Source organism: Mycena indigotica, assembly GCF_014461135.1.
Source record: "Mycena indigotica strain 171206Taipei chromosome Unknown Mind.scaff0014, whole genome shotgun sequence".
NCBI lineage: Eukaryota > Fungi > Basidiomycota > Agaricomycetes > Agaricales > Mycenaceae > Mycena > Mycena indigotica.
In genome coordinates, this window is record NW_023503013.1 from 1,072,774 (window position 1) to 1,143,336 (window position 70,563).

General features: G+C 50.8%; 9 protein-coding genes across 9 annotated transcripts; 5 read left to right on the forward strand and 4 right to left on the reverse strand.

Annotated features, from left to right (window-relative positions):
- Positions 1–329: 329 nt before the first annotated feature.
- On the reverse strand, positions 330–3,168 carry MIND_01313700 (DUF2235 domain-containing protein; the record flags this gene model as incomplete). Its single annotated transcript, XM_037369592.1, has 10 exons — positions 330–764; positions 812–909; positions 962–1,106; positions 1,156–1,314; positions 1,371–1,497; positions 1,551–1,611; positions 1,660–2,041; positions 2,091–2,203; positions 2,276–2,872; positions 2,946–3,168. The coding sequence occupies 10 exons, from the start codon at positions 3,166–3,168 to the stop codon at positions 330–332; spliced, it is 2,340 nt and encodes a 779-aa protein (XP_037214090.1).
- Positions 3,169–13,257: 10,089 nt separating this feature from the next.
- MIND_01313800 (uncharacterized protein) lies at positions 13,258–15,129 on the forward strand (the record flags this gene model as incomplete). Its single annotated transcript, XM_037369593.1, has 5 exons — positions 13,258–13,485; positions 13,552–13,608; positions 13,661–13,736; positions 13,781–14,168; positions 14,370–15,129. The coding sequence occupies 5 exons, from the start codon at positions 13,258–13,260 to the stop codon at positions 15,127–15,129; spliced, it is 1,509 nt and encodes a 502-aa protein (XP_037214091.1).
- Positions 15,130–18,775: 3,646 nt separating this feature from the next.
- On the forward strand, positions 18,776–19,725 carry MIND_01313900 (uncharacterized protein; the record flags this gene model as incomplete). The annotated part of the gene is made up of 3 exons (XM_037369594.1): positions 18,776–19,195; positions 19,250–19,643; positions 19,691–19,725. The coding sequence occupies 3 exons, from the start codon at positions 18,776–18,778 to the stop codon at positions 19,723–19,725; spliced, it is 849 nt and encodes a 282-aa protein (XP_037214092.1).
- A 444-nt stretch (positions 19,726–20,169) lies between these two features.
- MIND_01314000 (Hydrolase-4 domain-containing protein) lies at positions 20,170–20,840 on the reverse strand (the record flags this gene model as incomplete). Its single annotated transcript, XM_037369595.1, has 2 exons — positions 20,404–20,840; positions 20,170–20,356 (listed from the first exon to the last, which is right to left on the reverse strand). Exons 1-2 carry the CDS (start codon positions 20,817–20,819, stop codon positions 20,170–20,172), a joined length of 603 nt encoding a protein of 200 aa, XP_037214093.1. The 5' UTR covers positions 20,820–20,840.
- A 53-nt stretch (positions 20,841–20,893) lies between these two features.
- On the forward strand, positions 20,894–21,523 carry MIND_01314100 (uncharacterized protein; the record flags this gene model as incomplete). The annotated part of the gene is made up of 3 exons (XM_037369596.1): positions 20,894–20,984; positions 21,033–21,461; positions 21,510–21,523. 3 exons carry the CDS (start codon positions 20,894–20,896, stop codon positions 21,521–21,523), a joined length of 534 nt encoding a protein of 177 aa, XP_037214094.1.
- Positions 21,524–24,154: 2,631 nt separating this feature from the next.
- On the reverse strand, positions 24,155–25,900 carry MIND_01314200 (uncharacterized protein; the record flags this gene model as incomplete). The annotated part of the gene is made up of 8 exons (XM_037369597.1): positions 24,155–24,385; positions 24,430–24,758; positions 24,811–24,889; positions 24,940–24,976; positions 25,023–25,263; positions 25,314–25,432; positions 25,480–25,589; positions 25,631–25,900. The coding sequence occupies 8 exons, from the start codon at positions 25,898–25,900 to the stop codon at positions 24,155–24,157; spliced, it is 1,416 nt and encodes a 471-aa protein (XP_037214095.1).
- A 5,976-nt stretch (positions 25,901–31,876) lies between these two features.
- MIND_01314300 (uncharacterized protein) lies at positions 31,877–34,052 on the forward strand (the record flags this gene model as incomplete). Its single annotated transcript, XM_037369598.1, has 5 exons — positions 31,877–32,216; positions 32,275–32,862; positions 32,957–33,314; positions 33,403–33,544; positions 33,594–34,052. The coding sequence occupies 5 exons, from the start codon at positions 31,877–31,879 to the stop codon at positions 34,050–34,052; spliced, it is 1,887 nt and encodes a 628-aa protein (XP_037214096.1).
- Positions 34,053–34,122: 70 nt separating this feature from the next.
- On the reverse strand, positions 34,123–36,203 carry MIND_01314400 (uncharacterized protein; the record flags this gene model as incomplete). The annotated part of the gene is made up of 3 exons (XM_037369599.1): positions 34,123–35,019; positions 35,072–36,040; positions 36,090–36,203. 3 exons carry the CDS (start codon positions 36,201–36,203, stop codon positions 34,123–34,125), a joined length of 1,980 nt encoding a protein of 659 aa, XP_037214097.1.
- A 3,548-nt stretch (positions 36,204–39,751) lies between these two features.
- Positions 39,752–40,517, forward strand: MIND_01314500 (uncharacterized protein; the record flags this gene model as incomplete). The annotated part of the gene is made up of 5 exons (XM_037369600.1): positions 39,752–40,127; positions 40,178–40,183; positions 40,228–40,245; positions 40,296–40,356; positions 40,415–40,517. The coding sequence occupies 5 exons, from the start codon at positions 39,752–39,754 to the stop codon at positions 40,515–40,517; spliced, it is 564 nt and encodes a 187-aa protein (XP_037214098.1).
- Between the last annotated feature and the right edge of the window lie 30,046 nt (positions 40,518–70,563).

Sequence of the window (70,563 nt, forward strand, 5' to 3'; positions counted from 1 at the left end):
GCGGATAGTAGTCAGGCGACTGTGAACGTTGCAAGCATAGGCCCATCGACGCCTGTCTGCGTTGGCCATCCACACCGCCAACGGCGTCAGTTTTCAAGAGCTGAAGATGGGAGTCGTTACCAAGGGTTGTTTGACGTTTTTTTGATCGTGGCGCACGGCTATATTACCCGATGATTGATTAACTTCTCTGACTGTTTCGACATTCCCCCCTGGAGCAATATTGGAGAGCCACATCGTTCGAGCAAACATTTATCTGACGTTCCCTACGAGTTCGGCCACGTCTTCAGTTGCGTAAATTGCACCAACTTGCTGATCCAGATTATGTTTACTTAATCAACCCAAGTGGTGTGCTGCCAATGAACCACTGCGCGAGGGTGATACGGCTTGCCATTGATGCCTTCCGCCTCCATGCGCTTCTTGATGCTGCGGTGCACCTGGACCCCATCCTGCCCGGCATCCGGGATAACGCGGGCGCGGCCCCAGTTGGCCCTGAAGACCGTGACCCACGTGCCGCGGTTGCGCTGGTAGCGCTGGCGCCAAGGGATTATCTCCAAGATCCACCAAAACCAGTGCAGTGAAAGCTGGTCGTATACGGGCGCGAGGGCGTCGACGAGGTCGTGCTCTTCCTCTGGTTTGCCGAGTATGGGGTCCTCTAAGATGGCCTTGTGCATCGGCTGTGCGGCGGTGCGCGTGTCGAGCCACACGTGCATTCGGTGGCAGGCACAGCGCCCGGCGGGCGGGGCTTGACCATTGGGAAAAGCGAGCTGGGGTCGAGTCCAACAGAGCGGAGCCGGTCACGGTAAAACATTACCCCGCTGTCTGCCTCGAAGCACTCACGGATCATCCACCGCAAAGGAATGCGCGCAAGGTTGTGCACCGTTTCGTTGGCGACGGAGCCGCCGCCGACGTCTGTTTCCTTGGTCAATGGACAGTCAAGCAGATGCAGAAGAAAAAGACATACCGCAGTGACATCCGGCGAACCACACTCCCTTGACATCCATCTGATAGTGCTGGTGGCTGCCAGCAAGCGGTTCCGCACCCGAGTTCGGCACAAATTCACTGCCGATGCGCACTTCGTCGGTTGTGGGCCTGTTCCACATATTGACCTGTAGTACAGTATATTCAGAGGGCAATGACCGATTAGATCTCACGGACCTTGAACTTGACTCGCCGCTCGTCCAGTGCCATCGCATGGCGGAAGGTTTTCACAATGGTGTTAGATGTCGTGAACGGTAATGTGTGGGGAATCAGTCCGACAGAGGCCACTGTATCCCAGACTCCAAGGAACCTGATACTAACATCGCTTGAAAATGTCTTTGAACTTTGGATCAGCGATGCATTGCCTGGCGCTGTGACTTGCAAGAACTCACTCTCTTGAAGGTGTTGGACTGCTTCCACCCAAGCCGATCTCTGTGCTTGTACATTTTATAGGCGAATGGTACCTGCTCATAGTTCGACACCGGCAGAAGGCCGACCTTGTGGAGCATTCCCGCAAGACTGTTGAGTGCAATCAATGCGTGAGCATGCCTCATCTAACCGACAAAACTCACCTTCGTGCGATATAAGCCCCGCGGGAGAAGCCAAAGATGCAGATGCTGTCGCCCTCGATATCTGGAAAGAAATAAGTGCACCGCAGACCGGCAACTTGAGATAGCGCACAGTTCTGCATGAGAAACTCGTATCCGTCCTTGACATGCCGATCGAGATGTTCATCGGCCAGCTTGGAGAAGAGGTGCCGCACGGGGCTGGCGATCTCAGGCGTGAAGTAGGTGCTGATGCCCGCCTGGTAATACACAAGCTGCTTCGTGCGGTTCGCTTTGGGCAGGAGCGAGCAGAACTGCACGATGTTGGAGTTGTCCGCACCGAATTCGTCGCCGGTGCCGTCGAAACAGAGGACAAGTGTGCAGTGGGAGTGGGTGTTAGCGATTGGCAGCTTGGCGTGCGACGAGGCACGTGGCTGATGCTGATGTGACAGATCGGCGCCGGGATGCCCGACCGGTTGCCAGGAGTTCTGGTGCAGGTCTAGGCACTGGACATTCACCTGGCAGCGCTTTTGGCTGGGTTTACTGGGAGTACAAGCCTGGTAGCACGTGCTGGACAACAATAAGCATCAACTGGCTGGAAACTGGGTCAGAGCCGGTACGGATTGGTACACGGCAGGCGATAAGTCGCAGAAGGGTGGCGTCCCCTGCGCGGGCAACGACTGGGGGTCAGGACTGGGTGCTGGGCGAAGTTGTAGGGGCACGGGGCGTTATCCCGGAGCATGGGCTCTAACTGTCAGCGCGGATTGGTGCTGGGAAGAATGGGCTGGGCTTCAGGGGGTGCGTGGCAGGCTGGGGATTCACAGGGGCACTGGGAATGACGTTGGCCGGATTTGGGCTGGGGTCAATGTGTCGGAGTGTTGCTCGGCGGACAAGATACAGGTCGATCGGATATTGGCTTGGGACTTGATTACGCAGATGGTCAGCGCATCGACTTGCATGGGACTGGCTGTGGGCAGACCTTGGGCTGGGCGCGGGGCGGGGATAGGCTGTGCGTCGGACCAGGGGTGAACGACTTGGCTGGAGGGATTTCTGGCTGAGCGGACGGAACGCCGGAGGCTGGATTAGGTCTCGGGGCAGGGCATGCGGACTTACGTGTCGTCGGTCGGATCGGGCTGGCGGGACGGGTTGGATGGAAGGAGCTCGTTGGAGGGGACTGGTTCTGGGTGCCTCTCGCACGAGGGGGTGTGTTAGCGATTGGCGGCTTGGCGTGCGACGAGGCACGTGGCTGATGCTGATGCGACAGATCGGCGCCGGGATGCCCGACCGGTCGTCAGGATAGATGATGGGGGGTAACGGGTAACGACTCTTTACGGTTTGCCTCTGTACTACTAGGAGGTACAAACTACGACTATTACGGGTCAGCTCTCGCGTAAGCCAGCAAGGAAGCGGGGTATCTTTAACAGTGGGTTGGGGGAATAACGGCGTCAAGGTGTCCAGCGAAGAACAGTCCACTGGTAGGCTCGTCGGGTTTGTGTAGGTCACTGGTGTCCAGGAAGGGATTTTGCGTGGCGCTCTGGATGGGGAGCGTTGGATCGAGAGGCGACTGGGAGGAGATGGTTGATTCAGAAGGTGTGCTGGCTACCATTGTCGCGTCTGTCGCGGCGCGCTCGTGCCAGTGCGCCATGCGAAGCAAGGTAGCAGGGAAGGATTGGTTATCGTCCGGTAGCTCTCTCTATATATTGTAAGGGCAACCCCGGAGGCCTGAGATCAAGGTCCTAGCAGGGGAGGATCCAAAGCGTGAACATTGGTAAGCAAATACAAATGAAGCTGACCTAGCAGGGGAGGATCCAAAGAGAAGAAACTCTGAGGGTCCGCCTGCTAGGTAGCTGACTATATACTGCTTGTCCGTAGCTGCCGCTGTCGGGCACAGAAGGCTTGGGCGGCGTCGCAGGCAAGGTCCCAGGGCGACCGTCGGGAGGGCGTTGACGGATCGGTGATTGTGCGGGCGAGATAGAGGGCCGGACCGGAGTCGGAACCGGAATCGGACCGGAATCGGGCGCGTCTCCGGGCCGAAAGGGAGGTTCCCCTGACATCACCCCCCCCTTTGAATGCGGCGTCTCGACGCATAGACCGGAACGGAATCGAGTCGAAGGTCGCGGAGGCGATGTGTCGTGGCTTGCCAGGGTACTTACGATAGAACTCCGCAATTTTCTCCGGGGCGAAGACGCGGTCGAAGCGGACCCACTGGTCGTGCGATGCGTCGTAGCCTTTCCATCTGACGAAGTAGTTCAGCCGTTTATACCTCACCCTTGCGTCCAGGATTTCCTCTACTTCCCACTCCGGGACTCCGTCCTCGAGGTCCGGAGGGGGCTGGTCGTAGCCGGGGCGTCCGTTGAAGGGGTCGTCCTGGGCGAGCTCGAGCTTGACGACGGGGAAGACCGGGTGGAGCTTCGAGTAGCGCGGAGGGAGGTCGAGCTTGTAGGCACCTTTGCTGATCTCCGCGACTATCTTGAACGGTCCGAGGCGGCGATGGGAGAACTTTTCCGAGGGGCGAGTCGTCCTGATGTCAGAGGCATCCAGCCAAACATGGTCGCCAACCTTAAACTCCGGAGACGGAGTGCGTCTCCGGTCGTAGGAGTGAACGTGGTTGTTGTAGGCGAACTCCGCGGCCGGAATCAGCTCATCCCAGTCGTCCTGCTGGTAGTTGGTGAAGATCCGCAAGTACTGCTCCAGCTCCTGGTTGACGCGCTCTGTCTGACCGTCTGTCTGCGGGTGGTACGCGGTGGACGTGGCGGGCTTGATGCCGATTAGACGCCAAAGTTCTCGGGTGAAGTCCGCGATGAACTGCGAGCCGCGGTCGGAGACGTACTTCTCTGGAGTCCCATGGTGCCGCCAGACATTCCGGTAGTAGAGGCGGGCTGCCCCTACTGCATCGACCGTCGTATGACACTCCGAGAAGTGGGCGCGCTTTCCGAGGGTGTCAAGGGCATCACGGATGTCGCGGAGGAGTTCAGAGCCGGGACCGGAAACGGAAACGCCCTCGAGTGCGCGGACGTGGAAGAGTTCAGGCCGCAGAAGGACGACATCAGAGTTGTCGGAATCGACTCCGTGGTCGGGTCTCCGGGAGAGGGCGTCAGGCCGACCCATATCGCGGCCAGGCTTGTGGTGCAGCGTGAAGTCGAACCGGGAGAGGTACAGAGACCACCGGGCCTGTCTCCGGTTGAGGTGCTGCGTCTTCCTGAAGTACTCCAAATTCTTATGGTCAGTCCAAATCTCGACAGGGTGCGCGGCGCCCTCGAGGAAGTGTCTATACTCCTCGAGTGCGCGGATGATCGCGAGCATCTCCTTGTCGTGGATTTCGTAGTTGCGCTGGACATCATTTAAGCTTTTGGAATAGAATGCTACAGGGTGCCACTTCCCGTCCGGGGCGGATTGTGAAAGAACCGCCCCCGTCGCATAATCAGAGCTGTCCGCCTCGAGTCGGAAAGGCCGTGCGTCGTCCGGAATCGCCAGGACCGGTTCCGAGGTGACTGCGTCCTTGATCGCTTGGAACGCGGAGGCCTCCGCATCGCCCCAAGTCCATTGCTGGTCCTTCTTGGTGAGCACGAAAAGAGGGCGCGCAAGGGTCGAGAAGTCCCGAATGAACCTGCGGTAGAAATTAGCGAACCCAAGGAACTGCTGAATGTCCTTCTTGTTTTCCGGAGTCGGCCAAGCGGAGACGCCTGCGACTTTGACGGGGTCCATTTTGACGTGGTTGTGGGAGATGATGACTCCGAGGTACTCGATTGACAATTTTTCAAAGTCGCACTTCTCCGCTCGAAAGTACAACTTGTGCTCCCGGAGTCGCCGTAAGACCTCCTGGACAATCTGCCGGTGTTTCCGGAGGTCGGAATGGGCGATCAGGATGTCGTCAAGGTAGATCATAACGTCTCCGGAGAGGATGAGGTCCTGGAAAATGTCATTCATCATCGTTTGGAACGTCGCGGGAGAGTTTGTCAGGCCGAAATACATCACCAAGGGCTCGAACAGGCCTCGGTTAGTCCGGAAAGCCGCTTTCCACTCGTCACCTTCCTTGATCCGGACGTTGTTGAAGCCCCAACGGACGTCGAGTTTGGTGAAGTAACGAGCGCCTTTGAGCCGGTTGATGAGGTCGTTGATCAGCGGAAGGGGGTACCGGTTTTTGACAGTCATCGCGTTGAGAGCCCGGTAGTCCTGGACGAAGCGGAGTCCGCCATCCTTCTTCTTGACGAAGAAGACCGGAGACGCCATCGGAGACTTGGAGGGGCGAATCCGGCCCGTCGAAAGCCCTTCCTTGATGAATGCGTCGAGCTCGCGTTGCTCAAGGGGCGAGATGGGGTACACCTTGCAGTTGGTGGGCTTAGCGTCGGGGACAAGCTCAATGGCGTGGTCCCAGGCTCTCCGCTCCGGTAGCGTGTCGAAGGACTCCTTGTCGAAGACGTCCTGGAACTCCTTAGCCCAGTCCGGGATCTCGGAGGCCGGTGGGGCGGAGTTCTTGGTGAAGGCTTCGGCCAGACGCTGTGAGACGGTGCTACCTGCGCATATCTCCTCTGAGGGACGGAACGAGGTGTAGAAGATGTGGTCACCATCTTCGAGCTGGTCATCTTCGTCATCCGAGTCCGAGTCCGGCGTCAGATCAGGCAGGTCGGAATCGAGACCGGAATCGGAGTCGTCTCCGTCCTCAGGGCCAGAGAGGTCCATAGTGCAAACCGAGGGGAACGGGCCGGAGCGGTGACGCTTCTGAAGCGACCGGAGTCGCCGCAGCTCGGTCCGTTCGACGCGCTCTTCCTCACGGCAGGTCGAGCAATTGCGGGGGCACCGTGTCATCTTGACCTCCTTGGTTTCCCAATTGATCTCTGGGTTATGTTTCCGCAACCAGGAATACCCCAGGATGAGGTCTTGCTTGCCAAGATGGGTGACGGCCAGTTGAACTCGTTCGGCATGGCCCTTGTAGCGCAGGACCAAGTCCGCGATTTGTTTGATGGAGCCAGCGTCATTGGGGGTGCCATCGACATTGAAAACCGGAATCGGCTGATCGAGGGTGCGGACCGGAATGCCATTCCGAGCAACATAGTTCGTGTCAATGAAGTCGGAGGTGGCACCACAGTCGACAAGCCCAGAGAGTGAGAGCTTCAGCGCGCTAGTGGTGGACTCAAGCTCCAACGGGAGGTGGAGGGAGTTCGCCCCAGGGGCAGCGGCAACAGTGTACTGCTTGGGCAGTTTCTTTTCGCAGGCAGTGAGGCGGCGAAGGACGATGACCGGAGTCGCAGGCGGAGTCGGAGACAGAGTCGAGGCGGGGCAGGAGAGGGTGTATCTTTCGTTTCGGGCTCATTGTAGGGCAAGGAACTGCATTCATCATACAAAGAGGCAAAACAATTTATAGACGCGAACGAGGGCACACCAGTCACTCGTCGCGGGGGACAAAATCCTCTCCGGCCATCGACTCCGCTGCCGTCTCCGGCAGGGCAGCTGTGTCCGTGTAGCGGGCGATCAACTCCGCTAACATCTCGTCGCCGAGTTGTTGGATCACCTCGTCGAGGATGTCCATCGAGCGGACATCGGCGGGGAGGGGGCAATCCCGGGCGACATGGTTTGGGTCGCCGCACCTGAAGCAGGCGCGACGAGGGGCACCCCGAGCCCTGGTGTGGTCCAACTCCATAGGGACGGGAGCTGGAGGCGCCGGAGCGGGGGCGCGGGCCGCGGGTGGCACGACCGGAGCCACCGGGCGGAAGGGGGCCGGAGCCGGGATGCGGTTGACCGGAAACGGAGTCTGAATCAAACCGCCAGGCGTCTTGGGGGCGGCTGACTTGATCAGCTTGGCCCGGACCAGGGCCTCGTATTGACAGAAGGCCCGGGTGCGCCAGCTAAGGTAATCCCGGAGGTCCGGGGGGTCGTTCGAGGATGTGATTCCGTTGTTGATCAAGGGGTCAAGTCCGTGGCGGAACTTGGTCACCTTGACCAGCGCGTCTTCGAATCCGGCGAGGTCCATCAGGTCCTCGAAGTCGTCGGTGTACTGGTAGACATCCTTTGTGCCCATGTGATAGGCGGAAGTCTCCAGCTTGGAGAGAGCGTGATCTTGCTCGTTCTCCTCGATGAACCGGAGTCGAAACTCGGAAACGAACGAGCCCCAGGATGGAAACGGAAACGGGGCTTTGCTTCCGTGGCGCTCCGCCCATTGCTGAGCGGGTCCTTCTGCCATAAACGACATGGCATAGCGGACAGCCTTTTCCTCGCTCGCCTCTCCGTTGACCACGAAGGCCTCAGGGGCAAGGCGGGCGTAGGTGCGGACTGCGGAAAGGAACGCGCGGCCGCGTTTCCGGTCGCCGTTGAAGGTGAACGGGGGGTTTGGTCGCAAGACCAATTTTGAGGCGAGGTTGATGTTGCCGAAAAGGGCTTCGGAGTCGCCCTGGACCGGAGTCGGAGACGGAATCGACGTCTCCGGCAAAGGTGTTTGGGGTCCGCCAGCATTATTAGCGGCGGCAGCGGCAGCAGAAGCCTGGTTGGTGAGTAAAGCAAGGGCCTCAGTTAGGCTATCGATTTTCGCCTCGAGTGAGTCCAGCCGGGCGTCTGCGGTAGGAGTGACTCCGGACGGCATGACGGGTGCGGGGACCACAGGAGTAGAGGAGGAGGGGACAAGTGGCAGGGGCGGTGACAAGGGCGGAACGGACTCGTACTCTGAGCCTGAGTCAGCGCCGAACCTGGCAATCTTGTCCGGTTGATCCCGTAGAGAGTTTCTTCTGCTGTAAGGGCAACCCCGGAGGCCTGAGATCAAGGTCCTAGCAGGGGAGGATCCAAAGCGTGAACATTGGTAAGCGAATACAAATGAAGCTGACCTAGCAGGGGAGGATCCAAAGAGAAGAAACTCTAAGGGTCCGCCTGCTAGGTAGCTGACTATATACTGCTTGTCCGTAGCTGCCGCTGTCGGGCACAGAAGGCTTGGGCGGCGTCGCAGGCGAGATCCCAGGGCGACCGTCGGGAGGGCGTTGACGGATCGGTGATTGTGTGGGCGAGATGGAGGGCCGGACCGGAGTCGGAACCGGAGTCGGACCGGAATCGGGCGCGTCTCCGGGCCGAAAGGGAGGTTCCCCTGACGAGGTCCTCGAAGTCGTCGGTGTATCCGTAGACGTCCCGCGTTCCCATATGATAACCCGCGCTTTCCAACTTGGCGAGCGCGAGGTCTTGCTCGTTCTCCTCAACGAACCGAAGGCGAAACTCGGAGAGGAATAGGTTCCACCGAGGGAAGGGGAAAGGGGTTTTGCTTCCATGACGCTCTGCCCACTGCTGGGCAGGTCCCTCCGCCATATAGGACATGGCGTAGCGGACGGCCTTCTCTTCGCTCGGCTCTCCGTTGACCACGAAGGCCTCCGGGGCAAGCCGGGCGTAAGTTTTGACCGCGTATAGGAAGGCGCGGCCGTGTTTGCGATCTCCGTTAAACGCAAACCGGGGGGTTTGGCCGTAAGACCAGTTTTGAGGCAACAGTAATGTCACCAAATAACGCATCCACGTCGAGGGCATTCGGAGATGCCGAAGGCAGTTCGGGAGCTGCCGAAGGTGGTGCGGCAGCGGAAGCCTGGGAAGCAAGGTGGGTGAGGATATTGGCGAGGTTGTCTAGTTTCGCCTCAAGTGCGTCCATGCGCACGTCAGCGTCCCGGGGCAGCTCCGGTAGCATAGCGGGCGCAAAGACAACAAGAGCAGAGGAGGAGGGGTCAAGTGGCAGGGGCAGTGACGAGGGGGGTACGGACTCGTACTCCGAGCCTGAATCAGCGCCAAACCTGGCAATCTTGACCGGTTAATCCCATAGAGAGTTTCTTCTGCTGTAAGGGCAACCCTGGAGACTCCGACGAAAGCCTAGCAGGGGAGGATCCAAAGCGTGAATAAAAGCTACAGAAATACACGGAGGGACTGACCTAGCAGGGGAGGATCCAAAGAGAAGAACCTCTAAGGGTCCGCCTGCTAGGGCGCCAACTATATACTGGTCGTCCGTAACTGCCGACGTAGAGCGCAGAAGGCCTAAGCGGCATCGCAGGCTCTGTCCCAAGGTGATCGTTGGGAGGGTCTTGACGGATCGGTGATTGTGCGGGCGAAGGAGGCCGTGGACGATGGTCGGGGTGGGTCGGAGCGTCCGAGGGGGCGCCGGTCGGATGCGCCTCGGATGCGCTCGGAGGGTCCGAAGGAGGCCGAAGCGGGGGTTCCCCTGACACTTAGATTGTATCCTGTTCTTCCATTTGCACACAAGATTGCAAAGATAGATACAGTCATCCCTTGCACATCAGAACAAGATAATCTGGGTATTGGGAATAATGGACAGCTGCATGTTCATAAAGGCCAGCTTATCACCCTCTCAGTAATATCATATCACAGGTCAGAAATACTACAAAAAGTCATTATATTTCATATTATTCACATTTATCATCAGACACAAGAGTTTGTGGGGAGATGATGCAGAGCAGTTTAATCCTCAAAGATGGATTGGGGGACAGGTCCCCAAAACATCTGTTTCAGGACCATTTGGGCATCTGTCAGTGATTAAAAATAGTAAGAGATCATAAGCGACAGTTTACATCTCTCAGGCTTTCCTTCTCAACTGGTCCACATCATTGCTTAGGGTATAGTATTAGATCCTAGATATGGATTACTAACACTTATATGATTTTAGATGGCGATTTGCGTAAGTTAAACATCATTTTTTAATGTGAATAATGCCTAATCACTCTTATTTTATCAATAGCTTGCTTGAAATGCAGGTTATTCTATGTGAACTCATTATGAAGTTCCAGTTTTCAACTGCACAACACAATATTGTAACTCCAAAACTTGCAAATACCCTGATACCAACAGATGAGCAAGGAAATAAAGCAGTCATGCTGGCTGTAACCAAATTGATGTAGTTAATAAGTTATTATACCATTTTACTTTATTTATGTAGTACTCCTATTGAAATATACGATAGTGGCAATCCAATGTTTGAATAATTTATGATAGTTTTTAGTACTAGCTGTGCCTGACAGCTAATCGAGACTCCAAAAGCTTGATGAAAACAATCCGAGACTCATTCGAAACCGTGAGAAACCATTCATGATCAAAACTATTTGCGTTCAAGTTGTTCCGTATCAAAAACAAACAAAACCTCTCAACTCCGGGTCGAGGAACTCTGCTAAAGGTATCTACTCAAGGCCTTTTTATACTTACTGACGACTGCGGATCACGCTGAGTCACCCGTTCCTACCGCATCTCCCAGTTACCTAATTCAACCTCTGTGGTTGTCGACACGACCGTGTCGCTCTCCCGACGGTCGTGACTGCGCACATAGCCGTGTTACGATCAACCAGTCACGGATCGTCGCCTTAAGGACCGGGAGACCATTGAAATGGTCTCCGCACCTGTTTCTAGGGCCCCAGTACTACCCACTCTACTAGGTGCGCACTCTTCAACAGATCTATTATATAGTGATTCCAGAAAGCAATATATTACTATTACTATGGTAGAACTCAGTTTCAATAGTAATCACTTTGGAATCACTCTGCTGAACATAGTGTAGGACTGCTGATCAAGTTCATAGTAGGCACTAGCCTGCTTAATGCTTGGAGCAATGTCCCTGATTGTGTTTTGAGGGTCCCTCTAGGTCCACAGGGAATTAAAGAGGCTTGAAAGCAAGTTACCTCACAGTCTAGCAAATTTTCCAGTGGGAACTAAGTCAAATTTCTATGGAAATAAGCATACTAGATTATAGTTGAGTATATTCATAACATAATTATATTTTTCATCTGAACATGATTATACTATACTACAAATATATTATTATGTTGAGACTCTGAATAGGTTATGATCATAATATATTATCCCTCAAACATAATATAATTGTATTTGGCCAGCACTAGTTTGATTGAAATAAGTCAGGAACAAGGAAAAATAATAATTGTGTGTGATGCTTTACATTGGTACAAAAACATCTATTGTCTTGAAAATTACGTATACAGTGACTGTTGGTCAATGGTTCTAGCCGTTGCCTCAGCACACATGGTTTCCCTCACCGCAAAAAGTAGCTCACCAGTGATGGCACTGATTGACTGAGGGTGGGACAGGCGGTTGTCCGGGCGGCGGATCGAGCTCGATGGGCTCGCAGGGCACGGGAATGGCGACGACGGCCAGTGCAGCAGCAACGAGGAAGAGAAGTGTGGCTGGAAGTTTCATTGCTGACAGTGTTGTGACAATGGATGGGAGACAGTTTGTGTTGCGTCCTCGACTGCGTGCTCAGTTATATACCAAGACCAACTCGCCTGAATCAAACGGACGGTAACTTCCCATTGAACCTAGTCAATTCTAACACGGGAGTTACACTCTGCCGCAATATATCCAGGATATAAGTATCCCAACGCACACATGCATGCATCTATAATCCAAACACAGCAGACAGGTATCGACAATTGCAAATAAACAGGGCATAAGTGAGAGCCATCCGCTGGGCGACTGATATGATATCAGCCACGGGAGTTTCCCGATCGAAGGTAACGACGTACTCAAAAGACTGCGTTCATCTTGGGGTCCACATCCTCCGCTGCTGCGGGCACATCGAATTCACCGCGCCGCAGAGCTTCTACCGGACATGATCAGAAAGCATCGGAGGGAACGAGTGTCGTACTGTTTGGCGCTGCAAGCACACTGGCGACGATGGCCGTGAGGAGGACGACGGCGGGGAGGAAATTCATGGGCCTCGGGAATGGGAGTTGGTGAGAAAAGTGGATGGCGATGACGATATATATGAGGGGCGGAGAATTAGGTGCGTGCCTGTGCCTGCAGACATGCCGATAACGGCTATTTTCGTTGTGTGGGCGATAAGTAATCGGCGTAGAGTTAGACACTCAGCCAGCAGGTCGTGGTGGGAGTTCCTCTGTGAGAAGAAGGCTGATTCCGGGAAGAATCCGAAGCGCGACGAACAAGGGGTGCGGTGCGATGCGGAGATATGATGGCGAGCGTGGAGTCGTGATATTCAGGTGGGCGGGAGTAGTAGTAGCTATGAATATCTTTGTCGCAGCCTTAACACATGCCAGCCCAGACCCGGCGCACCAGCGAATCGAACTTCAGCGGTTGCTTAAGCAAGCAGAAACGCGAAGAATTAGCAGTGTACGCACTGGCCATACTGCGCGCGGCGCCACGTCATCGAACCGTCCCGTGAGCGCATCCTTTCTCCGTCACACGGACTGCATCCCGTGTGTGTTTGTGCCTTAGGGCCGCCGGTCCGGCGCGTCGGGCAAGTGACGACAAGCGGCGCTCTTCCCAGCGACACCACAAGACCCGGTTCGGGGGGGCTGTTTCGCCACAGTCAGCAACACAGAGGTAGCGCGTAGGTGCCAAGCCGGACGCCGAACAGCGTGAGGCTCGTCGTGAGCGCTATCGACACTATTGGCATTTGCGAAGAGATGAGCGTCAGAGGGTGAGATCAAGCTGTCACTTTTCTTTTTTGACAGCGTGTCACGCTGACAAATGCTCTTCCTCTCGGCGGTCATGATCACTCCGCCAACGCGGTCCTCCACCCTCGTCGCGCTCGGTTCAGGCTAGAAGCCTATAAGACGCAGTTTATTCCTGCTTTTTGTATGTCCCTCGTCATGAATCCCTGCTCCGAATTTTTGATACCATTCCAGTTTGGCCATGTGTGTGTTTTCGCCACTGTGGGTAAACTGTGGGGCTTCCCACGCGCCCGCGCGCGTACTGACGCACGTTTAGACCTACCGGCAACTCAGCGCTCACTCGCTTGATCATGCACCGGCGACTCAGAGCGCTCCGCGATCTTGCGATTGGGACCCTGAAATGGTGTCTCAGCTACGGTGACGTTGCGCGATGGAAACCATGGAAGGAGACCATGACGACGGCTGGCATTATCCTCCTCTGTCGCGGAGATAGAAGTGGAGAGCGCACTGGGGGACCTTTCTGCGACTATTTGGTGGATATAAGGGCGATAGCGGCTCGCAGAACCCAGAAATTTAAAGTGAGCATCGATTCGGTCCTTCTTCCAACCGATCATGAGAAAACTCACATTGCGGGGCCATGAAAGATCGGGAAGATATCATCGCGACGTTTCTCCGGGCCCACTGACGCCTTACTCGTTTCTGTGCGTCCTTTCCCATTGCTGAATGTAACGCACTGACCGCTCAGCCCAACAGGTCCAAGCGATCTTTCCCACCGAGACATCACATGCGGGCGTCCGTCTCTCTACTGACACTGGCCCCCGCCCCAGTGGTGCTTCCCTTGAGCATCGTGTATTTAAAGGCTCACCACTGTAGCGTCGGGCTTTCCTTCCTCCATGACGAGAGTCATCCCTCCCTCCGACTCGTCGAACCCGTTTGCCCCGCCGGGCCAGTCGGCCGCCGACCTCTGGCTCGAGCGCTCCAATCTTGACGGCTTCGTCCTCTCGGGCGTAGGCTACGGCATCCTCGCCACAATCGCCTTCAACACACTCGCATTGTTCGTCCGGCCTAAACCCGGCAGATCCCGCGAACGCGGCTTGATCATCTACGTCCTGCTGACCTTCGCGCTCGCAACGGTGGCGTTTGCAACCAACGCGAAATTCAATGAGATGCAATATGTTGACGATCGGGGGATCCCTGGTGGCCCGAACGCTTTCGGCGCGTTATATTATAACTCGTTTTATAATATGTTTGCGTTCATTGCGTGAGTTGGAGCATTCTTCCGACGACCGGACGAAACTTGATCGTGAAGCTGGATAGGTATATCTTGATGGGGTGGATGACCAATGGGCTGATGGTGTGTCTCCAAATATTCCACGAGATCGCTGACATTGAGTCCTCCGTGCTCAGCTCTGGCGGTTTTCCATCATCTGGGGGAACAGCCACTACCTCACGCTCCTGCCAGCACTGATGTTTCTCGGGCTCGTCACGTTCTCCGTGCTCCTCGTCGTCTCGCTCTTCCTCATTGCTTCGCCCTTCTGGGCCGACCTGAGCGAGCGATTCGGGATCTGCTATTGGTCGCTCTCGATCGCGCTCAACATGACCGTCACATGTGGCATTATCTGGCGGATCTGCGAGCGGGCCGGAGAATACAAGTGGCCATGGGCGAGGAGCATGCCTATGCGCGGCGCTACGTTGGCATCGCGGCGATGCTCATCGAGTCCGCCGCACTGTACGCCATCTGGAGCTTGATGTTCTTGATATGCTATGCCCGGAACACCCCGCTGCAGAACATACTGCTGTCTTCGCTGGGGCAGGTTCAGGCGCGTTTGCAAACCTTTATTCAACTGATTCTCTCTCATAACCCCGAACAGGGAATTGCGCCACTCCTCATCCTGTTCCGCGTCGCCCAGGGCAGCGCGTGGACACAGGACACAGGGAATGTCAACGCGAGCAGTGGCCCACTGACTTTCCATCAGTCGCCGAACATCAACGTCTCTGGCATCGGCACGCGCTCCGCCCGGTCGTTCCAGCTCGGCAATCTGTCGCATGCCGCGGCGGCATCGTCCGCTGAGCGGGGCGACTGCGAGTCGATGTACTGCGGGCGGCCGTCATTCACACTGGACGACAGCCATGAGCATCATGATGGGGACAAGATGGGCTCTGTGTATGGGCCGGCGACGATTGAACAAGCGGAATCGGAGAGGACTTGTTATAATAGATAGGCGTACTGTATACTAGCATAGCAAGATTTCGAACATGTAACCATACCCACAATGAAAGTTACCCTGTTGCTCTCAGGCATTCGAGTGGACTTGAAGCATGTGTCTCGGCCCGAGTCATGATTTTCGGCTCCGTTTGATGGGTTGCCCGTGTTGAACAGAGCTTAGCTTAGGCAGAGATGGTCGATCACGTCGGGACTCCTGGATCAAATGACGGTGGCGAATGACGGTGGCGGCCTCAGTTGCCTGATGGAAAATCTGATTGTGCTCGGGAGCGAGCTCATCGGAAAAGCCGTCGACGGGAGGCTGAAAGTTTGCAGTAGTTATGGGAATTGCCCACCGCATTTCGTCCGCGTTGGGCTGTGTTTGTTCGGCAAACGCGGAGCGCGAGAATGCGATCTGTCTCACTGCTGTGATGGAGAATCCTAAGAACTTCAACGGCGTTTGATGATCAGGTACTGTCGCCGCAGTAGGCCCGATGTGGCGGGCATCCATTTCAGTCTCTGCCTGAGTGTGGGTAGCGCTCGGGATGGTCGTTAAACCGGTCAGATTTGGATCCGGAGGCATAAATGGGATATATTTTGGCTTTTTTGCCTGTGTAGCATTCAATGGATTTTGCGACATGTTTCATTTTCGGTCTTGTCGCTCGGAAACAGCCTTAGTTGGTTGTTCTGAAACAGAGCCTACTAGTACCTTTGAGTCTCTGACTCAAGTCGTCGAAGTATTGTTCCCGGGCCATGAACAAGTCACTCATCGGATTGCTGTATCCATTGCCAGTGCAATGACTCTCATTGTATTATGACTGCGCCCTCGGAGTCACCTCGCCTGGGCTACAAAAAGGAACATATGTGTTGAGGTGGCAGGCACACCCTTCCCATTCCCCCATGAATTTTTTCACTATCATCATTGCTTCTTTCTCTGTATTGCTCCTGGCAGCAGCCCAACCATTGCCCGTGACTCCAGGTAAGAGGACAGACTTCCTCTTAATCTATAATGTGCTAATATTTGAACCAGAAGTAGAAGAACCGGCAACTCTCTCTGAGCCTCCTCTACCCATCTCTCCTCCTGGTATGTACCATATTTGTTTCCAGAGGAGAAGGTATTGATATCTTCAACAGACCTTGATCTACCCAAAGCTATGAAGACAGCAACAATAACACCCTTGCTATCCTTCAGAGAAATAACTGATACAGGGTCATGATTTGAAATATCTATTTCTCAAGTTATTGCTATCTACATTACATAACTTGCTGTACAAGTTATTTTCTTAATGTAAATTAAATTCATGATAATTTTATTTATATTCAAGTTTTGTCAGGTTAGCCCCAAACAATTAGAATCTATCATCCTTTGAGAAGTGTCAAACTTACATCCTTAATATAGATCAGGAAGCATATAAAATAATTCATTACATATTGAATAATATGAGATACACTATCTATAAAGTTCTCTATCAAAACTTGAGCCACTACTTGGTTTAACATCATGATGAACAAGTATTAACATCTGGAATGCTAACAAGCCCATGGACATAATCATGTAATTTTTCCCTCTTCTTTTCATGTCAGACACAGAAGACTCAAATTTAATGACCATTGGCAGGCTGGCAGCTCATTGTAACAAATATTCTCCCAGTCATACACCGGCTATACTGCTGGCCTGGTGGTTGGCAGTCAATGCCAGCTTTAACATCATAACATGCATGTCATTGCATGAGCAAAGTTAGATATAAAGTAGCTAGGTCACATCATTAATGATATCTGACTATAAGTTCTCTATGATTAGTTATACGAGCTGATACGATCCCGAGTGGGAATGATGGAATGTTCCATGCTTCTGCGCGGCGAAGGTCAAATACCGCGTCCGACGCGCATGGGGTTCCTGCTGCCTGCCAGTGTCCGTCCCCCTGCGTACATGTCCGCGAGCGCGAGCGTGAGCAGCAACGCGCCGCCGGGCGAGGGCCCCGGGGATCTGTGGCTCGAGAAGACCTATCTGGACGGGTTCGTCCTGGCGGCTGTCGGATACGGTTAGTCGTCCGCCAAACAACTAGAGTACCAAAGCTAACGTGCCTCAGGCGTCCTCTTCACCCTGACATGGCAGACGCTCGCCGCCTTCCTCCGCGGCCCGCGCACACGCATGCACCGTGTTTTCATGGCCTACGTCGCGGTCATGTTCGGACTGAACACGATTGGCTTTGGGGCCGCGGCTAAGATAAACGAGATGGCGTTCATTGAGGACCGCGGCATCCCGGGCGGGCCGAGCGCATTCGAGGGCGTGTCGTTTGCCTCGCCGACGAATATGACGAGCTTTATTGCGTGAGTGAAGCACATCGGGGAAGAGAATGCGGCACTCACGGCAATATGCAGACTTGTCGTGATGAGCTGGATGGCCGATGGGCTTGTGGTGCGTTGAAAGCAGAAGAAGTCGTTTGATACTGACTGCGCCTAGCTCTGGCGGTTCTGGATCTTCTGGGGGCGCAGCTACCGGCTAGCGGCGTTCCCCGCGCTGATGCTGGCCGGCTGCATTGGTGTGTCAAGTCGCACGAATTGCAATGGGACTGACCTACTGCTTAGCCTGCTCCCTCGCCCTTATCGTGACGAGCTTCAAGGCCGCCGACTCCTTCTGGGCATCCCGCTCCGTGCAGTTCGGCCTCGCCTACTGGTCGCTGTCCGTCGCGCTGAACGTCCTCCTCACGCTCTGCATTGCGCTCCGCATCCTACTTCTCCGCCGGCAGGTGAAAGATTCGCTCGGGAGCGAGCACACGCGGAAATATTTCTCCGTCGTGGCTGTGCTCGTCGAGTCCGCGGCGCTGTACTCGGGCTGCGGGCTGGCGTTCATCGTGTGCTACGCGCGGAATAGTCCCGTGCTGAACTTGTTGCTGCCGCTGCTGGGAGAAGTGCAGGTAAGTATGTGAAATGACGCATTATGGAGGCTCACTATAGGGGCAGGGTATCGCGCCGCTGTTGATCCTGGTGCGAGTAGCGCAAGGCTGCGCGTGGTCTCCGTCCACGGGGCACGCCACGCTGTCAATTGCAGGTCAAAGCATCCCGCTCAGCTTCGCGTCGGGGACAACGTCCACTGCGGCGCCAAGAGGAGTTAGGATTGACATCACACAGGAGCGGAATGCGTCCTGGGGGGAGATTGAGAGCCCCGCAAGCGCATCGTCGATGAAGAAAGAGGAGATGGTTTGAGGGCTTTAAAAACATCTTTAGGACATTAATAGTTGAACGAACTGTAAGATAAGTAAGGAGGTATACCACGCAGATAAGCCCATCGGCCCCGGCCCGGGATCCACCAGCCATCGGCAGTGGCTTCGTTCATCCTTCGGACATGAGTTCGGACATGGGCGTTGCGGAAGAGAATCGGTGATCTGTATCACGCAATGACGTGTCGCACGTGATTCTCCATCAACTTGTCAACAACGTCCTTCCGTACTCATGGCTAGCGCATAGGTGTGTGCTTCGCCTTTGCCCTCAGTCTAGTAACTTATAACACTCCGCCGGATTGACTGAGGCTCAAGCTCAGACTCGGAGCTTGGGTAAGCTTTGACGCTACAAGTACGTCCGTCGAGGCATCAGCAGTGCCCCAGGCTGTCAAGCGGCGCTTCTCTTCTATTCCCGCCACCCGTGTCTATCGCTCTCCTCTTTCCATGGCCACCCACTCCGCCTCGACGCCGCTGCTGACCAACTTCGAGCTCGACGATGCGGAGGACTACAACCACAGGCCGCCCCGGCCAACGCCGACCGACCGCCGCACCTTTCTCCTCCTCATATTCGCTTGTTTCGTCTCGGTCCTCTCTATTCTCCTCAACTTTCTCCATTTCTCTGCCGCCTCAGCGCCCCGCGGACAATCCCCGCTCAAACTCGTCTACCCCAATCCGTACATCGGCCTTGACAGCGCGGTCCTCCCTTCCGGCCTCCCGCCGGCAAAGCCGATCCTCAACTGGCCGCTGCTTATCGCGCAGGTCAATCGCTCCGATCCACACACGGTCTACCTGCAGAACCCAAAGTGGGACTCGAGCTTCGGGATGATATACGACGAGCAGCGTGAATTCGAGGTGTCTACAGACGTGCGTCAGCCTATTCCTTGCCTCTCCGTGGTATTTATCGAGACTTTTATGCAGGTATCGACCATCCTCCAATTCCGGACACTCGACTTTGGGATGACACGCTGCGTGCTGACACTGGAGATCCCCTCGGCAGCCAACGCAGACGCCAACGACTTGCCCCGCAAAAACGTCCTCATAGCGCCGCAGTCAGTCATGCTGACCGTCAATACCCTCGCGACAGACGCCTCGCTCCCGCCCGAAACGCTCTCCTGGGCCACAGCATCCCGGCTGCACCGCATTAAACGCCTTACTTCGTTCGGGATAGCCTCATTGGCGGCGCGGGAGGGCGTCGTCCTGCAGAGCGCGCCGTTCGTCTGTGCGGAGCGGTCGCTGCTCACGGTGGAGGTGACGTTGGATGGGAAAGATGGACAGGTGAAGTTTACGCAGGACCACAAGCTCCCGAGACTGGGTAGGCCGTTTTTGGTGTCCTGTTAACTAGACTGAGCACTCACACAGGGTTCTATCTCATGCAACATCCCGCGGAATCATGATTGCGATAATAGTGCATTCAGTCGTATAATTAAAGACGCGCATATCAGCACCTCGCTACTTGAAGAATGATATCAACGAGCGCGGGAGGCTTCCATCCCGTCCCCGATCGTGACCCAAGACCTGACAGCGTTCATTTTGGGATCCGCTACTGGCCGATTGATGTCAGCTGGGGTGTAGGCTTTATTGATGCATGTATAGCGCTCAGTGAATGGCAGATTCGGGCTTCTTAGCCATGAAACGTGGTACCAAAGAGTGGCAATGGTTATAGATATGGCGCTGTGATATCGGAGCCCGGCGTCTCTGTGCCTGGAAGAAGGCAACGGGCTATTCCCATCCATCGGCGATAACGAAGTGAGATTCCACGCCTGTGTGTAGCCTTGGAGCCGATCTATTGATTTCATTCTCAACCCGAGTTTGGGCGAGAAGCGGGGGAGCTAGCTGCATCATCGCGTGTGGGAGGAGTTGGTGTGGGGAGTCGTTGCCATGAATGCGGCAAAGTTGTCCGCCGCTGCGTCAAAGAAGGCGCTCCAGTCAGCGCAGACGTGTGTGGACCCGATGCGGTCTTGCTCGAAGTCACGAGTGAGCACGTCAGCCGGCTCGAGCGTCAGGTCTGGCGCGCAGAGAATCGATCTTTGATTATGTGAGCAAAAGTCAGAGAAAGGAAAAGGAGGGCGCACTGTCGGATGTAGTTCAGACAGTGGTGCATGTGCCCGCGGGACATGGCGTCGTAGCGCCCCTCCAGCGCGGCCCGCATTAGCCGGACACAGTGCATCTCGTGGAACATCGTCACCGCAAATGCGCGTTTCTCCTCTCCCAGTCTGACATAGCCGAAGCCGTCGCTGGTGGAGGTGGCCCAGCGCTCGAGCGCGTCGGGGCCATGGATCGGGTAGGCGCGGCTCTCTTGGACGAGCATCGCGACAGGCTCGCGGCTGGGTGTCTCCCACAGCTCGGGGAAGTCGGACCCGAGGTAGGTGTAGTCTCGGGGGCTTGGGATGCTGGAAGGAAAGAAGAAGCGCGAGAAGGATATGTAGACGCTCAGCAGCGCAAGGGCCATCGTCAGGAGCGTTAATGCCGACACCGATGGGCGGCCCATGATGGCGAGAATCAGGTTTTCTGACAGCGTCACGATCGGTGTCACGCGATTCCACTTTTGCTCCCGACCACCACATGCACCTCCGCGGCGCCAGCGCGGTCCTGTGTCTAGCGCTCTTCGGCAGCGCGTTGGCCAGAGACCCTCACTTAGTCTCAGTATCTACCCGTCAGTGGCCCGCCGCTGCTTTCTTTCGCTTCTGACCTGGACCGACAGCCGCGCCAGGCGTCTCGCCCGTCTGGGACCTCCCGCTCGGCCCGGTCCTCATGGACGTGCACAACACCGACAAGTACGCCCTCAACGGCTCTCTCGCCGACGCACAGTGGGCCGCGCTGACTGGCAGCCCCGACAACGACGTTATCCACCTCGGGGAGAAGGAATACATGCTCTCGATGACGCACCAGCTGCGCTGCCTCGACATCATCCGGCGGGACTACGTTGCTGGCTGGCAGGGCCGGCGGACGACACATGTGGCGGCGCAGACGCAGCACTGTCTGAACTATATCCGCCAGATGGTGCTGTGTCGCGGGGATAGAAGGTTGGAGGAGGTGGTGGACCCGTTTGGCGAGCATGCGGTGGAGGTGCGCGGGTCGAGGACGTGTAGAGATTGGACGGCGGTGTTTGAAAGTATCAAGACGGTCCAAGGTGCGTTGTTGCTGCAATCCAGATTGTCAATTTTCTCATTTTGACTAGAACATCGATCGTAGGCTACTTATTGGGGCAGTGCCAGAGATCGTTATTTCACGCATTTTTTATGTCTGCTGCTCGTCTATGAATGCATCGACTTCTTTGCGGCTTTGCCTGGCAATGCTTGCCACGGCCTCACCTCATCGCCACTTCGCTTCGATTATTTCCATCCGTCAATTCGTTATGGCCTGGCAGCGACTGGTGGTACAACGGATGTTTCTTCTCCCTTCCAACTATGTTGATCATCTCCTCGCATCTCCAGATCATACGGGTTGCTGACACAGGGATTGAATCCACTTGCTAGCAATCAACAGCTCCCGCGCCTCGCTTTCCGCCGCTTATCTTCCATATGAATTCAACTTCGATTGGATGTCGACCCACTGGCCGACGCCGGGATGGAAGGCCCAGTGATTGTGGGAAGGGGTATACTGTCAGAATAATGACTTTCCAGTGTGCTCATCTATGTAGATATTTATAGAGGCGAGGACTCAAGTCAAGCGTGTCTTAATGTCATGCTTCCATGTGCTATGGTGAGTCTTCCTGCTCACCGTGCTCGGTCTTCCTGGACTTCTGCGGATACAATCTCGCCCGGGAATGATACGACTACGTATAAGAGACGGCTCACGCGGGCTTGACATGGTTGCTTTTGCGCCAAGAACACACCGAACGATAGCTGCATCTCGACATGATAAAGCTCGTCGTCGTCGTCGTCTTCTTTGCAAGCATATTGACGGGGGCGTTGACTTTCCCCATTGCAAACAATCACCGTGACGGTAATGCTCTGCGCGCTAATGTCCAGCTTGAAGCTTACTATGTATAGTTTCAGGGGTCCGAGTAACCAAGTTCATGCATTCATGTAAGTGTAGGCTGCACTACCCATTCAGTGCTGAGGATGCCAGGTAATGCGATTGACGCACCGCATACCGCTACTGCCGGTGCGACGAGTAGTACTATATGCCAATGTTGTGCTCCCTTCTAGATATCTCACTTGCAGATAATGTGGAAAAGTTGAAATAGTAGTCTTGAGAACCTGTGAGGCTGTGATGACTTTCACAGTTTCAATGACCACAAGTATTACAGGCGGCGCAAAAAGCAAGCAAAATATTGGGATGCTAGTTGCGGAGGATCGCAATTCAATTGGAAAGAAATTATTTCTCCATCGATGCCCGTAGCACCAGCGGCCTTGAGCGTAAGATCAACGCCATTGCCAAGAATCAATCGGCAAATTTTTTGACACCGTGTCACGCCATCACGGCGGTCACGCATTCCCCGGAACTTTTCCCCGACACCCTCAATTGCCCTCGGCTCCTCTCCAGTTCCTGCGTAGACGGCCGTAGCGGAAGGTGCGGCGTACGGTCATATCCTAGCGACGGCTCAAACACCCCCCCTCCAGCCAGCGTGAAAGAGGAGATGACCAGCCTCAGTTACTTGTAGTCGCGCAGCAGCAATGCAGGCAAGTCAAAGATCACTTAAATCTTCTTTTAAGCTCTATTCAGTATCCAAACAGATACCTCCGCCCCTGTGAGGCCCGTCAATACATGGCCGCAGTCCTTCACCGACACCCGCACTACGCTGGCTTCTCCTTTCGCCTTTGGCACGAGCGCAAACCCGAGCCTCTCGTATATGGGTACCTAGTGCGTGTCAAATAGGTCATGCAAAGGATAATGAGTCTCACATTTCCCTCTACAGTTGTCTCCACGCAGATCAATGTTCCTTCAAGACGGGCCTTTTGGATGACGGGCTCGAGGAGCGCACGAGCGATTCCGCGACGGTGATATTTGGGGTCGACCGCCAGCGTTTGAAGGGTCCAGGAGGCATGGGATACACCAGGTCCCAGCGTAGTCTCGGAAAAGCTTTCCCATTGGGGTAGAAACTGGACGCAGGTGAGTGCTACCCCGCCGAACCGTCACCCTGCTCACTACGTCTGTCCACCAGGCTTGTAGCTCTGCGCTCATGCTCGCCATGAACGGCAGCAGTGCGTATTGCTGCTCTTGCTCGCTTCCGCTTGCGTCAGCCGCACGCACAACGGGGGCAAACCGGCGTTTCTACCTTTCAAACATGGAGACACCTGGCCCAAACCAACCTGCAATCCCGACAACCTTCGTTTTCCCCTCTTCAACTGCTTCCGCCACGTATATCTCACCAGCCAGGGCCTCCGCTACGACTGGTGCCATTAAAAATGGCTCGTAGTAGCTTCGGTCTGGGTCGTCGACATCCCGGCCATTAACCGCGGCAGTGAACAAATCTACTTGGTGAATGAATCGAGGAACGAAGCCAGTCTTTTAGGGACGCACCACCGTCGAATGCCCGACTTAGCACTGAGAGGATGTCGGAGTATGCAGGCAGCGTCGCCGCTGGGTTGGCCGCGTCAAAAATAGGCTCCAACTTCCGGATCGAGAACATGGATGAGGAATTGGGAGATGGGGGGCGCTCCAGATGGTCAGCTCTATATGTCCCACCGCAACGGAACGGCTGACAGATAGATTTACAGGGAATCAGGTATGCTTCTTCCGGCCAGTGTCTGTTGGTTGATATTCGCAAAATGTGTGGCGAAATTCTGATGTTGCCAGAACCCCGCTCGATCGTCAAATTTCAAGTGAGTTGCTTTCGATTTCGTAACCCACACCACTCATACCCATTTTAGAAATAAATTATACATCCGATGTATACGGGAAGGAGTCGGTGTGCTTATCCGTCACAATATGCACGCCTTTGACGGTGTCGGGCGCTCCTTGCCGCGAGGCCAAACTACCCAGCCCGATGTTGGTCGTACTTGCGCCATTTGCACCATTGATACTCAGTGCAGTCGTAGCCTGGATCGTGCTCTGTGACCAGGCCCGGCCTTGCGCGACACGCGAAAGGATAAGCATCGGCGCTATCCCCTGTGAAAGGTAAGTATGACTCAATGATCGGGGAGCATTCTTACTTGAACTTGGCCCAGCACAGGAAAGACCAGGTTTTGCACCGAACTACTGCGCGCGTAGGTGACAATGAAGATGAGCCCGACGACAGCATAGAGCGAGGCGGACTCGATGATCATTGCAGCGGCCGAGAAGTACTTCTGCGCATGCTGCGACCCGAGCGTGCGCTTCACCCGCTTGCGGATGACGAGGATTCTCCCGGCGATGAGTAGCGTCAGGAGGATGTTGAGCGAAATGGAGAGGGACCAGTATGCCGTGCCAAATTGAACCGAGCGGGCGGCCCAAAAGGAGTTTTCGAGTTGGAAACTCGTAACGATGAGCGCCAGGGACGTGGCTGGTGCATTCTTTCCGTGAGTCTAGTTTAAAGAACTAGTTCAAAGACTCACCGATTGAGCCCAACAGCATCATAGCCGGGAAGATGGTATAGACGTAGTTGGAGCCCCAGACGAGCCAGAAGCGCCACAACTCGGGGGACGCGTTTAGTTTCTGAAAGCTGTTGATGGGAGAAAGCTCACCACCAGGCCGTCGGCAATCCAACTCAACGTCACGTATCTAGGCGTTCTCAGCAAAATAATACTTAGGCGAAGGGAAAGCGCACGCGACGACGCCCATCATGTTCACCGGCGATGCGAATGAGATGATTTCGAAGCCACTAGGTCCCCCGGGTGCGTTGCGGTCCTGGACAAAGGACCGTTCGTTGATCTTCGTCGCGCTCCCAAAGCCGATGGTGGCCAAGGCAAAGATCATCGCGGCGTACCCGACCAGGCCCCACGGCCGACTCTTCTGTGGCAGACTGAAGAACGCGTGCATGGTCTGCCAGGTCAACGCGAGGAGGACACCTGGACAACGATGGTCATTCAGAAAAGAAATACCGACAAAGGCCACACACCGTATCCAACAGCCGCGAGCGCATAGCCGTCGAGGAAGGACTTCTCGATCCACAAATCGAAGGCAGTCTCGCCCTCTGGTGCGAATGACGTGACGTTTGTGGTGGGATCCATGGAACAGCTGGGGTAAGTATAGCGCACCTGCTCTTTAATAACGTATTGACGCACTTCGGCGCAGGTCGTAGGTCTGTCGGCCCCTGCCCGAACTTCTGCCGGACCAATCTCGCGAATCGCACGCGGATCAGATTGTCGCCCTTTCGTAGATCCTCGCTGGATTCCTGCCGCTTCTCTCTTCTCACGTGTTGAATTGCATCAATACCATTGATGTCTCGTCGTCACCTTCCATGGCATGCCAGTGGCTGAGCCCGAGATCGAAGGCGGACGAGTCAATGAGCTTTTGTTCCATTGCCTTATCGTCGACTGCGATAGATGCGTAGGCCTGGTCCGCACACGCATGGAATGGTATTTCGAGCTTCGTTCGTGCGAGGAAGAACACCAACTCCATCAAGCACCGATGAGCAGTCGAACCCTCGAAACTCGTTTGGCCCGACCCCCTTTGAATGTGGATATCGCTCCATGTGGGCCCCATCATATGAAACATGCCTTCCAGCCGTGAGAAGACTTGGTTTCGATTTTTTTTTTTTCGAAGCGCAAGTACATTGCAGCAATTCGCAGCACAATGGCAGCCTTCGGACTCTCGTTTGGTAGCTTTTCACATTCCGGTCGGTTCAAGCTTAATCAAGCTTAAGCTTTGCTTGTAGCTCACTGATTCCTTCGCCTAGTACTTTTTGTGTCTTAAAACAGGGTGTCCGAGTCGCCGGCCGGATGTTTCCGAAGATATACAAATTTGGTTTTTCATGTCCGAGTCTCCCTACACTGTGACTGTCGAATCGATGATCACGCGGATGATATAGGGTTCGTTGGTTCCGAATGATTATCGACCGTCAATATGAATGCTACTTTAGAAGCCTGAGCAGATCAAGCCGAGCGGTATAAGAGAGGTCCCAGTTTCCGTGCTTTGCTTCAGTTTCACAACGCCCTCCGCAAGCCCATGGCCAAGTTCATCCTCACTACTTATCTTGCTCTCGTCTTTGCGAGTGCCTTTGCGGGAGCCTTGTCTTTGCCAAATGACGGTAAGTATTCACTGTCATATACTAGTATATGTTTTCTGGTAGACTGATGTCATTCTAGTGACCATTAATATCAGAGAGTCGAATGTCAAGCGCCAATGTGAGTAGCCAGCCCCCTTCAAAATCATTGTCGAACATGCCTTTCTTTCAGGTGGCAACTTTGACACCCCTGACAGGGTGAAGGCACAGCTGTGCGATCCACCATTTTAAACATGGTTGCAACTTGGAATTGGAATGTAAATACTATGCTCACACCATTCAAAGTTGGTAGAATGCTTTGTGTCTCAGGCTCTTGTTATATGTATTGCAAATTGCAAAGCCTTCTGATTTGTGTTATACTGGTGCCCGCTGAGAGCAAGGGGAAGAGAGAGGGGGGGTTCAAACTTCTTCAAGACCCTCTGACTAGCGGGTTTACACCTTTGCCTTTGTTTCCTTAGACTTTGTTGTGACCCTCATCTCACTGACACACTCACAAGTTGTGACTTGTGAGTGAGTGTGTCAGTGAGATGAGGGTCCTATGTAGCAGGGAGGATTCAAAGTGGTGCTGGGCAAATATAGATACAATACTGTAGCATTTAGTCAGTCTGTATGTGTATGTCACGTGTCACGCCGTTCTCAAAATCCTCTCCCAAAAGGGCAATTTTGACATTTCCGGGCGCCTCTGCCGCCAAGAACTTCCTAATCAGGAAATAATTTGAATTGATATTTTTGTCTTAGATGTTATACTACTTTTGGTATTTGAATTGAATAAAATGTGACAGTATATCATTTGCTATATCATATTATATTCCTATCATATCTTGACTCTGAGGCTTGAGCCATGTCATACTGTACTATTTCAATCAATTAGTCATGTCACGGTCACATTGACTTTTTTTGGCCGAAAATTTTCTGCCTGTCACAGGTCACAGTGAATTTCTTTGGTCCCAAACCGTCCCAAAATGGTAATTTTCAAAAAGGTTCCGCGCCTACGGCGCGCAGAACTTCCATATAAGGCAGGAGGTCACACTAAATTCAGCCCTTGGCTGAATTGCACATTTCTGCCACATGTGTCACAGGTCACAGGCCTGCAGAATTGAATGAAATAGTACAGTATTTGTATCATACTATATCTGTATTGGTCAATATACTCACCCATTCAATCAATTCAGCAGGCCTGTGACCTGTGAAATATTCTATTGCGGAATTTTGTGTGACCTGTTACCTGATTAGGGCATTCAGTGTGCCTGCGCAGGCATGGAAAAATTGAAATTCCGCCCAATTGGAGTCCGCGGACTTCCACCCAAAAGACACTCGTGATCTTTCACCTTTCTGCATTTTGTCAGTCAACCAGTAACAATTAGGCTTAGGTCAAAACTGAAGCTAGTGTTCAAATAGTAATATCTATCACCTCACAAAGTGGGCAGTTATTCTACCGGCCCTAAAGTCCTGGCAGTTAAAGTTATCATAATAAAGTCAGTCAGTCAGTCTTGCAGCAGTCTTATATATTATATATACTAAGTCATTTATAAGGACAGCCCTAAAGTCTATATTATTTTATACTAAGTCATTTATGGAGCCGGCCCTAAAGTGTGGGAAAAAAAGAAAAAAATCACCTGTTTGTCCCAAAAATGACTGTGAATTCACAGTGTTGACCCGGCGGGGCAACACTGTGTAGCAACACAAATTTGCAAGGTTCTTATAGAAATGAATAATCCATGGATAAAGGAATGAATAATTGTAAGTTTTTGAAGTTTCTAAGGCAATTTTTGACCAAGTCCAATACATTGTAGGTTTATCAGTGGTCTATATGGTATGAATAATTTGAATAATATCCTTGAAGTCTATATGCTAATAAGATAGTCAGCAGAGAATGAATAATAATGAATAATTAAAAACCTGAGAGACTTGGCCTGAGTTCAGTGCTGTTACACCGTGTCATGGGCGTGACAAACTTCCGGAAAAGGAAATTTTCGCTATTTAACAGTACAATCATCAGGGAATGTCACAGATCGTCACAAATCAAAGTTGTATATTTTGCATATACAAACAACTTTCATTAAGTCACCTACACCGCCAGTTGAATAGTTATGCCAGCACTAGTCAATTACTAGCTAAGCTACAACTGATGAGCCTCTATCTCCATAACTACTTGAGGTAAACACATGATTCAAGTACTACCAGGAAGTTTTTGACCAGTACCATCAATTGACCATAGTCTTTGATTACTATCATACCATATGATGACTGTATTTAGTTCTCAGTCATAACAATAGGAATATCTGGTACTTAAACTAATGTGTGGTAGGTGACTCATATGTTCACATACTTCACACCAGGGCTTTGGTATTTCAGCTTCAGATCCTGAGTGAATGTGATACCAGTAATGCAATGTATCCACACATCAGTAGTATTTGATCTTCATCAACCCTGCAAGATATCCATGGATCTCTAGCTAGTTAGGCAGATAAAGTTGGGAGAGTGCTCATTTGAAGGGTATAGCACCCTAACATTATCTTTTTCATCTAGTCATCTCATTTGGTGCCATGACATCAACCTATTGACTGCCAAGTATGATTCAATACTGAGCTAGGGAGTATTTTGCTGATATCTTGGGACTACATCCATGGAATCCCATGATCTAAGTTGATATAGTGACATATGATGGTCCACTATAATCCCACCCATTTGTGATTATACCACAAGTGTTAGAGCAAGTCAATTCCTGGAGGCCTTAGGTGTCATATAACACAGGATGAAGGTGGTCTACAGAGGCAGGGGCACCACTTTCTGGGAGCTGGATCATGCCCCTACTCGTAGATATACTTAGATTTCTCAGACTCATAAAGGCCATGCCATAGCCAACCTATCATCTTTGGAATAGATAACACTGATAATGGTACTGTGAGGGATCCAGAATGGCTATGAGGTTGATTCAAGTGCTGGACAGGTTCATTTGGAGGTCTTTAGTACATATTCAAATACCCCCATACATGCATCTCAATGTCCAGTACTCAGTCTATAGACCCTACTATTCATGTAAACCAGTTCTGCACTCAACCTGTCTTGGAATGTTCACCTCAATTCATCCTCTAACAATATATAGAGACCAATCAGAGTACATAGGTCTCTTTATATACCTCATTAACTGAACTTAACACATTTTGATCTATAATCAACTAACAGATCATGGTTGTATTATGAATATCTTGTGTAATAGGAGCATTGTGTATAATACCAAATAACATGGATGGTAAATTATGAGAGGCATGTCATATTTCAGAGGGACCCCTCTGTATGCTTCCTACCTTTATCTCATTGGGAATCCCTTATGTCCAAGTGAGTTATTGGGAGATTAGAATAACAGGATATATCCCTTATATGCAGGTATATAGGTTGCCTAAAAATAGGTGTGTCTTACAGGGCTATGATGGACATCTATCCGCCTAGAACACAACTTAGATCATCAATATCCATGCATTCCTGACCCAAATATCAGGCCATCACTGTGCTTGATTAAATTTGAAGTAGAAAAACTACAGAAAAGTGGTATAACAGTATGGTATAAAGATATGAGACTATACTCATATCAGAACACATCAAGAGAATATAACTACCTATGTACTAGTGAAAAAATTATCTGAATTTAGAAAGAATTAGAGGATATATTGCTGAATCAATGAGTCTGAGGCATAATCATTTAATTGTTTGATATACAGATAACATTAGATTGATGTGAATATTGACCCAATCGTTCAGGTATCCTTAGTAGTACTTCAATTAGCTCTGTAACCTATCTAGTTATTGAGATATCATCTCATCAGTTATGGATCAGCTAGTGGTTGGCTAGTGCTGGCACAACTATTGAGCTGTTACTACAGATCACTCAATGAAAGTTGTTTATACAGCCAAAATATACAACTTTGATTTTGTGACAATCTGTGACATTTTCTAATGATTATAGTGTTAAATGGCGAAAATTTCCTTTTGGGGAAATTTGTCACGCCCGTGACATGGTGTGACGGCGCTGAACTCAGGCCTAAAGTCTCAGGTCTTGAATTATTCATTATTATTCATTCTCTGCTGACTATCTTATTAGCATATAGACTTTATCAATATTATTCAAATTATTCATACCATATAGACCACTGACAAGCTACAATGTATTGGACTTAGTCAAAAATCGCCTTAGAAACTTCAAAAACTTACAATTATTCATTCCTTTATCCATAGATTATTCATTTCTATGAGAACCATGCAAATTTGTGTTGCTTCACAGTGTTACCACGCCGGGTCAACACTGTGAATTCACAGTCATTTTTGGGACAAACAGGTGGCAAAAATGGGGTGACACTTGACACAAAAATTTTAGACTTGAATTATTTCCTGATTAGGCAATTCTTAGTGCTAGAGGTATCCTGGAAATGTCAGAAATTGCCTTTTGGGGCAAGCATGCCAATGAGGACAATGAATTGTGTGAGCTGCACTTTGCAGCTGATGAAATGATTACAAGATTACAACAGGATTTGTTGAGATAGTACATGGGAAATGATTAGAAATTTTGAATCCTCTGTGTCTGATCTGACAAAATATTTTAAAAAAGCTTTAAGTTAAATTAAGATGTGTTCCTTGCACAACAAGTTATGTAATGTAGATAGCAATAACTTAAGGAATGAATATTATGTCCCTTTATCCATCACTTTAAGTTCTCTGAAGGACAGGAAAGAATTTATTGTTGCTGTCTTCATAGCTTCAGGAAGATCAAGATCTGTGGAAGATATCAATACTCTCTCCTATGAAAACCAATATGGTACATACTAGGAGGAGAGACCGGTGGAGGAGGCTTAGAGAGGGTTGCCAGTTCTCCTACGTCAGGTTCTAGACTAGCTAGTTCAGATATTAGCAAATTATAGAGTTAAGAGGAGGTTGGTTCTCTTACTTGGAATCACTGGCAATGGTTGGGCTGCTGCCAGGAGCAGTAGAGAGGAAAGGGCAATAATGATAATGAAGAAATTCATGGGGAACAAGGAAGGTATGCCCACCTCAACCAACATATTGCTTTTTGTAGCCCAGGCAAGGTGACTCCGAGGCCGCAGTCATTATACAATGGGAGTCATTCATTGCATCGGCAATGGATACAGCAATGCGATGAGTTAGTCGTCCATGGAACAATATTTCAACGGCTTGAGTCAAAGGTCTCTGTTTCAGCACAACCAACTAAAGCTGTTTCCGGTACCGACGCGGTCACTCGGAGCGACAGGAGTCCAGTTGGACTTTGGAAATGCTACGATGCTATATTGCTACCCAGGAGCGGCAGGTGCGGGTGCTGCGGGTGGTCTCAGTCGCGGGGTGCCAGTGTAGTTTCAGTTTAGTTGTATTAGTCAGCCCTATGACATCATCCTGGTTCCACCTGCACGCGTGGAACCTACATCGCCAAATTTTAGTCAAGCACAACTATGAGCCAAGATACATTGCTTACCAGCAAGTCCTCTGACTCATCCTCTCTTGCACATGGTCTGTCCCTCCAACAGACCTTCGTATTCATCAACATCCTTGCACGCCTCAAGAACGACATCTTCTTGGTCCAACCGTCCAGTTTTGGTAATGAGGACTGTGCTCCTTCCGTGTTGCCTCCCTCTATTCTTGCTTTCACCTCAGATGCACTTGGTATTGATGAGGGAATGGTAGAGAGTTTGTGGTTGGCATATAAAGAGGAAATATGGGGCTGGCCAGCATCTGAGCCAACGGACGAGGAGGAGAAGCTATTCCATGAACACGGCTGGAAGCGTGGTCTCAGTACGTCTAGCAACATGCCCTGCTTTCTTGGTTTCTCACTTACTCACTGGTTATCTAGCTTCTCTTGTACTCTATCCACCAACACATTTCTGCGACAATCCAGCTTGTGGTCGGCAGAGCCCGCTTAAAAAGGCAACTTCTAGGCAGGTTGTTGTTTACACCCTGGCCCGTGGAGTTCTCCCAGCATACGAAATCAAGCTTTACTGCCCCAACTGCTTTACAACATACTTTCCCGACTTCTCCGTTCTCAAGGGCATTCGCACTTACTACGCCATTGATGAAATCCCAGGCTATATTCAAGTCGGAGCTCATCAGTTTATCGAAAAGCGCCTCGTCACTCTATGGATTACCATGATGCTTGTTGCATGGGTCTCGGGAACGAATTGTTCACGAATCTATGATCTCGCACTCTCGCAAGTCGACAATGAACTCTTCGAAGCTGGAGGCTGGCAATTTGGCTGTGTTCTAACGACAAACCATATCTGGGATGCCTTTACGCTCTATACCCTACTTGACTATCATCGTCGTAGGAATACTCGGCTTGTTCTTCCACACACCGGTCTTCAGAAAGACAGAATGACAATGGCGATGGAGGCACGGAATGAGGAGGTTATTCAACGAGGATTTGAAGAAACCCTTGGACATGGTTGCAATCTCTGCACACGACAATGGGTAAACGATGATGGGTCAGAAGGAAAGCTTCATATTCCTTGTTATTTACCATCTAATTGATCTTCTAGAAGACATACAGGTTGTAGTCACCGATGGCCTTGCCATTGGTCATCCACGGTGTCGAGAGCCTCATTGTACCATCCCCCTTAACAGCAATCAAGATCGCTTCTGTCCTACCCACGCTTTCAGAATCAACGAGTGTGCTGTTGTTGGGTGCAATCATCATGTTCGTTCTGGCTACAAAACATGCGATAATTCAGAGCATATTGAGATGGAGGATTTACACACTGCCCGTGGTCAGGCTGCTTTTACACTTCGCAACCGCCTTAATCGACATCGAACGGCACATCCACACGATATTGTTGCTGGCGATAGTAATGGAGACCATTGGGTGTCAGAGGATGCTATACAGGAGGATGATGAATGGTTTGAGCATGAACCGAATGGCCAACTGGTTCTCCGCAGACGAGCAGACCCAGGAACAGTTGGTGTCGGGGAACCGTGCGAAACGCAGGACTCAACTTCGTGGACGACGAAAACAACGTGCTCATTTCAGCCGTGCTCATACTCATAATGAGCAGACACTCGTTTTCCCCTGTGGTCTAATTGCAAGTCGAGCGACCTTCTATGAGGCCGAGGCTGTTTCCAACGTTCTGGTATGTATGCCCTGATTTTTTCTCTTTGTTCATTCTTATGCAAGCCCAGGTTTTTGTCGAGAAGGCCTATTCTGTTCCCCATGCCCGAAAGCCTCATCATTTGATATACGACAGTAACTGTGATGCAGCTCAGCAAGTTGCTGCCAACGAAGATTGGTCGTGGTTTGACGACATAGGCATGTTTGTTGATGTCTTTCATTTCAAGAACAAGCACGACGCTAGCCACACATTCTGTCAAGAGAACTGTAATCCAGCCGATTGTCCACATCTTATGGATGGTGACAAATGGTACTTCAACACGTCGGTTGCAGAGCAGATGAATGTGTGGCTCGGTGGTTATCTTGCAATTGTGCGAGAAATGCTTCCAGTCAAGTATAATTTCTTCCTTAATGAGATGATTCGTCTACATAATCATATTACGCTACAGAAGCTTGAAGACGGTGGACATAATGTACGCGTACTCCCCCCTCGCGGGCCCCTTCCTTCCTATAACCGTCGTAGAATATAACCAAGTAATTTTTTGTGACTACTGAACAATACAACTGTATAAACAAATCAAGGGCAAGTAAAAACAAATCCTAAACCTTCTTTCGCCAAGCTGTCCAGAGTGCCCCACTGTCTCGACCCTCTTTTCGAAGCAGTGACGATGCCCTAAGCCAAATTGCCTTCTGCTTGTCAAAGGTTGCATGTACATAGCGGCCTTTGAAGACTCGTTCAAAGCATTGCTCCCGCTTGAGTCCTGGGTAACGGCTCTTCAATTGGGTCATTGCAGCAAACCCATCCTCCATTTCTTTGACAGTGAGTCCACGCGGCCACGATAGTTGTTTGCGATGGGAGTCGCCAATAATTGGTGATGAAGGACAAGAAACATCGTCACAGTTTGGTGATGAAGGACAAGAGGAGTCGATAGATGTGGCTGAATGGAATGTATGCGACTGCAGGGACAGGGCTGAGGGAGGTGGAGAGTCGAACGTGAAAGTGTCGGATAATGGTGGGATAGTAGTGTTAATTTGCAGACGTGGCTTGGATAATTTTTGCGGTGTGATGACCTCGACTGATGGAACCCGCTTTCGCTTCCCCTTTAGAAACCTATGCCCGGTCACCTCGACATCTGAGTCGTCTGCCTTAATACCCATCTCCCGTAATTTGACACGCACTGCCTTGCGTTCGGCAGGTAGGTTGTTGCGTATATGAGGGCCGGTAGTTGGATGGAGCGCCATCTGGATTACTTCATCATCCTTTTCGCCAACAGTGTTCCGAATACGCAGAATAAGAACTATGTCGGTCTTGACAATGTGTGTGTGGTCGAGGTCGATGTCTAACCAGAAGGGTTCGTTATAAAGCTGTAGCTGGGCTTTGCCATCGACTCCAATCTTCTCCATAGTCATCGGGTCATCGGAGAGTCGATATCGTGGCCATGCAATCGTGGGCTTATTGACAGTATTGATATAAACCATTTGAGGGTCACTGCCGTTCTAGAATTGTGTTAGAATAGCTTGTTGTTTAGGGAAAATGAGATGCACTCACGAGAAACAATAAACGGAACCGCTGGACAAGGCTAAGATCTTGGGCGAGTCGTTTTTTCCGCGGATGCGTATTCAAAAAACTTGGCTGAACATCCAAGAAACTTGCTGGTGGCACATTTTCGAAAGCATTTGTCGGGGTTGGAGGGTCCATCCATGAATCTGTCATTTGTTGCGTGATGCGGCTACGAGCACCAGTTGCTCTTGGCTTAGATTGAAGAGAGGATAGGGTTGGTGGGGGAGAAAGTTCGGGGGAGTCAGGGAGTATTGGTGGGAGAGAACGTCGAGAGGAAGCTGGTGTCGTCATCAGCTGTGATGGCCCAGCATCCCATATATCGTCTTGTCGATTCGACTCCTCATTAAGGGCCTGTTGAACTCGCATAGCAAGTGCGTAATCACTTTCAAGCGACAGCTCCGGCTCCGGAAGGGTAAGATCGTATGGCAAGGCTTTATCGAATGCCTGAAGTTCCCCCTCTTGCGCACGCTGATACGCTTCGAGTGCTGCGAGACTCTGCTGACTAGACTCGAATGAGTCCTTGTCGATAACATTGACAGGAAGAGCTCGAGAAGCTCTAGGCTGGATGTAGGGTAGACGATCAAGGGATGATGGAGGTCGTTGGGTGTAAGGTGGGCCACCTGTCCATGTTGCCGTGGATGGAGGTGGGAGGGAGATTTGATTGCTTTGCATTGGCCGCCGTATCACACCAATCTTCTTAAGCCGGTGAGTCTCGTGTCCAGGGTAGTTACAAGGCCCATCTTCGTTGCAGTGTTTGCGGCAGAGAGATTTGCCACATGCACGGTGAAGCTTTGTTGGTCCAGCTTTACAGTCATGCGCAATACAGCCAGAAGTGCTGGTAGTAGGTGGTGTTCGAGAATTTCGTGTACCAGGCGGCATGGAAGCTGAATGAAGTGTTGGTGTTGGTGACGAAAAGTCGAGATTGACAGTGTACAATTCATGCTCTGGGTTTGAACACTATATAATATATCAGCCAGAAGAATAAATGGAAAGCAGTAGGACGCACCACTGCCTCAGCAACTCCCGACTCTCTCGTCTTCCAAGGAAGGTAACTCCGACAGTGTGGGCAGCGAGATGGTGCTGCTGGCAAGACAGTATGGCCCGGCGAGGTGTAATACATGAAAATCCGGTGTACTTCTTGATTTATACACTGAGCGAGCAGGTCTAAGTAGCCTCAGCAATGCATGCAACAACACTCACTTGGTAAAAAGTGCTGCCAGGCAGCGCCCCACCCTCTGCACTTTTCAGGCTGAGGTAGCGGCTACAGTTGATGTATGGGCAGCGGCGAGTACTTGCTCGCGACATGTTGAAGTGAAGAGCGTCCAGCGAGTGGGATAAAGAAACGAAGGAAGTGGGTGTGACGAGACGTGTCGTCGTCGATGGTCACATTGGGAGGCCGATTGATGCCGAGATGCCGGGAGCATCATAGCATCATAGCATCATAGCATTGCCACAACTCGAACTTTTTGAGCGACAGGACTGAAAATGAAACATGTCGCAAAATTCAACTTGAAATCACAGCCAAAAAAAACCAATGTATACATAAACATCCTATTTATGACTTCAAATCTGACCGGTTAACGACCATCCCGAGCGCTACGTACACTCAGGCAGAGACTGAGATGGATGCCCGCCACATCGGGCCTACTGCGGCGACAGTACCTGATCATCAAACGCCGTTGAAGTTCTTGGGATTCTCCATCACAGCAGTGAGACAGATCGCATTCTCACGCTCCGCGTTTGCCAAACAAACACAGCCCAGCGCGGACGAAATGCGGCGGGCAATTCCCATAACTACTGCGAACTTTCAGTCTCGCGTCGACGGCTTTTCCGATGAACTCGCTCCCGAGCACAATCAGATTTTCCATCCCGCAACTGAGGCCGCCACCGTCATTTGATCCAGGAGTCCCGATGTGATCGACCATCTCTGCCTAAGCTCTGTTCAACACGGGCAACCCATCAATCACGGCACGGAGCCGAAAATCATCCGGGAGACTCGGGCCGAGACACCAAATACTTCAAGTTGACTCGAATGCCTGAGAGCAACAGGGTAACTTTCATTGTGGGTATGGTTACATGTTCGAAATCTTTCTATGCTAATATACAGTACGCCTATTTATCTAACAAGTCCTCTCCGATTCCGCTTGTTCAATCGTCGCCGGCCCATACACAGAGCCCATCTTGTCCCCATCATGATGCTCATGGCTGTCGTCGAGTGTGAACGATGGCTGCCCGCAGTACATCGACTCGCAGTCGCCCCGCTCAGCGGACGATGCCGCCGCGGCATGCGACAGATTGCCGAGCTGGAACGACCGGGCGGAGCGCGTGCCGATGCCAGAGACGTTGATGTTTGGTGATAGATGGAAAGTCAGCGGGCCGCTGCTCGCGTTGACGTTCCCTGTGTCCTGTGTCCACGCGCTGCCCTGGGCGACGCGGAACAGGATGAGGAGTGGCGCAATTCCCTGTTCGGGGTTATGAGAGAGAATCAGTTGAATAAAGGTTTGCAAACGCGCCTGAACCTGCCCCAGCGAAGACAGCAATATGTTCTGCAGCGGGGTATTCCGGGCATAGCAGATCAAGAACATCAAGCTCCAGATGGCGTACAGTGCGGCAGACTCGATGAGCATCGCGGCAATGCCAACGTAGCGCCGCGCATAGGCGTGCTCCTCGCCCATGGCCACCTGTATTCGCCGGCCCGCTCGCCAGATCCGCCAGATAATGCCACATGTGACGGTCATGTTGAGCGCGATCGAGAGCGACCAATAGCAGATCCCGAATCGCTCGCTCAGGTCGGCCCAGAAGGGCGAAGCAATGAGGAAGAGCGAGACAACGAGGAGCACGGAGAACGTGACGAGCCCGAGAAACATCAGTGCTGGCAGGAGCGTGAGGTAGTGGTTGTTCCCCCAGATGATGGAAAACCGCCAGAGCTGAGCACGGAGGACTCAATGTCAGCGATGTCGTGGAATATTTGGAGACACACCATCAGCCCATTGGTCATCCACCCCATCAAGATATACCTATCCAGCTTCACGATCAAGTTTCGTCCGGTCGTCGGAAGAATGCTCCAACTCACGCGATGAACGCAAACATATTATAAAACGAGTTATAATATAACGCGCCGAAAGCGTTCGGGCCGCCTGGGATTCCCCGGTCGTCAACATACTGCATCTCATTGAATTTCGCGTTGGTCGCAAACGCCACCGTTGCGAGCGCGAAGGTCAGCAGGACGTAGATGATCAAGCCGCGTTCGCGGGATCTGCCGGGTTTCGGCCGGACGAACAACGCGAGTGTGTTGAAGGCGATTGTGGCGAGGATGCCGTAGCCTACGCCCGAGAGAACAAAGCCGTCAAGATTGGAGCGCTCGAGCCAGAGGTCGGCGGCCGACTCGCCCGGCGGGGCAAACGGGTTCGACGAGTCGGAGGGAGGGATGACTCTCGTCATGGAGGAAGGAAAGCCCGACGCTACAGTGGTGAGCCTTTAAATACACGATGCTCAAGGGAAGCACCACTGGGGCGGGGGCCAGTGTCAGTAGAGAGACGGACGCCCGCATGTGATGTCTCGGTGGGAAAGATCGCTTGGAGCTGCTGGACTGAGCGGTCAGGGCGTTACATTCAGCAATGGGAAAGGACGCACAGAAACGAGTAAGGCGTCAGTGGGCCCGGAGAAATGTCGCGATGATATCTTCCCGATCTTTCATGGCCCCGCAATGTGAGTTTTCTCATGATCGGTTGGAAGAAGGACCGAATCGATGCTCACTTTAAATTTCTGGGTTCTGCGAGCCGCTATCGCCCTTAAGTCCACCAAATAGTCGCAGAAATGTCCCCAGTGTGCTCTCCACTTCTATCTCCGCGACACAGGAGGAGGATACTGCCAGGCGTCGTCATGGTCTCCTTCCATGGTTTCAATCATGCAACGTACTACTATGAGGGGAGGCGGACGCATCTCTGGACTCTTAATCGCAGGATCTCGGGGCTCTCTGAGTCACCGGTGCTTGATCAAGCCAGTGAGCGCTGAGTTGCGGTTGTAAACGTGCGGGCGCGTGGGAAGCCCCACAGTTTACCCACAGTGGCGAAAACGCACTGATCGCCAAACTGGAACGGTATCAGAGATTCAGGATGGGGATTCATGGCGACGGACATGCGAAAACTTGAAGCAGGAGTACGTTGGGTCTTATACTACTTCGAGCAGAGCGCGACGAGGGTGGACGACCGCCTTGGCGGAGTGACGGCGGAGAGGAAGAGCATTCGTCAGCGTGACTGTCAAAAAAAAGATGTGACAGCTACCTTTGACGCTCACCTCTTCGCAAATGGTGTCGATAGCGCTCACGAAGAGCCTCACGCTGTTGGGCTTCTAGCTCATCATCTACGCGCCATCTCTATGTTGCTGACTGTGACGAAACAGCCCCCGGGTATTGTAGTGTCGCTGGGAAGAGCGATGCTTCTCGACACCTGGGCCCGCGACGGCCCTGAGGTACAAACACACACGGGATGCGGTCCGTGTGACGGAGTAATGATGCGCCCGCGGGACGGTTCGATGATGTGGCGCGCCGGCGCAGTATGGCCAGTGTGTACACTAATTCTTCGGGTTTCTGCCTGCTGAACCAACCGCTGAAGTTCAATTCGCTGGTGCACCGGGCTTGGGCTGACATGTGTTGAGGCCGCGACAACCATGGCTACTACTCCCGCCCACTTGAATTTAACCCACACACCGTCACGACCACACGCCCGCCATCATATCTCCGCACCCCTTGTTTATCGAACCTCGGATTCTTCCCGGAATCAACCTTCTTCGCCGAGAGGAAGTTCTAACTTCCACCACGACCTGCTGGCTGAGTGTCTGCTGGTTACTTATCGCCCACACAACGAAAATAGCCGTTATCGGCATGTCTACAGGCACAGGCACGCACCTGATTCTCCGCCCCTCATATATATCGTCATCGTCATCCACTTTTCTCACCAACTCCCATTCCCGAAGCCCATGAATTTCCTCCCCGCCGTCGTCCTCCTCACGGCCATTGTTGCCAGCGTGCTGGCGGCGCCAAACAGTACGATGATCGTTCCCTCACTGGTTGCTTGCACTGACAATGTCCGGCAGAGCGCGGTGAATTCGATGTGCCCGCAGCAGCAGAGGATGTGGACCCTAAGATGAACGCGGTCTTTTGAGTACGTTGTCACCCTCGATCGGGAAACTCCCGCAGCTGATATCATCCTAGTCGCTTGGTGGATAGCTCTCACTTATGCCCTTATTATTTGCGACTGTCAATACCGTCTACTGTGTTCGGTTTATAGATGTATACATGTGTGCGCTGGGATACTGATATCCTATATCGAGAAAGGCTGCAACTCCCGTGACCGAATTCACCAGCTTCGATGGCAAGTTACCGCCGTTCCCTCGATTCGGAGATGGCTACAAGCTGGTCTTGGTATATAACTGAGCACCCAGTTGAAGGGAATGCAACACAACACACACACCAGCAATGAAACTACCAGCCACACTTCTCCTCCTCCTCGCTGCTGCACTGGCAGTCGTCGCCACGCCCGTGCCCTGCATCCCCCTTGAGGTCGTTCCACCGCCCGGACAGCCGCCAGCCCCACGCCCAGTCGATTCAAGTTTTTGCCGTCGCTGGTGACACAGTGGTGAGCTACTTTGCGCAGAGGGAAAACATGTGTGCTGAGGCAATGGCTAGAACCAACAGTCACTGCAATTTTTTCAAGACAAGAGATGTTTTTTTTGTTTCGGGCCCCGGCGGCCCGGGCCTATAAATCTGATACAAGTAAAGCATCACACAAATATGATTTTTTGCTTGTTTCTTGTTTAATAAATAGTTTCTTGTGCATGTGGTATGAGACAGAGGAATATTCTATTCATGGGGTAAATAGCTGAGCTGTGGTCAGAGGAATCACGGGTCACATGGCGATAGAGAGCTACCGTTTTGGTGTAAGGGCAACCCCAGAGGCTCCGACAAGGGGAGGTGCTATATCCGTGCCGACTCTGGCATTCAATTCTGATATCCGATTCCAGTATTTGGTTTTTACACAATGAAGATTTACTGAGCATTTTCAATTACTCCGACTTATGATCTGTGCAATCATCTATGCCTTGTTCCTCATATGCAACTCCTCTTCTACTTTACTTGACTTTGTTCTAATCTTGTTACTTACTTTGTTATCCCTTATTCCGTTTCTGTTACTTCTCGTAGACCACGGCGGTCTCTGCGGGGCGTGCCTGTGAGTCACGGGACATATGAAGGGGAGGAAGGGAGCGCACCGGTGACGACGACGCCGTATGTGGGCTCGACGACGACGAAGGTGGTGTGCCCCGCCGCGTCGACGCCGGCCGGGGACGCGGTCACGGGGGTCGGCTTCGGGAAGGGGATCAGCGCGGGGAGCGTCGTGAGCACGGCTTTGCGAGCAAGGGGGGCCCAACATTCAAATTATGTACATAGGGCCGAATGTTTTTTTTCTGGGCCTTCAGACCCCCCCCCCCCCTCCTGCCTTATATAGTAATGATCTCCCACGAAAACGTGACTGATGCGATCAAAATCGCATCAAAATGATCGATAGAGGTCTTGAAAATGGAAAATGTGATTAAATTAAATTGTAACTAGGCTATTATAATGTTCCTATGCCTTTAAATGAACTTTCATATAAAGTTGTATTGCTTCTTGCATCATGATGATATGTTGATGCTATCGAAGACTGTGACAAGTTTAGTCACTTCACCAAAAAAAACTGGGTTTCACTGCATTCAAAGGTATAAAATGGCATTTAACATGGAAGATCTACATATGAAAGGCCTCCTAAGGCCTCCTAAGTACCTCTTGAAGCATCCCTACACCAAACACAAAAGTTTTTTTTCTAGGCTCTGGACCCCCCCCCCCCCTGCCCCATAGCCGTGATATGCATCTTGCGCCCCCCTTGCTTGCGAGGGGCTTGGTTGCAAGAGGAGGAGCAAGAGGGCGGGCAGCATCGTCGCCTGAAGAAAGCACCAGAGGCCGGGGAAGTGATGCATCACCACTGACAATGTCCCAAGATGTCATGAAGCTTCGCGGCTGGTGATCGCTGATGCCCAGGGCGAAGCTTCATTGATCAGAGAACTGTCAAGAACTGTCAGTCAACTCAGACTCAAAATATACTGTTTTTTTACTTGGTTAGGGTTCGGTTAGGGTTAGGTTAGGTTGGTTAGTGTTTGGGTAGGGTTGGTTAGTGTTTGGTTAGGGTTTGGTTAGGGTTTGGGTGAGGGAAAAGGTACGTTTGATATGCTGTTGGGGGACCTCCGGTAAGCTGCCAATAACGAAGCTTCATGACAGCTCTGACAACTGTCAGAGATATGAAGCTTCATTTCCCCGGGTAGGCCTGAAGAAAGCTGTACAGGCGGCGATTGATATTCCCTCATAAGCGCGCGCGCCTATCCGCGATCGACGTTTCCTGATCGGTGATGCGAGTTTCGCTCGACGTCGACGACAGCGTCGGTACCGAGACCGACAGGTCTCGTCCCTCCCGCCGTACGTGGCACCTCAGGCTCTTCTCACCGCGCCTCCCTCTACCCACTGGCACTGAGTTTCTTCCAACGATAGCTGCAGGTCACAAGAGGCCGTGGCTGGCAGCGAGACACCGCCGGTCGAAGACAGGCAGAAGACGTCGCATACGCCTGCCACGGCCTGGGAATCGTCTTGGCATTCCAGACAAGGTCAAATTTGTGTAAGCCACGAGTTGCAGCGCTGCCCTCACGAATAGCTCAGGCGCGCGAATGAAAAGGATGCTGCAACAGTGCTTTATCGTCACGTCGTGTGCGTGACGGCCAAAGCGATGCCGTTCGCAGCAAAGTCGGAAGCGCTGTCGTACCCACTGCCCAGCAGATCTGCAGAGGAATCAAAGCCTGGGGCCGCTCGAATCCCGGCGGTATGTGGCCGGGTTCGACATGGAGGTTGGCCGCGGCATGCAGGAAGAGCGCAGATCGACAGAGGCCCACGTGCGCGTGGAGGTCGTAGCCAGACATGCCCCGGCCCCGCCCGGCAAGCACCAGCAAGCAAGCCGAGCGAGCAGGCCCCTGGGATAGAACGGGCGGGTACCAGATCTTCCCTTCGAGGCTCTACCCCCGCCCCCTCTTGCGAGTCGTGCGTACTTGTCGGCCCGGAACGGCGCGGTGCGAATCGGCCCAGTTTGCCGTGCGCCGTCGCAGTGCGACGGGATACTCCCAGCGCCATCGCGTTGGCGGAGAACTCTGGAGCCACTGCCACTGCCGTGGGCACGCCGTTCGAGACACGGGCAGGCATTCATTGACAATTGGAGAAAGCTTTTTGCCCGTGTCCGCGTCGATGACGGGTGCGTTGGCGACCGGCGTTGTGCGCAGCACAGGGACGGCGGCGCGCAGGAAGGGACGCCCGGTATGGAGTCAACGGCAGGCTGTGCACACCAGTGCAGTTGCTTCCAGGCAAGTGGGGCTCCAGGCAAGTGGGGCACTCTGGCTCCCGTGGGCCACTGGCGCCGAGCGCACGGTGCTATCTCCGTCGCTCCTCGCACATACCAACGGCGATAGTCGTCGTCGTTGTCGAAAGGAAGCCTTGAGGTGGCGCACGTGTGAAAAATAGGACGAAAAGCAGGTGACAGATGATCAATGATCATGATGCCCAGTTTAAATTTGTGCACGACTGCGGCCGTATTGGGACACTTCCTGCCTCAGTGCGTGCTAAAGTGACCAGTTATCGGTTGTGGGTCGACCATGCAAGTAAGGATGTACGTGCATACCTACATCTGCAATGGGCAAGGATAGTCCATGCTGGGCCAGGCTATGTATAAGCTGTACTCCCATCTGTCCATCAAATTCAATAAAATGATGAATGTTCCTGGCATCACCAGGTAAGCGCCGCCTCCCATGGGCAGCACTCTTTGCTCTTGACCCCCATCCCTGCACTATACAGCAATGTCTTTGAGCTCTACTTCTGTCATGAACATCTTTGGTATGTGAATCGCCAGAGTCCAAGCAGTGGAACCTGGATGCTAAACATTTGTGCTTACAGGGGGGACTGGTGGTGCTGGTGGCCATGGAGGAGGAGGGGGACCGGGCCAAGGCCCCCAGATCAATGTTGACAAAGCTAAAGTGTATGTATTCACTGATCTCTGAGGTCACTATCATAATTCTGATAGATTTTAACAGGGTTGTTCATCAGGCTGACATAGACTGTGAGTAATGATAGATGCTGTGATGTTCTGCCACTGATAGATGAAAAAGCAAAGGAACGCAAGAAGCTGATGGACTGGATCTCTCCAATCAACTTCTTCCCCCGCCACCAGGAGATTTATGAAAGCTGCCAGAAAAATACTGGAAACTGGTTCCTACAAGATCCCGAGTTCCTTAAATGGAAAGATGGGACAGGGAAGATACTTTGGTGTGCTGGAATCCGTAAGTCCAAGTAAATACCCCCTTGTCAGCAATTAATAACGCTATCCAGCTGGTATGGGAAAGACTGTGCTTGCGTAATGTATAAAGTCACATCAGAGATCAACAGCTAATTCTACTATAGCTCCCAGGTTGTTAAATACCTACAAGACAAGAAAGACTCTAATGTCGGTGTGGCCTTCATGTATCTCAACTTCAAGGAAACCCAGATACAAACGACTAGAAACCTACTAGCTGCAGTATGGAGACAACTTACTACTGGCAAGGATATTACAGAAGCTGAGAAACTCCACAATCTACATAAGGATCAAGAAACAAAGCCAGGTCAAGATGAAATTGATCATCTTGTTGTATCTGCAGTTGCAGATTTCGACAAAGTGTATATTATTGTTGATGCTCTTGATGAGTATATAGGAGATGATTGCCACATGCTTATCAAATCTCTGATTCAGTTAGGGAGAAGTGTCAACTTGATGGTTATGTGTAGACCTCATGTGTCTCCTCCTCTGGAGCCAACCCTGGTTTTTATTGAAATTGAAGCAAACAGAGAGGATATGAGATTATATATTTCCAGCCAAATTGAGAAGCATCAAACTCTCATGGATTTTATATCTGAAAGTCAAACCTTGAGAAAGGAGATCATTGAGAAGATGATCTTAAAAGCAAAGGGAATGTAAGTGACCTCAACCTCAATCATATCTAATCATCTTAATAAAATGTAGGTTTCTTGTTGTTAGGCTCCAACTTCAGCTATTAAGCCAGGTCCTTACCATCGAGGCATTAGAAACAGCTCTGGACAGCTTACCTGATACCTTGGATTTAAGTTATCAACGTACAATTGAACTGATTAAACTGCAGCCAGCTAGTCACAGAGAACTTGCAATTATGGCACTGGGCTGGATCTCACATGCTAAGGAGCCCTTGACAGCAACTCAGCTGCAAATAGCTCTTGCTACTAGACCAGGGTCAATAGGGTACCTAGCAAGAAGCAGCTTGTACGCATTGAGCATATTATCAGATTATGCTGTGGTCTCTTGGTTCAGGAAAAAGGATCGTCTTTTGTCAGGCTGGTACACTATACTACACAAAGCTACCTTGAGACTATAAGACTCTCAGATTTTGCAGACATGGAAGTCAGTATTGTGCAGGTACTGATAAAGTTCATTCAATGGTATCCAGAGATAAGTAACCATCATTCTCTGCGGTATTTAGAGCATATCTTTGGACATGCAAGAGGAAGAGCAGAAGTAGAGCTACAATCAGAGCTAATCATGTGCTTAGAGCATATTATCCAGCACAAGATATATTCTTCATTTTACTCAGAAGTGTGGCAGACTATTAAAGATGCTGATGAGAAAATATTGACTCCTCGATGTATTGCTGCACTTGGAAATTTGAGTGAGCTGGTCAAAGCCCTGACAAATGAAAAAACTGATACTTCAGATGTAGCCATTGTATTTGCAGCTCGATATGATCATGTTACAATTGTGAAGTTCCTCCTTGAATATAATAAACCAATGGCTTTACAAACTATGGAGGACAGATATGGGACTGCACTACATGCAGCAGCACAGTCAGGAAATGCAAATGGAACTATTCAGCTTCTTCTCAACTCTGGTGTTGAAGTAGATTCTCTTTCTTGCCATTATCAAACAGCTCTACAAATTGCTGCAAAGAAAGGATCAATGGATATTGTCCAGCTTCTGCTTAACTCAGGTGCTCAGATCAATCTGATGACAGGCAACTATGGGCAGTATACTGTATCAAAAGTTTTAGTACAACTTCTACCCAAAACAGTGAGAATTTAGGTACAACTTTGATTTTATTCAAAACTCAATGATACAACTGGTTGTTTTTGTGCACAACTTGTAACTTTTCATGCACAACTTCATGGCTGACAACTATTACTCCCTGCAGCAACTTGACAGGAACAACTTGCAACTTCGAACTTCTTATTGCAACTTTGGACATGCAACTTACAACTTTAGAAAAGCATGTGCAACTTGCAATCTCTTATACTGCAACTTTCAACAAGCCTGGTGCAACTTTCTTTAAAACTTGACTCTGATATTAACAGAAGCTAGAAATTTCTAGTAGAGAGTTTTATTTATTCATTTATGTAATATGGGAGTTCAATTAGATCATTAAATTTATTTCCATCATTAATTGGAATCTCCTGGGAGTTAAGTTAATAAAAGATCAGACTATTTAGAAACAAGCACAGAGCCTAGGCACAGTCAATTTTCTCCATTTGTCTGTTTCAGTTAGCTAGTAATTTGTTTTGTTAGATTGATGATGTCAGGTGAGAATGCCTAAAATATGACAAATTTCCGCCAGCTCTTTCTGAATATGTCAGATGAACCTCCTGTTCCAATCACCACCACTGTCTAGTAGTTGCAGTCATACTCAGAGTAACAATCACTCTTGGTGTAGCAACAGCATAGTATATAGTCAACTATCTAGAGCAGGTGCACCCTTATACCTAGTCTGTAGAAATTAATTCTAGAAATTCCCTGGCTTTTAATTCCTGTAATCAGACATATGGAGGATAAATTACTGTCTCTACTGACATAAGACTTGGCTTGATTGCAATATATAATATGAAAGTTGTAGTTGTGGCAGAAGATTTTGCAGCCAATCAGTTTGAAGTTGTTCTGCATATTGAAAAACCTGCAACTAACAAATTCAAAGTTGTAGTTGCTCTGGAAAGAAGTTGCTATATGAAAAGTTGAGATTGTAGTTGAGAAAATGAAAGATGTTGTTGTAAATCACAAGTTGTATCAATCCCTCTGGCAGTTGTTTTAGCTGGAAACACCTTGCCTGGAGTTGTCCCTAAAAAGTCTGAAAAAAAAAGTTGAAAGTTGTGAAAAACTTTTGATACAGTATACCACCCATAGGCAACTATGGTACAGCTCTCCAGGCAGGTGCATCTACAGGGTCTATAGAAATTGTTCAACTGCTGTTGAGGTTAGGTGCACAGGTAGATCTAGTTGGGGGCTACTATGGTACAGCTCTTCAGGCTGCAGCATATTCAGGGGATATAAGGTAGTCCACAACCATCCTCGACGAACCCCACTCTGACGTGATGGTCACAGTGCCGAATCAGGAATGAACGCTGCTAAATGTGGATCTCAAGACTGGCTCAGACAAATTCTGTGAAAGTTTACAGGTGTATAGATGTATATAAGCTACAGTAGAATAGCAAAAAAAATTACAGCAATTATAAGTCTATGTGAGGATATCTAGTTCCCATGTAAGGTAATTCAGAGTGAAGAGTCGAAGAGCTTGTCCACAAGATTTGCAGGAAATGTGCAATGTCCGTGGTATTTCTTTGCTGCCCAGGCAATCTGCGGACCTGACAGGCTCAGATGATAATACCCATCCGCGAATCGATGTGACCGATTCACAAATCTGTCATTGTCGAGTAAGAGCGCCGTTACACCATGAGAAAGGCATTCACCGCCGCATTGAAAGCAAGGGGACTCCATCCAATGCTGCCAGTGCATTCCGTTCAAGATCTTCAGCTCGTGATGATTCTGGGTTGAGTCGGTATAACCGTTTAGCATAACCCCACACCATTTCGATGGGATTAAGTTCACAGTGAAATTTTGGCAGAAATAAGACGTCGACACCTGCCTCTTCACAGTCCTCCTCCAGAATTGATTTGACATTGACAAAATCTGGCTGATTGAATAGTGTTCGTCGACAGCAGCACGCACCAGTATCGGATTTGTCTCACAGCGCCTGGCCGAAGCCTTCGCCAGGAACTCCGCCCCTGCGCCCTCCGAGATCCCGGACTGGGCTAAGGAGTTTCAGGACGTCTTCAACAAGGAGTCCTTCGACACGCTACCGGAGCGGAGAGCCTGGGACCACGCCATTGAACTCGTCCCCGACGCTAAGCCCACCAACTGCAAGGTGTACCCCATCTCGCCCCTCGAGCAACGCGAGCTCGACGCGTTCATCGAGGAAGGGCTTTCGACGGGCCGGATTCGCCCCTCCAAGTCTCCGATGGCGTCTCCGGTCTTCTTCGTCAAGAAGAAGGACGGCGGACTCCGCTTCGTCCAGGACTACCGTGCTCTCAATGCGATGACTGTCAAAAACCGGTACCCCCTTCCGCTGATCAACAACCTCATCAACCGGCTCAAAGGCGCTCGTTACTTCACCAAACTCGGCGTCCGTTGGGGCTTCAACAACGTCCGGATCAAGGAAGGTGACGAGTGGAAAGCGGCTTTTCCGGACTAACCGAGGCCTGTTCGAGCCCTTGGTGATGTATTTCGGCCTGACAAACTCTCCCGCGACGTTCCAAACGATGATGAATGACATTTTCCAGGACCTCATCCTCTCCGGAGACGTCATGATCTACCTTGACGACATCCTGATCGCCCATTCCGACCTCCGGAAACACCGGCAGATCGTTCAGGAGGTCTTGCGGCGACTCCGAGAGCACAAGTTGTACCTCCGAGCGGAGAAGTGCGACTTTGAAAAATCGTCAATCGAGTACCTCGGAGTCATCATCTCCCACAACCACGTCGAAATGGACCCCGTCAAAGTCGCAGGTGTCTCCGCTTGGCCGACTCCGGAAAACAAGAAGGACATTCAGCAGTTCCTTGGGTTCGCTAATTTCTACCGCAGGTTCATTTCGGGACTTCTCGACCCCTCGCGCCCTCTCTTCGTGCTCACCAAGAAGGACCAGCAGTGGACTTGGGGCGACGCGGAGGCCTCCGCGTTCCAAGCGATCAAGGACGCAGTCACCTCGGAACCGGTCCTGGCGATTCCGGACGACGCACGGCCTTTCCGACTTGAGGCGGACAGCTCTGATTATGCCGAGGGGCGGTTCTTTCACAATCCGCCCCGGACGGGAAGTGGCACCCTGTAGCATTCTATTCCAAAAGCTTAAATGATGTCCAGCGCAACTACGAAATCCACGACAAGGAGATGCTCGCGATCATCCGCGCACTCGAGGAGTATAGACACTTCCTTGAGGGCGCCGCGCATCCCGTCGAGATTTGGACTGACCATAAGAATCTGGAGTACTTCAGGAAGACGCAGCACCTCAACCGGAGACAGGCCCGCTGGTCCCTCTACCTCTCCCGGTTCGACTTCACGCTGCACCACAAGCCCGGCCGCGACATGGGCCGACCTGACGCCCTCTCTCGGAGACCAGACCACGGAATCGATTCCGACAACTCCGACGTCGTCCTTCTGCGGCCCGAACTCTTCCATGTCCGCGCTCTCGAAGGCGTTTCCGTTTCCGGCCCTGGTTCTGAACTCCTTCGCGACATCCGCGATGCCCTCTCCGGTGAGCCTGACCTGGAGGAGCCCGTCGCACTAGCGGCCCGGCAACTCCTAAAGGTCCAAGGTCAAGCTCGAGGCCCCCGCTCCTCGCGCTCCGACGAGTGGGCTGTCTCCGGTGGTCTTCTTCACTTTCGTGGGAAGATTGTCGTACCTAAGGATAAGGACCTCCGGAGATGCATCATCGAGCTCTGCCACGACACTCGAGTTGCCGGACACGCGGGTCGCTTCAAGACCTTGGAGTTGGTCTCCCGGAACTACTGGTGGCCTCAGATGTCTCGCCATATTGGCCGGTACGTCGCGACCTGTGACTTGTGCTGTCGCACCAAAGCACTCCGGAGACTGCCCCACGGAGAGCTGCACCCGACGGAAACGCCCCCAGAGCGTTGGCATACCGTCTCCGTCGACTTCATCGTCGAGCTTCCGGAGGCCCATGGGTACGCACGCGATCATGGTCGTCGTCGACACCCTTGGGAAGCGTGCCCACTTCTCCGAGTGTCACACCACGGTCGACGCAGTAGGGGCGGCTCGCCTCTACTACCGGAATGTCTGGCGCCATCACGGGACTCCGGAGAAGTACGTCTCCGACCGCGGCTCGCAGTTCATCGCGGACTTCACCCGAGAACTCTGGCGTCTAATCGGCATCAAGCCTGCCACGTCCACCGCGTACCACCCGCAGACAGACGGTCAAACAGAGCGCGTCAACCAGGAGCTGGAGCAGTACCTGCGGATCTTTACCAACTATCAGCAGGACGACTGGGATGAGCTGATTCCGGCCGCGGAGTTCGCCTACAACAACCACGTTCACTCCTCCACGCAACAAGTCCCCTTCATGACGGACACGGGACGACTCCCCGCATGGGCTTCGAACCCGGAGTCCGTTCCGCTATGGAGTCCGTGGAACGAGTTCCGCGACCGGATTGCCACTGGTGTTGCCGAAGCCAAGGCCGCGCTCACTAAGGCCAAAGAGGAGTACAAGCGCTACTACGACCGGAGACGCACTCCGTCTCCGGAGTTTAAGGTTGGCGACCGTGTTTGGCTGGATGCCTCTGACATCAGGACGACTCGCCCCTCGGAGAAGTTCTCCCACCGCCGCCTCGGACCATTCAAGATAGTCCAGGAGATCAGCAAAGGTGCCTACAAGCTCGACCTCCCTCCCCGCTACTCGAAGCTCCACCCGGTCTTCCCCGTCGTCAAGCTCGAGCTCGCCCAAGACGACCCCCTTCGACGGACGCCCCGGCTACGACCAGCCCCCTCCGGACCTCGAGGACGGAGTCCCGGAGTGGGAAGTAGAGGAAATCCTGGACGCAAGGGTGAGGTATAAACGGCTGAATGCCCGTCAGATGGAAAGGCTACGACGCGTCGCATGACCAGTGGGTCCGCTTCGACCGCGTCTTCGCCCGGAGAAAATCGCGGAGTTCTATCGTAAGTACCCTGGCAAACCACGGCACATCGCCTCTGCAACCTTCGACTCGATTCCATTCCGGTCTATGCGTCGGGGACGCCGCATTCAAAGGGGGGTGATGTCAGGGGAACCTCCCTTTCGGCCCCTCGGAGACGATTCCGATTCCGGTCCGACTCCGGCTCTGACTCCGGTGATCGCATCACCGCCTCCGTCAGGCGCATTGCCGCCCCCGCCTGGCGATCCCCCTGGGACCTGGCCTGCGACATGGCGCAGGCATACTGCACGGAGCAACGATCAACCTTGGCGCGTCAAGAGCGCAGTATATAGTTCCGCTACCTAGCAGGCGGACCCTTAGAGTTTCTTCTCTTTGGATCCTCCCCTGCTAGGTCAGCCTCACTTGTATTTGCTTACTTCTATTCACTCTTTGGATCCTCCCCTGCTAGGACCTTGATCTCAGGCCTCCGGGGTTGCCCTTACAACTGTGACCATCACGTCAGAGTGGGGTTCGTCGAGGATGGTTGTGGACTACCTTAGGAACAGTTCAGCTCCTATTGAGATCAGGTGCCAAGGTTGATCTTGTTAGTGGCTGCTATGGAACAGCTCTCCAGGCTGCTGCATATAAGGGATGCACCAAAGTTATTCAGCTTTTACTTGGTTCTGGAGCCCAAATAGATCTGATTTCTGGCTACTTTGGAACAGCTCTCCAGGCTGCTGCATTTGCAAAAGCCACAGAGACAGTAGAGCTTTTGCTTAGCTTAGGAGCTCAGGTGAATCTAGTTTGTGGTCACTTTACAACAGCTCTTCAAGCAGCTATTACATATGAAGAATATGATGTTCCTACTGTCATTATCAATACCAGGGCTCCAGAAAATTTGTTTGGTACCAATCATTCTCAGGCAGATACCAAATTTAAATCTGTTGAGATTGTCCAGCTTCTACTAAATTCAGGTGCTTCTGTCAATCAGGACACTGATGATTACAAAAGTCTGCTTAATGACAGCAAACCAGCTCTTCAGGCTGCTGCATTTTGGGAATCTATAGAAATAGTTTCCCTTCTGCTAAGTGCAGGTGCACAGGTTGATCTAGTTTGGGGATCTGATGGAACAGCCCTCCAGGCAGCTGTCTTATCTAAGTCTCCAAATATTATTGAACTTTTATTAAAGTCAGGAGCTGAGATTGACCTTGTTTCTGGTCAGTATGGAACAGCCCTACAGGCTGCTACACATAAGGGATTCCTAGAAATTGTGTAGCTTCTAGTCAAGGCAGGTGCTTATGTGGACCAGATTGGAGGATGCTATGGCACAGCTCTTCAAGCAGCTGCATCTATTGGCTCTGCAGAGATTGTGCACCTTTTACTAAGCTCAGGTGCCCAAGTAGATCTTGTCTCTAGTTATTATGGAACAGCTTTACAGGCTGCTTCTGCTGCTTCTGCTACATGTGTTGCATTCACAGGAAATGAATCTATCTTTGATTATGATAAAACAGCTTTACAGGCTGCTGTATATGATATGCTCTTAGGAGATGATTATGAAAAAACTTCACAGGCTACTGCTACTGTATATGACATATTCACCAAAAATAAATACAAAGGATATATCAAAACTATCCAGCTTCTGCTTCAGTCTGGAGCTCAGGTTAATCTGATAAGTGGCCATTATGGCACAGCTCTTCAGGCTGCAGCAGCAACTGGGTCTATAGAAGCTGTCCAAATCCTGCTTAACTCAGGTGCCTTAATCAATGTTGTTTCAGGCTATTATGCAACAGCCTTACAGGCTGCTGCTGCATCGGATAAAAACTCTGCCAAAATTGTTCAGCTTCTGCTGACTTCAGGTGCACTGGTGAATATTACTGGTGGTAGATATGGTACAGCTCTCCAGGCAGCAGCATATTCTGGGTCCTATGAAACTGTTCAACTGCTGCTCAGCTCTGGTGCCTCAATATATACAGTTGCAGGCTACCATGGAACAGCTCTGCATGCTGCAGCTGCTACATATAAGGGGTCAACAGAAATTGTTGAGATTTTAATCAAGTTAGGTGCCCCAGTTAATTTAATTGCTGGTCACTATGGCACACCTCTTCAGGCTGCTGCATCTAACACATCTACAGAGATAGTCAAGATTCTGCTCTGCTCAGGTGCTCAGATAGATTTAATTGGTGGGGAATATGGAACAGCTCTCCAGGCTGCTGCTGCTTCAGGGTCAAGTAGATCTATACAAAAAATACTAGAGCCTGGTGTCATGTTGACCCGCGAAACTTGGAAGCCTATTGAACCTCTTAAGCTTCTTCTTGACTCAGGTGCTCAGATAAATCTGGTTTCTGGCAGGTATGGAACAGCACTGCAGGCTGCTGTATCTAGAGGATCCCCAGGAGCTGTAAAGCTTCTGCTTGATCTGGGTGCTGATATCAATATAATTGGTGGATACTATGGTACAGCCTTGATGGCTGCTATAATAGAACAACAACAGATATGGTTCATCTTCTGTTAAACCTAGGGGCACAGGTAGACCTGGTTTCTCAACAGTATGGAACAGCTCTGCATGCTGCAGCTGCAGCACATTATAAGGGTTCAACAGAAATAGTTGAGCTTCTTATCAAGTCAGGTGCTCAAGTCAATCTGATTGCTGGCCACTATGGCACAGCTCTTCAAGCTGCTGCATTGGAGGGATTAACAACTACTGTTCAATTGCTTTTAAGCTTAGGTGCACAGGTAGATCTGGTTAGTGGGTATCATGGTACGGCCCTCCAGGCTGCTGCATTTAGAGGATCTACTGAAATAGCTCAACTTCTATTGGGCCAAGGTGCTCAGGTAGATCTAGTTGGAGGCTATTATGGCACAGCCCTTCAGGCTGCTGCCTGGTCAGAATCTATAAAGGTTATCCAGCTTCTTTTGAGCCTTGGTGCTGACATAAATATGATTTCTGGCTACTATGGAACAGCTCTGCATGCTGCTGCTGCCTCATATATAGAATCACCAAAGACTGTCAAGTTTCTGCTCAGCTCTGGCGCACAAGTGAATTTAGTTGCAGGCAGGTATAGGACATCTCTGTTTGCAAACCTATTCTCTTGGCATCCAAGTAGTGAAGTTATTTCCATGCTGCTCAACGCTGGCGCTACCAAAAGATATCCAATCATTTTTCAGCCTGTTACACAGACTACACTTTGGTTTCAATTGCTCAATTATTGGCATGACAATCATATGTTGTTACCAAAGAAATCAGTTCTTTCATTGTTTACACTCTATACCTTGGCTATTTCACCCCCACTAAATACTACAGATGTACTTGAAATTGACTAGGACTTAGGAGCTAGATTTGAAGTAATATACATAAAGAAATAAGCAAGTGAAAAGATTTCACCTATATAACTCTTAAGTCATGTGTGTGCATCTGATTTCAAGTGACAGGTAATAACTATTAAATTTTCTAATGGTATGATAACTATAGACTTCTGAGCACGTTAGAGCTAATACACAGATATAGTGAAACCCATACATAGTAAGGCACAACCATATTAAGCTCCAAGGAAATTAGCTACAGTAACAGTCAAGTTACTTACCTGGTAGTTGAGTAACTTTTATTATTGTCCCAGCTGAATAATTGTGCTAGCACTAGCCAATCTAATATTCTTGATCATAAAATCTTATCAATATACTTATATCATCTTATAATGATTCATCACATATCTGCATGAATTCAGATGATTGTTGTCCTACTAGGTAGCTAGTTATCAAGGCTTGAGATGTCCTGATGTGATTATAGTTCCATGGGTTGAGATCATAATATTATACCAGTTTCTTTCTAGGTTTCATATTTTAAATTTAACGAGGCACGATGATCTCTTAATATCTTGCTGAGGAATCCACGGATAAGCATGATCCAAGTTGCATTCTGGTCTAATAGATGTCTATCTCAAATCTAGTAGCCCCCATAATATTAGGTATCATTTTTACTGGTATATATAACATATATCCTATTACACCAATCTCCTAATAACTCACTGAGAAGTGAGAGGTCCACAATGGAATAAGGGTAGGAAGTATACAGAGGGGTCCCCCAAAGAGATTAAATTTCTCATACCATATTACAGACTTTTGCATAATGGAGTGCAGTTGTGATTTTGGATTTGTGTGACAGCTGCCACCTGTTTGGGCTGAAATCAGGCATAAGGGGGCTTGGAAAGGCTCGGGAATGCCAGCGCTAAAAATCGATCAAAAATGGTGAGAAATAAAAAATTGGACTGCATTCCATTATGCAAGACCCTGTATATGTGTTGAAAATCTTATTATTCCCTATTATTTTGATGAATTGTACTATATATTATACTGGCAATACAGCCATGATCTGCTAGTTGATTATGGATCAAAATATATCCACCTGTTTAGCCCACAAAACACTGTGAGTTATCAGTGGTAACCCGCCGGGGTGCCATTGACAAGGCTCAGTATTTTCAGAACATCCCCTGAGGTGAATAATTGCTGGGAAGAGGGGTGAATAAAGTTGAGCTTTAAGGCAAAATTCGTACCAAGTCTAGTATGCAAGGGGTGAATAAAGGTGAATAATACAATAACCAAGTCCCCAGAAGTCCTGTTATGTGACATGTGTTACACATGGTCCCAGAAGGAAATTTTATTGATAGGCATTGGAACTGATGTTTCAGTGGCTGCGCAATACCTTTTCACAGTTGTATAGAGTGACAAGTATATCAGATTTCCAAAAAAAGAAAATTTTACCATTTAATAGTACAATCGTCAGAGAATGTCACAAATCGTCACAAAATGACAGTTCTCTATTTTAACTATACAAATAACTTTCATTAAGTGATGTATAGTAGCAGCTGAATAGTTGTGCCAGCACAAGCCAATCACTAGCTAATCTACAACTGATGAAACGATATCTCAATAACTAGAGTAGCTACAGAGCTAATTGAAGTATTACCAAGGATACTTGAATGGGACGTCAATATCCCTATCAATACCATGTCATCAGCATACCCATCCTCCCGTATGATTATCTATCAGACATTTTGATCTGGCTATATCTCTAGCAGTTCTCTATGGATTCACATTATTATTTCACTAGTAGGTAGGTGGTAATATTGTCTTAATATAATCTGATATGACCATAGTCCCATGCCTTTAGAATATACTGTCATACCACTTTTCTGTAGTTTTTCTACCTCAAATTTGACCAGGCATAATGATGACCTGATATCTGGGTGAGAAATGCATGGATGACCATGGGGTCAGTTTTGCTATGGTCAGATGGACATTCCTGATAGCCCTACAAGCCACCCATATTTTTAGGCACCCTATATACCTGTCTATATGGCTCATATCCTATTATTTCAATCTCCCAATAACTTACTCAGAGGTAAGGAATCTCCAATGAGATGAAGGTAGGAAGTAGAAGAGGGGTTTCCCTAAGAGATATTATGCCTCCCATGATATTTTATCCTTGAAATCTCTTGTTATTCTCCATTCTACATATTACTGCTATGTTACAAGATATTAACAATATAGCCATGATCTGCTAGTTGATTGTGGATCAAAATAAGTCAAGTTCAGTCAATGAGGTATATACACATACCCACCTACTCTGATTGATGATTGTACATACCTGGATGGTGAAATCAGGCAGACATTCAACTGCAGGTTAGATGCAAAACTAGTTTACATGAATAGTGGGGTCTATAGACTGAGTATTGGACATTGAGATGCATGTATTGGGGTATTGGGATATCTACTAGGACCCTGTACTGAAATTGGTTGGGGTTATGGCATGTGTTACAGAAGGTAGCTAAAGAGAGGGTAGGTACCTATAGAGCAGAAGAGAGTGTCTTTGCTATTACAACTGGTCAGAAAATAATTTCAAGTATGATCCAAGACTTGATTGTAGGATGGTATACACCTTCCCATGGACCTGTCCAGCACTTGAATCAACCTCATAGCTATGATGGATCTCTCACAGTAGCATTATCAGTGTTATCTATTCCAAAAATGATGGGTTCACCATGGTATGGCCTGTGGAAGTCTGAGAGATTTCAGTATATTCAATGGTAGGGGTATGATCCACCTCCCATAAAGTGGTGCCCCTGCCTCTCTGGCATATCTCCATCCTGGGTTATGTGGCACCTAAGGTGTGCAACAATTGACTCACCCTAACACATGCTACAGCATCACTAATAGGTGGGATTATAATGGACTATCCTGTGATATCGTATCAATTTAGATCATGAGATTCCATGCATAGGGTCCCAAGATATCAGCAAAATACTCCTTAACTTAGTGTTTACACATGCTTAGCACTAAATAGATCAAGGTAATAGGTCACAGATGATATGGAACATTGGGCTAGATAGGAGTAGGATAATATACCTTTCAAATGAGCCTTTCTCCAGCTTTATCCACTGAGGCCAGCTGGAGATCTAAGCCTATCTTCCAAAGTTGATGGAAATCAAATGTTACTGATGAGAGAATGCATTGTGTTTTCAGTGCCCAATTCAGTTGGGATTAGAAGTAGACATAGTCAAACATTGGCTTAGGGTATCTGAAGGTTCAAGTCAGCAGTCTTATCACTTTAAGCACCCACATATCCTCTCTCATACGAATAAATGGTCAGTAGAGTGATTGTATCATATGATGGTGATTAAATGATATGTTCAAGTAATGATACTCTGAAAAGCCTTCCTGGTAGTACTGAAATCATGTATTTATATCAAGTGGTTATAGAAATAGAAGCCCATCAGTTGAACATCAGCTAGTGATTAGACAGTTCTGATACTACTATTTAGCTGCCACTATACATCACTTAATGAAAGTTGTTTGTATAGTCAAAATAGAGAACTGTCATTTTGTGACAATTTGTGACATTCTGCTATGATTGGGGAAAATTCCTTTTTTTGGAAATTTCTTATATGTATCACTCTATGTTACAGTATATAACCATATAACCATATGACATAGCCACTAAAACTACCAACTCCAATCTCTATTGATGAAAGTTCCTTTTTAGGACGCTGTGTCACCTGTCATATAGTGTGCCTCCGGGAGACTTGGTCTGGATGACCTATATTGTGTTATTCACCTTTATTCATCCCTTACATACTGGACTTGGTACGAATTGAGCTTAACTTTATTCACCCCTCTCCCCAGCAATTATTCACCTCAGGGGATGTTCTGAAAATACTGAGCCTTATCAATGGCACCCCGGCGGGTTACCACTGATAACTCACAGTGTTTTGTGGGCTAAACAGGTGAATATATCAAGTTCAGTCAATGAGGTATATATAGATACCCACATACTCCAATTGGTCTCTATACATTCTTAGAAGATGAATTGAGGTGAACATTCCAAGACAGGTTGAGTGCAGAACTGGTTTACATGAATAGTGGTGTGGCGGGGAGCTGTGATGCTAGTCCCAACACATGATGTCGATTGTCGAAATGGGAAGTGACAGGTGTTGATGGTAGTATTGACCAAAACACAAAGTTTTACATCAAAGGTATATATACTGTGATGTCGCTTATGTAATGAACGTGATGTAAGCACGGCCGCGGGCCGCGCGAAGTCAAAAGAAGAAAAGTCTAGTGGGATAAATAATATTTATCACATACGCCCTCCAGGTCCTTGCCGCGAGGACCTCAACCTGCCAAAGTGTCCATTTCTTGGTTCACAGTTGCATCTGGTTCGCTGACAGCATCCACTGAAGCACCCTCAAGCTCTAGGTCCTCCGTGTATCAGCGAGTTGGGTGTACCCCATGTTGCCACTCGAGCAACGCGAGCTCGACACGTTCATTGAGGAAGGGCTGTCGACAGGCCGGATTCGTCCCTCCAAGTCTCCGATGGCGTCTCCGGTCTTCTTCATTAAGAAGAAGGATAGCGGACTCCGCTTCGTCCAGGACTACCGTGCTCTCAACGCAATGACCGTCAAAAACTGGTACCCCCTTCCACTGATCAACGACCTCATCAACCGGCTTAAAGGCACTCGTTACTTCACCAAACTCGATGTCTGTTGGGGCTTCAACAATATCTAGATCAAGGAAGGTGACGAGTGGAAAGCGGCTTTCTGGACTAACCGAGGCCTGTTCAAGCCCTTGGTGATGTATTTCGGCCTGACAAACTCTCCCGCGACGTTCCAAACGATGATGAGTGACATTTTCCAGGACCTCATCCTCTCCGGAGACGTCATGATCTACCTTGACGACATCCTGATCGCCCATTCCGACCTCCGGAAACACCGGTAGATTGTTCAGGAGGTCTTACGGCGACTCCGAGAGTACAAGTTGTACCTTCGAGCGGAGAAGTGCGACTTTGAGGGATTGTCAATCGAGTACCTCGGAGTCATCATCCCCCACAACCATGTCGAAATGGACCCCATCAAGGTCGCAGGCGTCTCCGCTTGGCTGACTCCGGAAAACAAGAAGGACATTCAGCAGTTCCTTGGGTTTGCTAATTTCTACCGCAGGTTCATTCGGGACTTCTCGACCCTTGCACGCCCACTTTTCGTGCTCACCAAGAAGGACTAGCAATGCCTCCGCGTTCCAAGCGATCAAGGACGCGGTCACCTCGGAACCGGTTCTGGCGATTCCGGACAACGCACGGCCTTTCCGACTCGAGGCGGACAGCTCTGATTATGCGACGGGGGCGGTTCTTTCACAATCCGCCCCGGACGGGAAGTGGCACCCTGTAGCATTCTATTCTAAAAGCTTAAATGATGTCCAGCGCAACTACAAAATCCACGACAAGGAGATGCTCGTGATCATCCAGCCGCGCACCCTGTCGAGATTTGGACTGACCATAAGAATTTGGAGTACTTCAGGAAGACGCAGCACCTCAACCGGAGACAGGCCCGGTGGTTCCTGTACCTCTCCCGGTTCAACTTCACGCTGCCCCACAAGCCTGGCCGCGACATGGGTCGACCTGACGCCCTCTCTCGGAGACCCGATCACAGAGTCGATTCCGACCACTCCAATGTCATCCTTCTGCGGCCTGAACTCTTCCACGTCCGCGCACTTGCAGTAGATATAGCTGCATCTATGCAAAAGATGTGGGTACCATCCCAAGGGGGTAATGCAAAAGATGTTGTGACAGTATTTCATAACATACCTATATGCTATTGATCCCATCACTGATCCCTTCATATAGCAGCCATAAACAAGAAAACAGTGTTATTTAATTTAATTTCCAAGCAGTTGCCCTCATCTTTTGCATTACCCCCCTAGGATGCTACCCACATCTTTTGCATAGATGCAGCCATATGAGCTGGCACTCAAGGGCATTTCCGTTTCCGGTCCCGGCTCTGAACTCCTTCGCGATATCCGCGATGCCCTCTCCGGTGAGCCTGACCTGGAGGAGCCTGTCGCACTAGCGGCCCAGCAATTTCTTAAGGTTCAAGCTCAAGCTCAAGGCCCCCGCTCCTCACGTTCTGACGAGTGGGCCGTCTCCATTTCCGAGGGAAGATCGTCGTACCAAAGGACAAGGACCTTCGGATATGCATCATCGAGCTCTGCCATGACACTCGAGTCGCCGGACATGCAGGTCGCTTCAAGACCTTGGAGTTGGTTTCCCGGAACTACTGGTGGCCCCAAATATCTCGCCATATCGGCCGGTACGTTGCAACCTGCGACTTGTGCTGTCGCATGAAGTCGCTCCGGAGACTGCCCCATGGGGAGCTACACCCCACGGAAACGTCCCAGAACGCTGGCATACCGTTTCCGTTGACTTCATCGTAGAGCTCCCTGAAGCCCATGGGTACGACGCAATCATGGTCATCGTTGACACCCTCGGGAAGCGCGCCCACTTCTCGGAGTGTCACACGACAGTCGATGCAGTAGGGGCAGCCCGCCTCTACTACCGGAACGTCTGGCGGCACCATGGGACTCCGGAGAAGTACATCTCCGACCGTGGCTCGCAGTTCATTGTGGACTTCACCCGAGAACTTTGGTATCTAATCAGCATTGAGCCCGCCATGTACACCGACTAGTGTTGCTGAAGCCAAGGCTGCGCTTACAAAGGCCAAAGAGGAGTACAAACACTACTACGACCAGAGATGCACTCCGTCTTCGGAGTTTAAGGTTGGCGACTGTTTGGCTGGATGCCTCTGACATCAGGACGACTCGCCCTCAGAAAAGTTCTCCCATTGCCGCCTCGGACTGTTCAAGATAGTTGCGGAGATCAGCAAAGGTGCCTACAAGCTCGACCTCCCTCCGTGCTACTCGAAGCTCCACCCGGTCTTCCCCGTCGTCAAGCTCGAGCTCGCCCAGGACGACCCCCTTCAATGGACGCCCCGGCTACAACCAGCCCCCTCCGGACCTCGAGGACAGAGTCCCGGAGTGGGAAGTAGAGGAAATCTTGGACACAAGGGTGAGGTATAAACGGCTGAATTACTTCGTCAGGTGGAAAGGCTACGACGCGTTGCACGACCAGTGGGTCCGCTTTGACTGTGTCTTTGCCCTGGAGAAAGTCACGGAGTTCTATCATAAGTACCCTGGCAAACCACGGCATATCGCCTCCGCAACCTTCGACACGATACCCTTCTGGTCTATACATCGGGACGCCGCATTCAAAGGGGGGGGGTGATGTCAGGGGAAGCCACCTTTTGGCCCCTCGGAGACGTGTCCGATTCCGGTCTGACTCCAGTTCCAACTCCGGTCCGGCCCTCCATCTCGCCCGCACAATCACCGATCCATCAACGTTCTCCCGACGGTCGCCCTGGGACCTCGCCTGCGACACCGCCCAAGCCTTCTGTGCCCGACAGCGGCAGCTACGGACAAGCAGTATATAGTCAGCTCCCTAGCAGGCAGACCCTTAGAGTTTCTTCTCTTTGGATCCTCCCCTGCTAGGTTAGTCCCTCCGTGTATCTCCGTAGCTTTTATTCACGCTTTGGATCCTCCCCTGCTAGGCCGGTGATTGTGCGGGCGAAGGAGGCCATGGTGCCCTTGCTGACCTCTGCAAGCACCTTGAACGGTCCGAGGCGCTTGTGGGAGAACTTCTCGGATGGCCGAGTCGTCCTAATGTCAGAGGCGTCCAGCCAAACCTTGTCACCAACTTGGATTTTCGGAGCGTCCAAACGTCTCCGATCGTAGTACCATTTATACTCGTCCTTGGCTTTAACAAGCGCGGCCTTTGCTTCGGAGACGCCGTTTGCTATCCGATCGCGAAACTCGTTCACTGACTCCAACTCTGAGCGGGCACCCGGTTCGAAACCCATTCGGGGGAGCCGACCAGTGTCCGTCATGAAAGGTACCTGTTGAGTGGAGGAGTGAACGTGGTTGTTATAGGTGAACTCAGCGGCAGGGATAAGCTCATCCCAGTCGTCTTGTTGGTAGTTGGTGAAGATCCGGATGTACTGCTCAAGCTCCTGGTTAACGTGTTCTGTCTGTCTGTCGGTCTACGGGTGGTAAGCCGTGGACGTGGCAGGCTTGATACCGATTAAGCGCCAGAGTTTGCGCGTGAAGTCAGCGATGAACTGCGAACCGTGATGCGAGATGTAGTTCTCGGGGGTTCCGTGGTGCCTCCTGCAGCTCATATAGCTGTATCTTTGCAAAAGATAAGAGCTGAGCTGCAAGGCTGTAATGCAAAAGATGAGGGCAAGTGCCCAAAGAAAAACTTACAAGCAATAAAATAATTACTTATAAGCCCTCTGGCGGGTTTTGATTGATGGGATCAGTGCATTTAGATAATATTACTTAATGTGGAACGATTTTTGATTGCCATCACTAGATCTAATGACCAGGTGATGCCACATCAGTCTTACTTAATTTCTGAATTTATTTTTTTATTTCTGCCACATAAGTCCAAAGTATTACCCTACGAGTATTCGGCCTGAAGAAAAGGTGATTTATATGACTATATCAATTTTTAGCTTCCATATCTTTCAATTCCATTGAGAAATTCAATAATTAAACCCTGTTTCACATCTTTTGCATTAGAGCCTTGCAGCTCAGCCCACATCTTTTGCAAAGAATGAGCTATATAGGGTGCCTCCAGACATTCCGATAGTACAACCGGGCGGCTCCGACTGCATCTACCGTCGTATGGCAGTCAGTGAAGTGAGCGCGTTTGCCAAGGGCGTCGACGACTACCATGACCACGTCGTACCCATGAGCCTCGGGGAGCTCGACGATGAAGTCCACCGTGACGGTGTGCCAGCGTTCGGGGGGGACTTCGGTCGGGTGTAGCTCTCCGTGTGGGAGCCTTTTCGGAGGGCCTTCATGCGGCAGCACAAGTCGCAGGTCGCAACGTAGCGTCCGATATGGCGGGACATCTGTGGCCACCAGTAGTTGCGCGAAACCAGCTCTAAGGTCTTGAACCGCCCGGCATGCCCGGCGACTCGTGTATCGTGGCAGAGCTCAATGATGCGCCTCCTTAGCCTTGTCTTTGGGGACTACGACCTTGCCGCGGAAGTACAAGAGATCGCCCGAGACGGCCCACCCGTTCGAACGTGATGAGCGGGGCCCCCGAACTTGACCTCGGACCTCCAAGAGTTGCCGGGCCGCAAGCACGACGGGCTCCTCTAGGTCAGGCTCACCGGATAGCGCTTCCTTGATGTCGCAGACAAGTTCGGACCCAGGCCCAGAGACGGTGACGGCCTCAAGCGCGCGAACGTGGAAAAGCTCAGGGTGCAAGAGGGTGACGTCCGAGTTGTCTTTGGAGAAGCCGTGGTCAGGCCGGCGGGAGAGAGCATCGGGGCGGCCCATCTGGCGACCTGGGACGTGGTGCAGCGTGAAGTCAAACCTAGAAAGGTACAACGACCATCGGGCTTGCCGACGGTTGAGGTGCTGCGCCTTTCGGAAGTACTCCAAGTTCTTATGGTCAGTCCAGATCTCAACTGGGTGCGCGGCGCCCTCAAGGAAATGCTGATACTCCTCGAGAGTGCGGATTATCGCGGATATCTCCTTGTCGTGAATCTCGTAGTTGCGCTGGACATCATTTAAGCTCTTGGAATAGAACACTACAGGGTGCCACTTCCCGTACGGGGCGGATTGTTGTGAAAGAACCGCCCCCGTTGCATAATCCGAGCTGTCTGCTTCAAGTCGGAAATGCCGAGAGTCATCCGGGATCGCTAGGACGGGTTCTGAGACGACCGCATCCTTGATGGCTTGAAAGGCGGCGGCTTCGGCGTCTCCCCAGGTCCACTTCTGGTCCTTCTTGGTAAGCGCAAAGAGAGGCTGCGCAAGGGCCGAGAAATCCCAAATGAACCTGCGGTAGAAGTTAGCAAACCCCAGGAACTGCTGGACGTCCTTTTTATTTTCGGGCGGGGGCCAAGTGGAGACTCCAGCGACTTTAACGGGGTCCATTTCGATGTGGTTGTGAGAGATAATGACCCCCAGGTACTCGATTGACGAATTCTCAAAGTCGCACTTCTCCTTGCGAAGGTACAACTTGTGCATTCGGAGTCGCCGAAGGACCTCCCTGACGATCTCGCGGTGCTTACGGAGGTCTGAATGCGCGATAAGGATATCGTCAAGGTAGATCATAACATTTCCTGAGAGGATGAGGTCCTGGAAAATGTCATTCATCATTGTTTGGAAAGTCGCGGGGGAGTTCGTCAGGCCAAAATACATCACCAAAGGTTCGAACAACCCTCCGTTAGTCCGAAAGGCCGCCTTCCACTTGTCTCCTTCTTTAAGCCGGACGTTATTGAAGCCCCAACGAACATCGAGTTTAGTGAAATAACGGGCACCCTTGAGCCTGTTGATAAGGTCATTAATCAACGGGAGGGGGTACCGGTTCTTAATCGTCATTGCGTTGAGGGCGCAGTAGTCCTGGACAAACTGAAGTCCTCCGTCCTTTTTCTTAACGAAGAAGACGGGGGAAGCCATCGGAGATTTCGAAGGGCAAATACGGCCTGTGGCAAGTCCTTCCTCGATGAATGCGTTGAGTTCGCACTGTTCAAGGGGAGAGATCGGGTACACCTTGCAGTTAGCGGGTTTCGCGTCGGGGACAAGTTCGATAGTGTGGTCCCAAGCCCTTCATTCTGGTAGTGTATTCAAGGACTCCTTGTCAAAGACGTCTTGGAACTAACTCCTTGGCCCAGTTTGGACACCTGTTAATCCCAGATATCCTCACATATTAGATGGGTCGAGCCTTCTAACATGAAGAGAAGAGTGTCTGGGCCTATGCTGTGATATTTGCTTAGATAATTCTCTAATAATTCTGAGACTTAGAGTATTTTTTTTTGTGTATACAAGAGGTGTGGTGATGAATCAACATAATCTGATGTGATCAATGCTGTTTCCATATATGGTAACTTTTTCTGAAGGATACAAGTCAATATCTAAGCTTAGGTATGAATAATTATAAATAATTTTGATGTGGTAAGACTCGGAAAACAAGATGTGACACTGGTATATGACATCAAAGGGTTTGTTATACTCATTGATGTGATACTATACATATTGATGATCGAAACATTGGTCCTAGTTCCAGACATGCTGTTACACAATATTATATAAGGTCACAGGCCCACCTCAACAACAACACCACCACCACCTTGTTCACCCAAGCTACCATCAACATTAACATTGATCTCATCATCACAACCACACCTACACTCAAGCTTCTTATCCAACTTGGTCATTACCCTCATGTTGCTCTTATGGGTTGCAGCATGGATATACTTTCCATAGAGCCCCGAACACACTGACCACGATTTGTTGGTTTTGTTTGTTTGTGGAGTTGTTTCCGCATTCAGCATCTCTCACATTTTCGCGCGTTTCACGCGGGAATTCTGTCCGTTGACTCACCCGCAGGAGTGTTGTTGTCAGAGGCAAGAAGCACCGCACTTACTGCAGCATATGTAGCAGCCACTGACTTAGAAGTTACTATATCATATAGCTAGAAATTATTGCAGTTTTCTTGCAGAATAAGTACTCTAGTTGCAGCTTAAGGCTTCTTGTCTTGTAGTAAATATAGTGTTAAGTGCCGTGTCGACCAAAGGGACGGAGACGGAGACGGAGTCGAAGTCAGAAATGGAATCGAAGTCGTAGAGCACTTGGGGCGGAACACCACAGAAGGATGTTTGGGTGACCGGGGCTTCCAGTTGACCAAGACAAGACAAGAGGAGAAGAGCGGAGTCGAGACGACGCTGGGAGATAGAGACCAGCAACGTTAATTTACAAACTGAAGTACGTGATAATACATCAAAGTATTTATAGTACGAGAAGTAACGGAAACGGAATAAGGTATAACAAAGTAAGTAACAAGATTAGAACAAAGTCAAGTAAAGTAGAAGAGGAGTTGCATACGAGGAACAAGGCATAGATGATTGCATAGATCATAAGTCGGAGTAATTGGAAACGCTCAGTAAATCTTCATTGCGTAAAAACCAAATACCGGAGACGGATATCGGAGACGGATGCCGGAGTCGGCACGGATATAACAGTATCCCCCTCTTGCGTTTCTTGCTCACAAGAAACAGGAGCAATGGTCGTAGAGGTAGGAGTCGGAATCAGAGAGAGTCGGAGTCAGAGTTGGACTTGTGAAATTTTTTGAGTCGAAGGCCGGAAAGGCCGAGATCACCGAGGAAGCCGGTGAGAACGTGATAATAGCAAGGAGGACGAAAAAGGAAAGGGGTGACAAGAAGCACGTCACCGATTGACATCAATCTCTCTATCTTTACCACTTCCCACCATGCCACCCAAACGCCAGAATGCCAAAACGCCAAAACGCCGAAGAAGGCCAAGAACCTATTCGCAAACGCGGTGGAGCGAGTCGAAGAGCTGTCGGAGACGGAGAGGGTGGGTGGATGGGTCGGTGGAACGGACCGAGACCCCTTGGCTGACGCGTTACCGTCGGGTCGTAACCGACGCGTAGATGTGCGGAGGGAGTTGGAAGAGCTGGAGCGCAGGGCGCAGACGTTGCGCGCGCTACTGGCGGAAACGGCTCCGCGAGCACCGTCACCGGGTGGTCGGTCGGAGTTGTACGATCCCGACGACCCGGTTGACAACGAACCGATCAAAACGAGGAGTCGTCAGAACACGGCTCCGTGGTGGCTCCCATGGTGTGGACACCAGCAGACCACGATGCGCTGCTAGAGATGGCGGCAGAGCACCACCGGAGTCGAGCCGAAGACCAGCAGGCGGCCAGATCCCAAGGCCAGAAGAGTGAGGCTGAGGGCAAGACAAAGGAGGCAGAGGAGGCCGAGCGCAAGGCCGAGACGGAGAGGCGGAAGGCCGAGTTGGCCAGAGAGCGGGTCCGAGCTCGCCGCGAACACGGACTCGCGCCACTGACGCTTGCCGAGACGGCCGAGGCCAATGCCCGAGTTGGCCGGCGAATCATGCGACGCGTTGAGTCATCCGCGGAGCCCGAGCCGGCTAGTATAGCCGAAGAACCCAAGAAGGTGGGGAGACCCGAAAACGCCGAGAGCGCCGATAAGGCCCAGACTGCCAAGTCCGATGCGGAAGGCGATGAAGATGGCAAAGGTAAGTGCAAAGATTTGATATTGAGTTAAAAACCTAACCCGATTTGGCAGATAAATGTCGCAAATGCATCAAGACGGGTAAAGTCTGCGTTTGGGCCGACCCTAAAGCAAATACGACTTGGCACGGGAGGCTGTCTTGCGAGAATTGCCGCAAGCTCAAGGTCCGCTGCGAGGACGGAAACCCACCCTTGCGATACCGCAAAGACGAGAAGGAGGCAGGGATGGCCAAGGAGAAGGGCAAAAAGAAGAAGGTTGCAGGGCCACGGATTGTGGTGCCCAGAGCGGTTGAGACGAAGGCTCCCGCGGAGACGCCAGCGGAGTCGTCGATTCCGATGCTCGACAATGCGGCGCTTTCCGCAATGCTGGCAAATCTGTTGGTGCGTCAAGGTCAAGATCACGCGCAACTCGGCCGACTGGTAATGGGTTTGCAAAACCTTGGGCGCGAGCTTCGCCACAACGTTGGCGGGGTCAATTCGGCAACAACGGCGCAGGGGGTGGCCGAACATGCGCAGGGTATCGAGAAGACCCTCGACCACTGGGACGTATTCATCCAGAAGGAAGGCCAACGATGGCGGGCGCAGGACAGGTCGGACTCAGAGTCGGTGGATGCAGAGGGTGAGCTGTACGAGGAGGAAGAGCAAGAAGTCGAAGAAGATGATGCGATGGATGTGGACGAGGAGCCCCCCCGGCGAGGGTTGACAAAGGGAAGGGAAGAGCCGAGTAGCGGAGACGGAGACGCCTCGGAGACGGAATCGAAGAACGACAAGATTAGAGTCGTAATTGTAAAATAGAATATAATTTCCTTATCTCGCAAATCCAGTGTGATGTTAATCCAGTTTGGGTTTGTTGGGGTATTGACGATGGAAGGATTCGATATACTCTTCAGCTTCCAAGTCAGGTGCACCAACCCAAGTGAATTGCTCATCAGTGTTCTCGTAACCAAGCCATTCGACCAGGTAGCGGAGTCGAGCCGGACCCTTGAAACGGCGATCAATCTTGGAGTCAACAATCTGTGTGATTTCCGAAGTGTTCTTCTCCATCGACTTCAATTGCCACAGGTGGTGGCTCTTCGCGACCAGGGAACTTGTTGGGTGTGTGGATTTCGATTTGGGAAACGTGAAAGATGGGATGAACTTGAGAAAGGGATTTCGGGAGACGGACTTGATAGGACGCAGCACTGGGCTTTCCGATGATCTCGAAGGGACCAAAATGCGTTTCCGAGAACTTCGGAGCCGGACGCTTGGTCTTGATGTACTTGGTCGAGATAAAGACTTCATCACCAATAGACGGAGACGGATCCGGAATGCGTTTCCGGTCCGCAGTCTCTTTGTATTGCTCCTGAGCGTACTTGATCTGTTCCTTGAGGAACTCGTGCAGCTCTTGGAGATCGACGACGTAGTCCTTAGCATAAACATTAGCCACATCACGCTCTGGATGAATCGTAATAGAGGGATCGTAGCCTTTGTTCGCGAAGAAGGGTGATATGCCAGTAGAAGCGTTAGGAGCATTATTGAGTGCGAACTCTGCGATCGGCAGTAGCTCGTGCCAATCATCCTGTTGGTAAGAACAATAGATGCGAATATATTGCTCAACAGTTTGGTTCATGCGCTCCGTTTGCCCATCAGCAGAAGGATGATAACCCAAAGTGTAATGGAGTTCCATGTTGAGTAGTTCTCCAAGGGAACGGAAGAAAGAGGACACGAATTCCTTTCCGCGGTCAGAAGTGACGTGGGATGGGACTCCGTGTTTCGAGAAGACGTGAATGAGGAAAAGTCGAGCGAGCTCCGGAGACGAAATGTGAGTGTCGCACGGAATCAAAATGACCTGTTTTGAGGCACGATCAACGATGACTAGAATGGTATCGAATTCACCGGATGTGGGGAGCTGCTCAATGAAGTCCATAGAGATAGAATCCCAAGGACGGAGAGGAACGGGGAGAGGCTTTAGCAGACCATAAGGTCGATGCCTTGGCTTCTTGTTGCGCTTGCATGTGATACAAGATGCACAGTAGTCCTTGACGAAGGTTCTGAGTTCTGGCCAAGTATATTCGCGTCGGACAAGAGCGAGAGTACGATTTTGGCCAAAGTGACCGGAGAGAATATGGTCGTGATGGTGTCGGAGTACAGTAAGTCGCAACTCCAGAGACGTACCGGAGACGAGTGGTACCCAGATTCGATCGTCATAGCGTAAGAGACCAGTGTCATCGAGTTTCCAGCGCGATGAGTTGCCAGATTTCGCGGCGGAGAGGCCGGAGACGGCAGCGGGATCGTCATTGATGTGAGCGCGGATGTCGTCGTGAAGCTTCTTGACATCCAGAATGACGGAGGCACGAAGCACAGGTTCTTCAAGGAAGGTAGCGCGGAGAGAGGCGTTGAGTTGTTCAGACGTGAAAATAGGGCGAAAATTTTGCGGATTCAATTTTCCATAGGACTTATCCCCCTCTTTTAGGTAGACGTCCCATCGTCTAGTTAACGCATCAGGCTTACCCCCAAGTTTACCTGGGCGGAATCGGATTGTCATGTTGAAACGACAAAGATACTCGGACCAGCGGTCCTGGCGCCGAGTTAGAACCTTGGTAGTAGAGAAATACTCAAGGTTCTTGTGATCAGTGACCACATCGACCGGAATTGGGGCGCCTTCAAGATATTGACGCCAGTGAGTAAACGCATTGAAGATAGCGAGTAATTCCTTATCGTGTGTGTCATAGTTGAGCTCTGATGGCCCCAGAGAGCGACTCCGGAAAGCCACAGGATGGATTTCACCATCATCGCCGGAGATGGAAAGGATAGCGGCAATAGCGTAGTCGGAGGCGTCCGTTTCTAGGGTGATTTGGCGGTCTGGGACCTAGTGATGAAGGATCGGAGCCTCGACAAAGGCTTTCTTGAGGTAGTCGAAAGCCTCTTGACACTCAGTGGACCAGTTCCAGCGGACGTTGGCACGAGTGAGACGGGTGAGCGGAATC